Below are 72,089 nucleotides of genomic sequence, written 5' to 3'. Positions count from 1 at the left end.
TAAAGTAGGAATTGATGCAAATACTGTGATGATGTCCATAGTCACAGTGGTCAGACACCTCCTCTGCAAATACTCAGTCCATACAAATTATCATCACAGGGAACTAACTCCTTATTACCATTAGCTGTCTTTATTGCAATTGTTACAGCTCCTGCACATCACTGTTGAAGCTGGGAGAAGTGCTTGAAATTAGGAATGAATAAGTAGTACTTATTAGTACTTTCCTTGTGTAAATCCATGCGGCTTTAGAGAGGTGTGTCAGTGAAGGTCTACCATTAGTTGACACGGATTGCTGGCTAACAGAACCCACTGTAGGACAGACATCATTGGAGATGTTTTTGACATGGTCTCTAATGCATGCTCAGCACCCTCCTTTTTGGCCAGATCAGGGTGAATTCCATGTCTAGCAGGTTGGCAACTTGGTCATGATAGGAAAATTATATTGAGCATTGACTTCTTCACCATGTCTTTGTTCCAGGAAAGCAGGAAGTGGGAAACTTTCAAAGAAAAAGAAGCTGACATTAAGTTTATAACACAAAATCAAGTAGCAGGGTTTTCCTGAAATTTTGACAAGTCTGCCAGCCTTGCATAAAACTGGCAGTTCCTTACAAAGAATATTCTCCAGTAATGATAGTAGATGAGCAGAATTAGAATAAAACACAGAAGCTCCAGCAATCCAGCCAAGGCTTACTCTGCAATGAATTTTTGATTGTTGCGGTAGTAATCAAGGTTTGACTGACAAAAGCTCTTTCTGTCTTTAATTGAAAGCTTATGAGTATTCAGCTAACTAAGTCAAGCTTGTGGTGGAACATGCTCCCTGACACCTTGCCTAGGTGAATCCTTTAAATATTGTCTTTGTGAAAATAAAATAGAAAAATAAGCTTTGAAAACTCATTGATTGTTTATTTTTATTGTTTAAAAATCTGGTGTGTTTTCAAGTAAATGTATGAGATGAGCTATGATCTACAACAGCAGTAAGTTATTTGTTTCCAAATAAGAATTACTGGGAAGAATTAGCTGTCTTTCTTAGACTTTTTAGCCCAAGTACACACCAGTCCAGCCTACTAATGACATTTTGAAATGGAGCCACTCTTTTTCTCCTTGGTAGAAATCTGTGGCTTTGCAAAGACTGTTTTCTTAGAAATCAGTTTTATTCTTCCTCTTCAGATTTGACAACATCCTTGGCGTTTACTATGATTGCTTTAACAGCCTTCCTGGCATATTAGTGCTGGCCGATGTTTCTCTCAATAGAAAACTTCCTTCCTTCCTTCGGGAAGTTGTTTTCTGTTTTGTACCATCTTCTCCCCTGCCTCTGGTCCATCATTAAATAACTTATTGCTGAAAGTGCATTAAAAAATGTAGTGGTTCTGCAGAGAGTTAGGGGAAAGGAAGTACATGAGTAGAGAATACGAATCACTCTAAATGAGAAGGAAGTGACAGACTGGATTATGACAGAACAGAGAAAAAAAGAACAGTAGTGTCTTCTGGGGTGTTCTGGGAAAGGCAACCAAACTCCTTGGGGCACTTTTATTGCAATCAGGTAACTCACTGCAATACAAAAGGTGATGCAGGTTCAGGTGTTGCTATGGTCTTTCAGAAGCAATCAGCCTTTGTGGACTCTCAGTGTGAGATGTGTTGCAGGCACCTCAAGAGAGGCATCCACTGTTTCTAGTCATGCTTGAAAGCCTTGTCTCACCAACAAGGGTTGGTAATTCTCAGTGGGCTTCCCTGAAAAGCTCATTGTTGTAGGGATTTTAACTTGCAGTTAGAAGGAGAGATTGAGGCAATAAACCTTCAAGCCTTCTTGTGTGTTTAATATGAGGAAAGAAGCATCACACTTTGGGCTTTGCAGCAGCCCTTGAAAGCCATTTTGTGTGGGTACGTCCTTCAGAAACATACATTCTTCTCCGTACGGACAGTTTGCTCTTCATGTGCATACAAATGACTTTCCTAATGGATTAATTGCAGACTTAGGTTCTGTGAAGAGCTTGCAATAAAACCTTGCAATAGTTTTTAAAGGCTCCCAAAGATGCAGGCGCCCAGATTCCACCTCTTCGATTCTGGTGATCAAAGACACCTGCTTGGAAATGCTAGTTACTCCGAATCAAAGCAGCCTCCACATTCCTTCAATTCRTATAATCAGCTGTAAGGCCTCTCACTGCCAGCCACTTTGATGTCCCTTCCTAAGCAGATAGTATTTCATAAATCCTTTTCCAATTCTGCCATTGTAAGATGGAGAAATTCAGCACAAGACAAATACATGCAGTGAAAGTGAATCAAAGCTAGTTCCTACAGCTCACGTGACTTCCTACTCCTATACGTATCAATTAGGGCCCAGGAATTATTTACAACTTTTGCTTTGACTTGCATATATGCTTTTAGAAGTTGTGGGATGAGGAACAGTTTTACAGTCTTTAAGTGGAAAAAATCAGGAACTCCTTTTCACAAGAGTTTTTCTTTAGTGTTTTATCACTATCCAACTGGTTGTGATAGTAAGCTGAGGAAATGCTTTCACTCCTTTTTCTCCAGAAAACAAGGGACGATACAGGGAAATCTGTGTGCTTTTTCTGTAAGACTTTTTTTTATTTTCACAACTAATTTAAACATATTTTTAACTCAGGTATCATTTCAAACAAGTATGACCTAATGTAATATTAAATTCTCCCCTGTCTTTTCTCCTCTCCTTGTGTTAGACATTCCTTCATAGAATCGTGCTCTTATTTCAGAGTGAAAAATTACTTCATGTACTCTGTATCTACAGCCCTAGTCCCAGGAGTAAGCAAGCTGTTCTTTTGTTTAATTAATCAAATTAGTGTTGGTAAGATGTTTTGAACATGGTAAGTACTGTCTAAGTGCTAATATAATTGTCACTTTTCCTACCAAGTATTTTGCTAGGTGAAAATGTATTATGGGTATGATTAATCCAATATAGTAACAGGCAGGAGCCTCATGGCATCTTAATAACATAGAGATCACAAGATACAAAAGCATCAATAATTCACAGTTGAAAATGTAGCTTATGGAGCCAAGCACAGTGATAAAAAAGAACCAAAGATAAGAAGAACCAATGCAAATGTGAACGTATCACAATGAAGGGCTCCAAACTCTATGTCTGTGCGGACACACATACCACGGCACACTGAGCAATATGTGGAAAACAAACATCTAAATGCTTTGGGGGAGATGGGACAATATTGCCATCTTTTTGCAACTTAGAAGTTTCCTGTGCCCRGGAGCATTTTTCCTATCTCTCTCACTTGCCTTCAGCTACTTCCTCTCCTGTGAGTTTTCACCCATGCACTGCTCCGTGACCAAACACTGATGAAAAGCTGACAATATTTGCACTGCAAGTTTGCAATTCCATGCCTTTATACAGTGCACCCTGACAGGGCCTGCAACAAGGTGTGTACTCCTGAACTTGACTGCTAACTATGTGATTTTATGGGATGTGATAAGGTGGCTAGGCACCTATTGAAAAGTGCTGGACACCAAAGATCTCAGATAGATGCCAGGTGGGATTGGTTTGGAGTCTAAGCTGAGAACAGCAACAAATATACAGAGATGTCTGGGTTTATCTCAGAAGGCAATAAATAGAATTTTGCTTTTCCCTGGGTTTGCTGGCAGCCATGACCCAAATCAAGGAAGGTGAAGCAGCTGGTGAGGTGTGTATATTCATACCATCTTACACTGACCTCTGAGTTTATCCTAACTGTGCATAATTTCTGCTTGATGCAGCAAACTATTCTTCATGGTATTGCAGTATGTCACCTCTGAACTCTAATCCCACACAGTTAATTATATAAGGAGGCCTATTAGCTCCAGCAGGTTGACTAGTCATGCAAGGAAAGCTCTGCAATGCTGAGCTAGGTATTAATAAAGGAAAGCCGATCATGTTATTTCAAGGGACCAAGATTATTTAAAGCCTCCACATAATCTGAAATTAATAGTCCAAGGGAAGTGCACTCRGAGCTTCAATTTCTAGGCTAATGATAAATTGCCCACCTTTATATACTGTCATTTATATCCATTGGCTATAATAGACTGGAATCCTTGTGGTTTTGCCTCCTTACAGAGAGGGATTTTGTTTTTTCAAGGTACGAGGATTCCTCTTTTCAGTGAAATCCTCTGATATTTCTCTGTCTCCCCAGCAACTTTTTGTTTATTCACAAGGCTTGTACTTGTTAATGAACATTATTTTCTCTTCTGCCTCTGCCAGAAAAATGTAGTAAATCTTATGCCTTATGATAAATACATTTATCAGGGAAGAAGCATATGTGCGGTATGCTCTCTTTAGAGTTACTGTCTCTCTAAATTACAGAACTGCAGACCAAAAACATCTGGCATCCCCTTGAGAGGAAAGGTGAGTGTAGATTGCTTAATGCTGACCAATCCCAGCAAGGCTTAAAATTTGGTTTCATCAGAAAGAGATGTTAAAGAAAAGCAGCATGAGGCATGTCTGCACCGGGTATGTGGAGACTTATGAATCAGTCTCACCGCAGGACAAGGAGGCAGCAGCCCTGCACCTGCATTTGACACCTCCCCTACCAGCAGATACTCTGCTACTTTCTCTGCGGCATGGCATCTTTTCAGGTTTGTGTCCTAACTGCAGACTAGGGAAGAGCCATACTGCACTCACCAAGACTTTCTTTGCACCAAGGCATTGCCAGACCATGGTGCAAAGGGTGGGATCTTTTGGACATATGTCCGTGGGCCAGACCCAACACAACTTTGAGCTCACATGCAAAATGTAACTTGAGCTGCTGTCCTTCAGCAGGGCTGTTTGCAATTACAAAAGGACTGATAAGGCCAAAGGTTTCCCATAAAAGCACTCTGGAGGGGGTAAAAAAGGCTGCTCTTTGAGGTCATTGAGTTGATGAGAGTAATAATTTGGCTTCTACTGAGTTTGCATACACAAAAGACCCCAAAGTTAAACAGTAAATTCAAGCAGGCATGAGCTCATTGGCTTCCTTGTAGAAATACAGGGGCTGTATTTCGAGGAGAAGGGGAAGCAGGCTACATTGCACAATGATATGCTTTTACATGACAACCACGGCCACAACACCACACCAAAGCAGCTGTCTGGTGGCAGAGAAGGATATAACCAAGAGAAGAGGCTGTGGTAGGAAGAAATTGGAGGGAGTGACCACATGAGGTACACCAAAATGTACAAAATCTGCTGTATTGAGATTTCCCCTTTTGTTGACATTTTGCTTTGTAACACCAATTGCAAAGATCAGTTGCCGACACCTCATTCATTGTTAAGAATACAGAGGTGTCCTAACAGTTGTGTTGGTTTAATATTTTGCGGCTTCTGTAGTAATTTGCACATGTAATACACCCAAAGAAACTAGTAAGTGTGCTTACTTCTGAGTAGTTACTGCATTTTTAGGTGAATAACCTTGCTCAACTTTYGACTTTGTTCCTTATAATGTTGTCTGATGCATGCTGAAAACAGAGGAATTACAGTGCTCGTAGCTTGCTGCCCTATTTTAGGGAAGGTGGTGCGGCCCAGTGGGCTGGAACAGGAGAGATGGGCTGTCTGCGGGGTAACCTTGAAAACCGCTTTTCGTCTAACAGCTTCAGTCCCCTGTGTGCTGAAAAAGGAAAGGGGTAAAGGGAGCTCGTGGCACCCCCTGTATGTAATTATGCAATACTCGAGCAAAAAGCTCACGTATCATGTAAAAAAGCTTATGTAAGAACGAAAACCGACCTGTAGCTGCCCCTTCCAAAGCAGATTAGTTTGTGTGTGATTCTCCCACCTCACTGTCATTCTGCAGTTAACAGCATTTGTTTCTAATCCAAACAGATTCTTTCTGATCTGTCTGTTCAACATGTTTTTCAAGGTTAATGGTTACATGGCTAAAAATATAAATGAGGATACACAAATTTTTTACTGGAACAACGGTATAAAATTCTACTTTCTCTGTAATACCACCTGTTCTTCATCCATCACAGTCTAAGAGCACAAGGGATTCCTCCTCTTGTGAATTATATCTGTTAAAGAACRAAAAGTATTTTACTGAACATTGTCAGTCTAACCTTTAACTGCTTGCTGCAACAGTTTTTTGAAGGCAGAAGCAAAAACTTTGAATTAAATCTGAGCTGTGGATGGAAGAGTCATAAAGAGATAGTCAGTGAAGCTATGACTGTTATTAGCAAAAGCCCATTTCATTATAAACATGTAAAATGTAAAAAGTTAAAAAAAAAATCTATGCAATATTTTCATTAGGAAGCTAAAAAGGATATGATATCTATTTAATATTTTTAAATGAACTAGTCTTTGAGACGACAGTATTCAGAGCTTCCAAATACAGTCAGGCTATGAGTCCTATGTCATGATCTCTATTAAAAAGAAAATATTTAGTGTCATCTAAAGCTGACATGCATCATGTTTCTTTCTATGAGAGCAACACATAAGAGCTCTCACCAGAGACTCTAGAAATGAGCTAAATCCCTTGTACTTCTGTCCAGTTCTGTACCTTCTGTTCAGCTTTAAAAGGGACAATATCTGTTTCCATGTGGTCTTACCAGGCAAGTTCAAGAAGGGTTGGAAGTATAGACAAGGAGAAGTGAAACGAGCAGTCAATGTCATACAACACTCAGGAGCAGAAAACGGGGTCCCAGGGAAATACTCACAGATCAGACAGGGTCTGCCTTTTAAGAGACAGAATCTGTTTTGGATGGATAAATTTATCCAGAACAATAATTTAGAGGAATCAAATAAGGAACACAATGTTGTCTCTTATCAGACAAGACACTTTCTCAAAATTGATAAATCTCATATTAAAACCTCTAAATATAATGTGACTCTTTAAGGTAGGTATAGAATGAAATAATTTCCTCTTCTGAGTGTTTTTCCGCTGGATATAACATAGATACTTTACTAACAACCATAATAAACCAGAACCAATGACACCAAAAGTTCTCCAAATTCATAGCAGAGTATGATGTGAGCTTTTCTGTGTGTGCATGTGCTCCTTTCCTCCTAGTGAYGGTTCAGTGTAAGAGAATAAGGTAGCATCCCTTGAAAGACTGCTCATGCTTTCTAAGGCTGTAGTTTTCAGAAGCCACCAGAAACTAGCACCCAGAGTGGTGGGATCTGTGAAGACAGGATGGTTTAAAACACTGTGCACATTGATTAAGGAGAGCTGTTTTGTGCCTGACTGTTTCCATGTGCTTCCTTCATATTTTTATTTCCCTGAAGCACTAAAAGCACCACAAGAAAGACCCTGAATGATGGAATGGCCATGAATTATTTCTACAGGAATTTTCCTGTAGAATATAGGGACTGGGTGAAGCAAACCTGTGAGCTATGAAGAACTGACAATTTGACTGGTGCCAGTAGGAGCTGTACCCAAGTTCATCTTGTACTTTTCTAATGCATGGTTACGTGTTCTCTCTCCCTCTCAGTGATGGATAGCTACATGGAAATTATAAAGACCTCTAAAATAACACTCCTCAAACTACCCTCTTGATTTCACACTGTAATTTTTCCAGATTCCTTAGGGCTCTAAACAAGACTGCATAAATTCCCTGCACCAACACCTAAAGGTTTGACATAAATATTGAATATCAAACTAATAATGACTATTACTCATTTTACATTTTAGCATTCATAATTTGAGTGGTCATAAATTCCATATTTCAAAAAAAAAGAAAAAAAGAAAAAAAGAAAAAGTAATTTCAACTGGAGGTTTTATTTATGTCTCATGCTTAAAAGGATCTCATAAATAAGAAATTTAGTGATGCTTTTGCTAGAGCAAGATCAGTTGTCAACCCCTCCACCCTCACTGAGTCTCTGATAATCTAGTTGGATGCACTCTGAACTCATTCATTTCACTCAGCAAGGGCAGAAATTGTCCTTCTCTCTGCCAGGTGCCTGATAACTGAATATCTCCAAATCTGATATCCTTTGCAATTCTTTCCCCTTTACTGGTGTTTGAAAATGACCAAGGGGAGTTCAGAGCTATTGGCAAGACGGGAGAGAAAAGATTGCTTCTTGTGGCATTTATGGACTCTGACACATCAGCAAATATTTTGGCACAGCAAAAGCAGACCAGCAGATTGAAACATTTGGTACAGAGGCCTTTACAACAGCACCGTAGGCAGTTTGGGTATTATTTCAGGATCGATTTAGTCTCCTCACCTGGATCAAACATCTACAGTTCTGTGAATCAAAGCAGTCAAAAGGACAAATGATCGGTGCAAATTTTTCTGTCTTCATCAGAGCATGGAGTACATCTGACATCTTAGGGTTAGTTTCCCTCTGAGTTAGTTTCCTCTGAAAGGGATCCAGTTCATATTTTTCAAAACTGATCTGCAAACTCAGCCAAAACTCAGAAAGACAGAATGGTTCAGGATTTCTTTTTGTAACCACATTGAAGCTTCAATTCAAAATATTAATGTAGATGCCGCCTTAGACAGGGGTAATCCAGAAAACTACCAGTATTTACTGCAATGAATAGACCCACTGATGTCAGTGAAACTGCTCCTGAACAGGTGTTTAGGTTCACAAAATTGTCTTTTTAGATAGTAGTCCCTTACATTTCATGAAAACTGGGATGATAGGAAAATTTGTATATTCTTTCCGCAGACCATGCTTCCTGCTATAGGCAACATTCTTCAGCTGGCTTTAGTCTTTGCATCCTGCAGATTTTTTCATGGAAGAAAAGTGGAAGTTTTGAGAAGCGAGATGAGAATTAGTCATTGGTTCATCTTTCATGCTGTGAGAATTACATGCAGAGCCATTAACAGCTGCTCTCCTGTGTGCTAAAAGATGATTGGTGCATATCCATCATTTTCACTGTTGGTATCACAAGCAAGCACAGAAACGGTGACGGTTCACTTTCAAAAAAGTGGAAATGATGCATAGCAAGAATTATGGTCCACAATCAGTAGGTTCTACGTAGTCTGAGCTTTTTTAAAAAACAAAAAAAGAAGTACATTTTACTAGTCTTGTAAAAATAAGCATGATGGTAAATATGGAACAGATGAAAACTAATTGTTGTAAAAAGAACAGAAACAGTTTTATCATAAGTGCAAATGTAATTCTGGTAGGAAGGCTTCTTTAGAAGCTCTTTGGTGTGACTGAAATATAGATATGGTTTAAATACTTAAGAGACGTTCAGGAAAAAAGGAAGAAAAACAGTGCCAGTCCTGATCAGTATCATCTGCACAGCTTTGCAAATGAGAAGACATCCATCTAACTTGACCAGACATCTTGCATGAAAAGGGGTGAGACAGCAGGCAGTAAAAAATGTTCATGAGGTGTTGTGTACAGTACCTGGATCGTGAAACCTGTCCTGAAACTGAAATATAATGCCTCAAACACACTACTCGTTCTTAGAAAACTGCATATTGTAGTGAACAGAGTTGCTAAAGAAGCAGCAGCAACATCCTTCAAAAGCACACATCCTATATTCAGATTACGACGGCATCAGATAATAATTCTGCAATTAAAATTTGAAAGATAGCAGTGAAAATTAACAACTACACTTGAAGGAACAACTGCCTGCACAGGAAGGGAAGGCAGCTGTCCTGCTGTCCTGGGTTATCCCATCGATCACAAGTGAATATGAACGCTGTAGATGAACGCATTTACATGTTTTTCTATGAATGTAGACTGAGGAAGTATATGTGACACAGCAGAACATCACAGTGACAGATGCCTTGGACATCATAATACACCCTAATAAATTAAGGTTTGCCTGCCTTGCAGTTATTCCAGTGTRCGTGCTCCTGTTCTGGTATTCCAGGCTGTGTATTGCAGATTAGCAGTGTAGTCAGATTACATGGGCCCATCCTGATGCTGACCAGGTATCAGCACCACAGTCTGGAGCAAGAGCGGAACATTAAAGAGTTAATCCAGGATAGTGATTACCCTTTAAATTGACAACCAGTCTAAACTGGCCAGTCCTACATAGACARTCTCTCAAAAATGAGGCTGGCAAATTGTATTCGATAGGTTGTATGATCTGTGACCTCATTTTAGAGCTGGGAATAGGTGAGATGCATTCCAGCAAGTGCTAAATAATAGTTTGCCTCGTGGTACAAGTGCAAAAGAGCTATTTAGCACCTTCTTTTTACATAAACATTGCTGTTCCAATAATATATGTGCACTAATCGAAAGTGGCTTAAGTTGAACAGCCCAAAGGCATTTTTCTGTGAAGCTAGATCACCCATACAAAGACTTAGAAAAAGAATGACACGTTAAATTCACACCTGAGTTTACTTGACAATCAATTCCCAGTGTTGACAGGTCCTGAGAGCACAGAACCTGTAGATGGATAATTAATACACACAATATGCAGCATGGTCACAGAAGACAGGCAGCCAGATAGCCCTGAATGCACAGCTGAAGCACAAAGGGTTAGGCTAGAGACCAGCTGAACTTTAGCTGGTTGATTAAAAATCATGTTGCTACAGAGTAAAACAAATAAAGAAAGCAAAACATAAGATGGGGTCATCTTTAAGATAGTAATTCCCATGGGAAAGCAATAGTACAGGCAACTTGCTGACTTTGTGTCAGTGAAGTAAAGAGTTAGACTCAGAGGTTTAAAAATATTAAGGCATCTCTCTGTGTAGCACTGCAGTGTCTAATCTCTGTTTACAAAAGTGACCTGAAAGAGTGCTCAAAATTTTTAAAAATGAAAGAATGAATGGATTTTTGTGGTATTTTTCTTTTCCATGCTGTGGGACAAATAAAAGAACCAGAGTCCTTCTCTCCCCATGGCTACAGCTGCAGGTGAGTCTTCAAGCTGAGTGTCGCTCACTGTGGGGTCACTAGGGTTCTGGGGAAGGTAATGAAGACAACCCTCTTCACGGCTCGTTCCTTCCTGTTGATGATTTCCCTAAGGAAATATAATTTCCTGRTGGTACCACCGTGCCCTGGGCAATAGTTTCAGTCAGTGCAGGTATCAAACAGTGTGTCATGTGGCAGGGGTCTCCTATGTACAAAGCACCCAGTGTAGGCTAGACTGGGGGTGCCTGCAAAGGTTGCCCTCCTCTCCTCTTCTTGAGGCTCCACTGGCCATGCAAAATAATGGGGAAAGCAAACAGCCTGGGCTAAACCCTCACTCTAGGTAGAAAATTTTCCTTGAGAGACCAGCCTGCTTCTCTGGCTGGAGTTTCTTGCATTCCCAAGTCTACTTTTCTTCTGTAATTTGTTTTGATTTTCAAACGAAATTGTGATGAAGTGAGACGATGATCCCTTGTGGGACTTGGACAGGGCAGCTCATGCTTGCCATTAATTAGCTGGGTTTCAGTTCTTGATTTTGAGCTATTAAAAATAATTAATTTTATAAGAAGACTTAATCACAGAAAATAACTTTAATTTTCCACTCAGTAATGACAATGAGAGTCCCCCTGGGCAACACATTTCTGGTTGGTGACTCTGAAACATTGCTTCCGGTGACCTGCTCGTATTATCTAACCGACCTGCATTGAAAGCAGAGTGCTAATTGTAAAAAATGAAGAAGAACTGCATGAGCCTGCAACCTAATCATGCCTGCTCAGGGAGATTTTTCTCATTAAAATATGTTACAGAAGCTTTCCTTACAGTTTCCCATGACCAGCTGCTCAAAAATGCTTTTCTGTCCCTTGACTGGAACTGAAATTCAAGTCACATGCTCAAGCCCTTCTGCATAGCTGTAGATTTAAATATCTAGATTTGACTGTGAGATTAAAAGCAGTGCTGGACCCATGTCTAAGTGAACATGGAAAGCTGTGAACATGACCTGAACCTGAGTAGGGCATGAGGTGGTGGCACCTCACGCTGAGCTGTGACAGTGTGTCATTGAATCAGGAGGGCCAACGCGGGGACCTATCTAGCACTTAACATCTCTTCCTGCTCAACATGCCTGCCAGCAAATCTGTGCCTGAAAAGTTCCCTTGCTTTAAAACACTGCAAGAGGCTTTTCTTGCTCTGCACAAACTCAGAGACTCTGTGCGATGCTTAAATGCTGTAGAGCTGGACTGACATGGTACATGTTTTACATATAATCTCTTTGGAATAAGCAGTGAACCTTTGAATGAATTTAGCCGTAAATGAGGAATGAATCCTTTCCAGGCTTCCCTGTGACTCCTCTGAGGTCCATAACAGTCATCAGAACAATGCCTCGGGATGTCAGCTGTCTTATCTTATGTTGGGAGGAATAGCTTACGTTTTTATAAGGCTGAATGTCTTCCTATTATATAAAAAATATATTCCTAAATGCTTGATCCACTTCTCTGGATTTTCTGAGGACATTATTCTACCACGTAGATGTTTTTTTGCTTTTATTTTTACCAGAGTTTTCCTCTTTTTTTTCTTCTCTCTCCTTCAGAGTACAAGCCAGATGAGGCCTTGGTGGCAGTGGAGAAACAAAATGATATAATGACTAGACTATTTAAGGAGGTAGGGGTTGGGGAAGCAGGAAACTGTCTCTCTCTCTCCTTCCCACCCCCCCCCTCGCCCCCGAGCTCTTTGCCACCATTCAACTGCCACTGCAAATAGCTTCAAGAGCAGTAATAGGAATAACAATACAAAAAAAAAAAATAAATAAAATAAAAAAGAACAGTTAAAGTGTGACAGGAGCAGAAACGAGGAAAATTATATTGAAAAGAAGGTAGTGCAATTTATAAAACAGTGTCACCCTCAGTCTGAATGATCTCCTCAGGTCTGCTCACCTAGCCCAAAAGAAAGAAAGGGACTAGATGGACTTTGAGAACAGGCAACAAAAAATACTCAGAAATGAAGAAGTGTCTGTAAAGAGAGACTGAATATATTGCAAGCTAGGGAAGAGATGGATCGCAGAGACTCTGTGCAGAAGAGCATTATGAGAAGATAATTAAGAGATTCTGCTTAATCTTGCTTATCATGTGAAACCAGGAAGGGACACCTAGTGAAAATTAAAGGAAATCTTTCTTACCTAGCAGATAATTAACCTTTGGCAATCACTGCCCCAAGATGGCATTGCTGCCGTCCGTGTAACAGGGGTGTTGACAGCTTTTATAATAAAGGAGGACTGTCTCAGTGAAGCAGGAGATTAAAAGGGAAAGAGAAAGCTCCCCCCAGGACATGGCTGGAAGTCTTCTCTGAAGACCGTGCAGAGAATCTCTCTGAGAGAGAGGCCAGTCTGCGAACTCTCGCATTAGCTCAGCTCTGTGTTCTGCAATTCTGTGCAGCATGGGGGTGATCAGACAGACCTTCCCACGCAGGTAGCTCACACAGTCATCTTCTGGTAGACCGATATGTAGGAAAATTTTATACCCATGGAAATTCTCTTAACTATTTGTTTGATTTTGGCTGAGGCACCAGAGTTTGGATTTATTAAAATAATGTATGCTGTGAAGGATTCTTTAGAGTAGCAGTGCAATACTAGTGGGACAGCACTTCTAACTTCATTACCATATATGCCATCGCTGAGAAGGTTCTACAGTTTTTCTTTCTAAGCAACTTTATCTCTGCCAATACAGATAACATCTTTGTTGAAAGAACAGAAATAATTCAAGCCCTGTTAGAAATTACCAGGAAAGCTTTTCCCCTGACAGTCCGAAGTGGTATTTTCTGAATGCTATTTTGAAACAAGTGCTGGGAGGAGATAAGGTGTGTGCTGTGTCACCTGTCGTGTGGATACAATGCATGTTTTATTTTAGGGCTGCAGGACTTGTATTGCATTATTTCAAAGCTCCCATACATTTTGATGCTTTACATTTGCAGAAACAGGGTGGTGTGCACAGATAAGGACTCTAAATAGGTTTCAAAGTGCTCTTAGTTTGGTTTGACAGCATCTGAATGGATCTTTCTTGATTTTCTTTCTCTTTTTGATATGTTGTGCCTTTCTAAAAACTTTACAATTAAACATAGTTGTATGCATATATATAGACATATATGTATACACATGTACATATGCACACATACATACACAAACACAAAAAGTGGGGGCAAAAAAGAAAGAGAGGGGGAAACAAGGAGATAGAAGTGATCTTTGCAAAGTGTTGCAAAGGGTCTTTGGCAGAGCTGGAAATTAAACGCGCCTCCAGAATCCCTCACCTGCACAGAAGCTAACAACACGCGCCTGTTACCTTGCAGCAGCTCAGGCCATCGCCCACATCGCCCACACCAAAACGACAGTCTAGAAACACTTGGCAGGGCTGACTTGCAAGACTCTCACAGCCTCCCACATATGCTTTCAGGCTACTTTTGAAAGACTCAAAAGTGGGAGGAATGCAACCCAAGAAATGTATCCTTTGGGACAAGTTATGCAAATGTAACACAAAGCTTGAATTTTAATAGATACAGCTGTATCTGTTAGTTACAGATGTAATGCCTTAAAAACTAATGGCCTTAGAAACTTAGATAAAGACGTACAGCCTTAGAAACTGTTACTGACATGTAAAGATTTACTTTCTCCAAAACTCCCCTTACCTTTGCCAGGCAGGAGATGTATGTTCCAAAGAAAATGTCTGACACTTTCTATTTCTGATGGATATGGAGAAGAGAAGAGAGTAGTTTGCAGTAAAATGGTTAAAACACATGACAAACGCAGAGCTGCTCTCCGGTTCCTCACGCAGATGCTTGTCTTCTGTGACGCACCCAGCTTCATGCTGCCTCTCCAGCATTGCCACTGGAGAAAGATAGTGATACCGTATCAGTACGTGATTTCACTTTTTTATTTTTACTTATGTGTTTCTTTATTATTTATTTATTTATTGTCTAGAGCCGATTCTCCCTACACCTATACCAGTTTATAGCTGCTCTGGGCCATTTCTGAACTAGCTACTTCTGGTAACAGCTGCTCAGAAAACTGATGGTGCAGGGAGGAAAGGGATTTTTTTTCAAATTATTCTTTTGCACATACTAGTTTGCATAAATCCCATCTGATGAATGATATAAGTCTTTTCTTATGGCTTTGTTGACAACATCTAGCAGAGTAAGTGAAGAACCTCCCTTTAAAGTCTTATTTGTGCAGCTGCTGAGCACTAAAGTCAGTGGAGACGAGGCTGAAATGCCACTACTCTCTGCTTTACAAGGAAATCAGTAAGCAAACCTCATGTGGACTGATTGTGTGGACACAATATTTCTCCAGGGCTAGGATGCTCAGTTTGAAGAGGGTCTACTGTGAACATTATGCAGTCTTATTCCCTAAAATATTTCTTTAGGGTTTTTCCCTTCCCCTCATTGTATAAAAGAAAGATTTTTTTTTTTTTTTTTTTTTTTTTTGCATTTATACATGTGTTAAATCTTCCTCCTTCTGCCAAACTATTTCCTTGAGGAATGCCTTATAATGACTTTTATTGTGTTCTGCCATGTGATTCAACTTTCTTGCCAGTCTATCCCCGCTGAATGATGTATTGCCTTTGCTGATCAACCCCCACAGTCTGTAAACGAAGAAGAAATACATACAAGTGGTTTGTGTTCATAGTGACACTTTGCCACCCAGAAGTCTATGCAGATAATCTGTTTGGAAGTCTCCAGGCCTCAGAGGAATACAGCAACTTGGCACTGACTCACAACACCTGCTGCAGCTGCTTAGCAGTTTGGCAGGCAACGCGCGTCACTGCCAAATGTTGCRCTTGCTGGACAAAATCCAATGTGAGCAGCACTGACCGGGAACCTTTGGTTACAAAGAGATGTAGACCTTGGTTTGATAAGTGTCTTAAGAGTAACAGCCAGGTAGGATAACTAGAAACAACTTCCAAGTTCGGTGCATCTGGGACTTAAAATGCCCTCAAAGGGTACTTTAACACCGTATAATTATAAGCAGCAGACACCAGTTCCCTGGGGGCTGGTCAAATGAGGTCAAGTGCTTTAGGCTGTGGGAATGCATGAGAAGCAGGAAGACTGCTTTTTCCCCTCCGAAGAACACTGACATTTACTGATAATCCGAGTGGGTAGAAAAATAGTTTCCTAGTTCAGAGATGACCCTTCCTGTCAGTGGTGCTGGAGCTGAACTGAGCTGAGCTCTCAGGGTGCTAAAGCCACGTGTTACTGGCTGGGAAAGATGTAAGCAGGCTGTACCTGTTAGTCTTTGGTCACAGCTTGTAGCTTACCTACCTTCTTGCACTTGCACGTTATCAAATCTGCATGCAAACGACCTATCCTCATAATTGCCTGAATAAATACGATGGGATTGGAATTAGATTCATGCTTAATGTTTTAGAAAATTTCATGTGTTTTGCACACCACACTCACAGACGTGCCAGATTTCCTCGCCAATAATCAAATCCACTTTCCCCAAATGGCTGAAAGGATGCATAAGCAAAACCCTTTATATACTGCTCAGCTTAGTGTGCGGAACTGCTTTTTTCTAGCCTCATCCTTCCTTCCATTGCTCTAGCAGCATTGTTTTTGCTTATCCCTGGAAAGTCAGGCTAAAAATGACACCAGTAGGTGCCATATACATTCTTTATACATAAAATGACTGGAATGGATGAAGGAAATGGCTCCCATTACTTTCACTGGACTTTACACCAAGGCTTCGGTTTCCCCATGTTAAGAACAAAAGGTAAAACAGAGTTGATCTTAGCCACTGTGCAGGAAACTTTGGGGGAAAGCTGCCTGCTGTCACTCAAACAAGGATGAGGTCAGACCTTCGTGTTGAAAAATATTGGTGGCTAGAGACTTCTTTGACAGCAAGTTCTCTAGTGGCACTTAAATCTCCTACAAAGAATCCTGCCTTTGCCAAACTTCAAGGATCATAGAGAGAGCTTATTAGTATATTATTGTTGTTTCTCCTTGAAGAAGCAGGGGAAACATTAAGGAAAGAGTTTTCTGGTACCTGACAGCTATTAATTTCGTACGAGTGTTTGAACGCCAGCTCAGGTGTTTACTTTCTGAGGCTGTCTTATTTTTCACTTTGCCTTTTGAGGTCCCTACCTCTTTCCTTAAAAATTGTTTCTCTTAACCCAAGTCATTATCAATCATAGAAAAACTAGCACAATGCAGCAGCTATGTAGTTCACTGAACACCTAAGGCAAGCACCTGAGCACTGGAGTGCCCAGAATTTCATTCATGGACTGACAAAGCTGATTTTATTTTATTTTATGGAGAAAAAGATATTGGTCCACAAGATGTTCCCTTTCTCTGCTGGAGGCAATTGATGTAGCCATTTGGATAGCTGGTCCCAATGGAGCTTTTCTTCCTATACTGTCGACTAAAGATATTAAAATCCATTATAAAACAGTAGTATGTGATGATTTTACTGCAGATAGGCAGCTGTTATCCTTATAAGAGCTAGGGTGGAGCTAGGGTGTTCAGGAGAGCAAATAGTTATCTTCAAAACTGATATCTCTGAAGGAACAGTATATACAAAATATATATACAAAATATATATGCATATATATACACATATATACACACACACATATATGTACATATACAAAAATTTCCTGAGTGCAGGAAAAAAAGCCTTCCCCTTGGGCATACAGTAGGGTTTTGGAGAACACAGATGTGGTTTGCAGTGTCTCTCCAGCAAGACTTGAGTTGCAGCAGTAAATTGGGGCTGTCCAGCAGCTGCCCAGCAGAGCATCGCTGAGGGCTGTGTTGACGATGCAGCTGCAGCACGTGGAGGAGTTCGTGTTTGCTGTGAGCATCTGCCAGCAGGAGCCGTGACGAAAAGGGGGTTCACAGTGTGCCTACCTGGGAAAGCAGCTATGCCTGGATTCAGGACAGACATTTTTCACCCAGTAAACCCATGCATGTAATCTGAACCAGTACTTAGCACTCTTTAAGTACAAATTACATCTAGCTCATTGCAGTCATTGTGGCTGATCGTCACTGAGAGATGTCTGAATAAAACCAAGAAATGGCAACCCCGAGGCTTTGCAACAGAGCAGAGATGTGGGTAGTGCAGGTGCTCTTTGCAGTGACCCAAGTGCTGTGTGTCCCTTCAGCAGCGGAGGCTGTGCCTATACATTGCACACCTCTGTTTCCACTGTAATGTACCTCCATATGGGAGCCAGGAGATACAGAGAGCTACCCTAGATCCTGCAGTGTGTCGCTGGCGTTGCTCCCAGGATGCAGCATACTGAAACTCCAGATTTACAATTATAAAAAACATGATAGGGATTTCTTACTAAGGGAGGGGGGGGGGAAATTTCCTTTCCTAATAAAATAAAAAGTAGAAGGAACACTTTTTATAACTAGAATAGAATACAATGAAGAAAGAAAATTGAAATCGCAAAAGATAGTATTTCTGATGTTTTGATGTGTGTGGCCTTAGTCATCTCCCTTTAATCTTTTTGTGCTAACTAGAGCTGAAGATATAATGGAAAAATGTAAGAAGTGTTAAAAGTAAAAAAATAAATTGGATTCAACTGTGCAGGCAATCTCTGACATATACTTTTTTTTTTTTTTTTTTTTTTTTGCCAGTATCTGTATGTTCTAGCCATACAAAGACAAGTTAATTGAAAAAAAGAGGACTGTAAGCCTGAAGATTCACGAACAGCCAATTTCAAAGTACCTTTCAATTTAGCTTTGATTATAAAATTTCCATTCTTGAGTTGACTGGTGACATCATTCCATCAGGACAAAAGAAAATAGCCATATGATTTATGTTAATAGCTATATCTTCAATTGCATGTTTGATTTTTATGTTTGTAATCGATATTAATAATGCAAGTTGGCTGTTCAAAGGAGGGAAGCAACATACTATAAAATAGCCTAACAGTTGCATCCAAGCAGCTTGAATATCAACCTAGACAATTTCAAAGCAATTAATGAGCAAAGGTTCTTAATTTTATCAGCTTTAATAGACTCTATTCTTTTAAAATACCAGCCACTCTTTTTCTGTTGGTAGGAAATGCCTTGAAAAAAGCAGCTAAACTCAGAAGCATCAGATGCTTTGGAAAATCACAATGGAGGTTATGTCAGGAGTGAAACCCAAAACTCTCATTTGCTAGTTTACATCCTGACAGACCAATTACCATCAGTGATTTAGTAAGAATATTGTTTACTTGGCACTGTAAATAATTGGAAGAAGTAATTGGAGAGCACCAACACACCCCCACTGCAACCGTGCACAGTTTTCATCACTCACTGAGAGACATGGCTTTGAATAAATGGTAGTGAATAAAATTGCCTGATGCCTTCTGATTATGCACAGAACACATTAGCTACAGCACTGCCAAATAATTCCCAAACTTCTGGATGACTTGTGCTTCCTGCCCTGTCTGGCAGCGATGCTACTGCCTTTCACACCAAGCTGGTCAGCTTCGKTAGGCAACTGTCCATCTGCAACGATGACCTGTGTCTTGCAGCTCTCTGCGTCAGGTCTGGCTGCAAAAGAYGTGGTGAACGACGTGCGTTCTGCAGTTGCTGACAGTTTCCGCTCTGGTACTTAATCAGTTTCTATGCCTTGTCTACCCTCTAGGTTTTCCTGAAACCTCACATGTGTTTCTAGTGTCCTGCAGGTACTTGCTATCTGTGAATCGCCRTGTGGTAAGCACACAGATGGGAATGTGCAGACAAAACCACAAGTGGTTTTTTCCTAGGTTCTGGCTTTTCTCTTGCTTAGCTGGGTCTGAAAACAGCCATAATGCTCCTGGCTAGGGGTTTAAGAAGGAATTAATTGACAATAGAATTCATTTCTGTAATTATGAGCTAAATTTCAACCTTTTGTTTTGTTTTGCTATACCTATTGCTGACCCAAAAGGTGTCATTGAACGAAAGTTGTATGTCATTAACTCTCTGGTAGGCATAGAAAATTTGCTTGTTGGATCTCAGGTAACTTGTAGTTTTTCCTTGAATTTTCATATGTTAAATCAACAAGAGACTCTACAATTATTTCCCACTTGCCTTCTCCTTGATCCTTCCCCTGCCACCTCAAAAGTTGAAAGTCTGTGTAAAGATTTGAGTTATCTCTCTCCAGGAAATCATTGCTTAAATAACCAGAATTATTAAGAAAAAAAAAAAAAAACTAAGAAAAGAAATAACCCTAATTTTCTATCAAAGACCTCTATTTAGATTTAAAAAAATGTATAAATAAATATTTAATTTATTTCATTAAATTTGTGAGCTCTCCATCACAGAATTCTGGGAGATACATATCTTCTCTGTTATTTTTAGTTTTCTAGAAAGATGTTGTGTCCCATACTCTTGCTTCTGACATAGAAAATGGAAAGATGGATCAGTCTGTACTAAAAATGAAAACACACTTAAATGAGAGGCATTGGCTCTATCACCCAGCCATAAAAACTGGGGACATTTTATAAAAGCCATTGATGAAGTGTGACTGGATAGTAATTTACAAAATCAGATCAACAGAGGTGCTTAGACACTGGATTCCCATTTTACCTGATGAGGTACATATGCCTTAAAAAGCTTGGGAATCTGGATTTATGGCAAGATTAGCTAATGGAAATTGATACTTACAAGCTCAGCATTCAAGGAGTGTGATGAAAGTGGTTAAACATCATCTGAAAAACTGAATTATGGTGTGCCTATTTATTTTATTTTTTCTTTTTGTCCAGCTCTAGACTGATTATATGACTCCGGACAAGTTGTCTGGGCTCCATGCGGATACTCAGAGCTATTTAAGCTTTGAACTAGCAATGATCACAACACTAGTGTAATTTCTGTGTGGGAAGCAATATCTGAATACCTTCAGGGGTCTCAACTTTTCTGCCTTGGAGAAATGTGAAAACAGAGGTARCATTTCTTCTGATATCATTGACTAGCGTGAAAGAAAACTGTGAGGTACTCAGGTGTAGTGCTARTGGAGAACATATGACCGTCTGGGGGTGACTATCAGGGTGTTTATTAGAGCCAGGACTCTGCAAGTTTGCTGCCCAGCTAGATCACTTTTTATTAACTTTTCTGGACTTTCAAGTGCCTGGCCCCATCTGTTATATACAAAAAAAAAAAAAAAAAAAAAAAAAAATGTGATTTGGCAGCGATATGGTCTTTACATGTGTGCAGGTTGTTCCCAGGCTCCCCTCTTATGATTACCCACGTGTTTCTGGCCTCCCCTTAGTTGTAGTGCCATGCTCCCACATTTAATCCTGTGCAACTTATCTTGAGAGCATTTGCTGCTTTTGTGCACTAGTAYACCAGGAAGAGTACAGGTTCAGCATGTGAGAATACAGTGGCCTGTGGATTGTTTGTGCCCTACCTTTCTGTGGCCTCCTTTCCTGAGATTTTCTTTGTGCTACTCCAAAGAGGTGGATCTGTTTTTGTGTTATCTACATCCGATTAAATGTGCTACAGTGGGGAGTGACTCTCACACTTCAGTGCATCTTCTAGGACCATGTTGTGGTCCTAAATCATAGATGAGACTAAACGGTAAACAATTTCAGAGTGTAATCTTTGTATTATCTGTTGTCAGATCACAAAAGGTGAAACCAGCAGACAGCCAAGRTGCTGCCCTTAACTTCTGTGCTTTTGCTATTAGAAAGGATTAATGGTTTTGGCCCGGTGGCCCAGTGCCACCACCACTCTTGCCCTGCTCAGGTCACTCTCCTTTCCATCATCCCCAAAGCTCTCTTTGCTGCTGGAGATCCCACACAACATGTGCAATGGCTGCTTGGCCAGATGCCCCATCCTAAAGTCACTGGTCTGCAGATAGAGAAATATGTCTAACCTAGCTGGTATATAACCCTGAAAAACAACCCAGAAAATAAACTTGCAATAGAACCTGGAAGGGAGAAAAATCACAGTATTCACTGCCAGGCCTTGTAGCATTGTCTGTGYTGGTATTTTCTGCAATGTCAACAGTTATTTGGAATTATGCTTTATCATTTGATTTCAGTATTGTTTCTTGTAGTGTTTTCTCTGCCATATGGTTCATGCACATATCTTATGCTGCACAACGGGGTCTGCGTTTCTTCCCCTTTCATTTCTCCTCCACTTCAGATTTAGGTTTCTGTACCTTTATATATACTTGTGGCAGCAGCTATCTCATACTTGAAAGTAATTTCCCCACAGATACTTTGTAGATAGGGTGCCAAATAACTTACTCTTTGGGTCAGCAGATATCCCTTCTTTATTGGCAGTGGCATGTGAGTAAATATCAGTTATCCCACTCACCTTACTGAAGAATCACTTCAGTGATTCTGATTTTAGCAATGTCAGGCTGAAAACTTGCCTATTTCTGGCTTATGGAAAAATTTGCCTCAAATTTTCATCTTGTTTCTAACACTTTTTTATTTTTGAGGGACTTTGGGGAAGTAAAACAGCTTTGAAGCACATTTATTTTAAAGAACAGACACGCAAATGAACAGTTTCTTTGTGTCATAGTCCACTTCAGGAAATCATTGTGTTACAGTGGTAATTGGTTCTTCCAACAACTAACAACTCTCTAAAACATAAAATAGAGCTTGCATTAAAAATAATCTTTTGGTATACAAATTGTTTGGGGAAATCTTTTAACTCAAAATTTCCCACTGATTTTTTTCACCCAGATAAGGACTTTATTCAAACTGACTTAAAGCGAAATATAATTTTTTTTCTCTTACATTATACCTCTTCCAATTTCTCCCTCTTGAAATGAACCRTCTTTGCTTATATAAAAGCAATTTTCCATCTAAAATAGGGTCACTTACTACATCGCATCTAGTCATTTACAAACATTGCAAACCTTCTCTGAAGACAGAGTTTCTATCATGATCAGTTATAAGTCACAGTATTGAAGACATTTACCTGTCAGTGCCATGTCAGTGCTTGCATGTAGAATTCATAACTGAATATAAATGACTTGTTAGCATTTGAACAGGTAATCTTTCCTCAGCTGTCAGTGTATTGTTTTATAAAGCACTGGCAAAGGGAGGGAGGAAATACCGCAGCATGCCTTGAGTACGCAGCTGAAAAAAAAGTACCAGTTTTTCCTCTTAAAGAACTTTCGATTTTGCACACTAAAGCACAGTAGCCCTAACTGAAAACTGCCTGTGCATTAGCGTATAAGCAGCCTCCTCCACTGTGTTTGATTTTTAACACAATCTGTATTATCTGTGTTCATAACCTTTCTTCCTGCTTTGAGTGTTCCTATCAGGCTACAGGTAAGAGGGGCTGGGAAATGATTGGTATGCTTTTAACACATATTAGGATTGCCTGGTCAGTTTGAAGTTGCTTTTACTTTTGCCAGTTGCAAAGTGGCTGTGATGACTGTGAACACGCTGTCCGTGTGTTTGCAGAGGGAGGTGACACGTGCTGAAAGACCAGGAGCTGCATTTGRACATGTGATATCATAGGCAAATTGGATGCTATGGGAGCTTTTCCTCAGTTAATGCTCCAAAGCAAGGCCGAGTAACAGATGTTCAGGCAGGCACCAGCTCTCTGCTGTCAGTTCATAGTTGTACTRGGTGGGCAAGTAGGTAATTTCTAATCTGATTGACCAACAACCCTTTTAATTCTTGCAACAAGATCATTTCTCATTATTCATCCCTCTCAGCATCCTATGTCAGACCATGTGTGCAGTAGGTACTGTCTTCTACCAGCAAAGATCRTCTCTGGCAGCCTGTGGATGCTACAGAAATTTTTGCTCAGGTAAATTTCCACAGCTCAGCCAACCTCCTATCTGACAGAGATAAGCTAGATGTGATGACCTCAAATTACTCCTTGGRGTATCTCCACTGTAATGATAAGCCCTGACAGAAGAAATCTACTTGAAGCACCAGTTACTGAAATAACTTTCCCTATAAGGGCTAAACCAGTGTGCACCTGTGAAAAATAGCTTTTCCTCCTTGCCAGCAAAGTGGGTGGTAAAGTTGCTCTTTCTGGCAGTGTTATATATAGTGGTACCTCCAYCAGTGGCACTGGGCTTGCAGGACCCCCAGTAAGAGCTTTAAATATGGAGCCCTAGTGCAATTTCATGCCATAKGCTTTGCACTGGCCCTCCCCCTTACTCTTAACACCTGACCTGTTGGACCATCTATCTTTTTGTTCATTTATAAAATGATCTTTGAGAGTCAGTGTGTTTTTAGCAGACAGAAGTTTGTTTCCCACACAACTATAGCTCTTCTCCAGGACACAAGTCATGGAGAGGTACCTTCAGCCAAGATCTGCCCCAGACRGGATACATAGATGACCAATTTTTTAATTTCTCAAAAATAGTTGCTCCTATGGAACAATATCTAGATGCTCAGCTCTGGAAATCTATCCACTGTCTTACTGGCAGGGCAAAAGTCTATGCCTCCTCCAAAAAGCACATTGCAAGGGCTGGGATGTATGTCTCTTAAAGGAACATTGCAGAAGAGGGAAAGGACCTACTGGCCTCAAGTAACATACAGCAGATGTCTATTTTATCACATGGCTACACGGGCATCCAAGATTTTGCAGTGTGCAAAAAGACCTTCAGAAGAGGTAGATAYGAGGGTGAGAGACAACAAGCAGAGATTGGGAGTCCTCGCAAGGATCCTGCATATCTTGGCTAGCAAATACCTCTAAAAAATATAGGATATTGTTGCCTGAGACCCTGCTGATTATGATCTATGGCAAAGGGGATAGGAAGGTCAGGTAGTGAGGATRATAAGGCAAGATTGCTTGCAATCCTGACAGATGAGCCTTTGATGTTGTGTTGACAGCATTTTAAACATGCTATGTGTTTTGTTGGATGCAGAGCTGCTACTGAAAGTCTGTTCTGCACTAACCTGATCCTCTGCTGAATGCTGCTGATGTATACTCCTTGGTGCACTGGATTTATACACTCCCTATTGACGTACATGTGCAATTTTCTTTTCAAGCTATAGTACTGGTATCTATACCTGTGGCATGTATTAGTGATGAGGAAAACACTGGCTGCAAATGTGTGTAACACATAGATTACTTATAATCAATGCTTTCATGGACATGCTTTTTCTTATAATCAGTGCTTTTATGCATGGATTAGAAAGCRTTTTCCAGGAGAAGCCAGAACAAATACTTATATTTTACAAAATGGGAAAAGAGAGCTAATGGCAGCAGACTGAAGTGTTGTATAACATCACTTTGGAAGCCAGCATAAAAGCTAGGAAAAAAAAATGTTATTCTCAGATAACACCAGGGTGTTATCCTCAGAACATATGAAATGAGCTTTCCAGGGCACCTGCAGATTTACATCTCTGGGTTTCCTCTGTCCCAAACAATTAACAAGCTCTTACTATGCCCCATTGGTCAAATGTAAGGGAAGTCTCATCTCTTCTGTCCCCTGAATGACCTCTGGAGGCCACAGGCACCCTGACCTGTGGAATTGCAAAATGATGCCTACAGACAATCTATCCCCGAAAAAAGAGCTGCAGATGACTTAACAAGCAGGAACAATTTTTCTTKTTATTTTATGGCTATGTAAGGCTAATAACTGATAAACTGACTGCACTGGTGACATGTATTGCTGCGTAGGAGTCATCAATTTACCTGCATGACTGTGTAGTTACACACTGGGTGGAGAATTGATACAGATTTCTGTTTCTTGGTCTATAATGTGAATTTATAACTATGCTATGTGTCTTTTTTTTCTCACTGTCTTTAGAAATAAATATCACTACAAATAGGTCTGGGCAGATATACATTTAATTCTTCCTCAGATGACATAACACAAAGTTTTCTGAACTTTAAATGGCATATATAATAGGAAGGTAATCTGTGCTGGTGGCATTTTGTGCAGTGAGATGAAGGTCACAGAAAGTGAACACTAATGACCTGCTGTTCCTTAGGAAATGGTTTGATTTTTGCTCTTGATGTTTAAGATCTTACAGAAAGGCCAGCCCAGCCAGCCCATTTTCTGCCCTGGGAGCCTGGAGTCCTCCCGCAACAAGGGCTAGGACTGAGCCTAGCTCTTCTCTCCAGCCTTTTCTCTCCTCTGCTCATGACTCTTTYGTCTACAACTGCTGGTTTTCATCTGTTGTGTGTTTTAGATTATTTCTTGCCCATTGCCCAGGAAAATCAACAGAACCCTGCRCCCTGCTCAGTGGGTTGTCCTCATGGACAAGTTTACAATTTTCTCAAAAAGCAACAGCCCGATTTCCTGAGTCTTTGTTCGGAGWTCATTATCTCTGTCTAAGAATGCAGAGGGTCTGAGATTTTTCCTGTTGTTGTGGCACTCTTAWAGTCTTTTTCCTGTTCAGGTTTTCTAGTATAGAATAAAATGCTTGCACTCTCTCTGCAGCCCATCCTTTCTTAAAGGAAATGATGTGTGTTTTACTGCTCTACTTTGCCATCTCTTTTTCTTTGCTCATTCTAGTGGCTTTTTGAAAACTTATCCTAGAGTCAAATTTATTTGAAATTGACCAATGCATTTTTTAAAGTTGTTAAAAAGCTGGAATGGACTTACGCAGACAGGTGGCTGAATATACCTCRTTTTCTTTGGAATTCCATTTAAATCAAAGTATATTTACACTGGTATGTTTATGCACTGTTATATGAAAGTGAATGTGTATAGTCATTTTTCCTTGCCTAGATCAGAAATATGTTGGCAGTTCTTTGTACTATTAAGCCAATATCAAGCCCCTAACAGTTTATATTTTCCAAGATCTACATTTCTGATGTAGAAATGAATATGCAAATAATACTTTTGAATTTCCTGTTCTCCTTTTCACAAATCTGCTATCAGCTGGAATAGAATACCACTCCATGAATAAAAACAAGCTTGATTGAATAAAGAAATATATAGCAACATCTTCTTTTCCACCAAAAGGGGAGTAGCATTCTTGGTTGTATGGCTTCTTGAACAACAGGTTAAGTCTAASTATTGCATATTTTCTGATTGGTTCTCACTCATTAGCAGCAGGAATGTCTTTAAAATACTCAACAACCTGAGCTTTGCTATTAATTTCTCTTGGTAATGCAAAGCAAAATTAAAAAAAGGAAAACCATGATGGATAGTTCTGTCCTGAGCAGTTCCACTCAGTGGTCCAGCAGCTATCAGACACTTCACCTTTGTGTATGTCTGATCATGAGGCATGAAGGTGATTCTTGGTACCTTGCAACGTAAGCACCTAATATATTAATTTCTAGAGGTGCAGATTCTTTCTGCTCTATTAACTATTCTGTGAAATTAGTTGTTGAAAGTACACTTGCAGTCCAGGTCACTTCGTGTCAGCACAGAACATCGTCTTTGGCCATTTGAGTTAGTTTGTTGGAGAGACTTTGAGAGTCATTTGAATGACAAAATAAAATTCAATTGCAAGAATACTAGGTTGTTTATTTTCCTGGTACAAATTGGCTTAGCACCACTGTTTTTGAATCATATTCACTGAGCATCATGAGAGTCATCACACACAATAGTGTTAGAGTTATTGATAGTTTTGTAAACTTTGGGTTACTTGTTTACAGCCATCTATTGGCAATATTTGGTGTCCTTATTACTCAGTATGAAACACGTTAGCTGTGATGTGCTATGAAGAACTGCTTGCTTTACCACTGTAACACCAGAAAATATAGTGCAGATAATCGTACAGGTTTGTATGATACAGAAATGCATGCAGTGAGGCTCCTACCGGTCAGATTTCTATTGGATGTGATGATCAATAAATGTCTTGTAGCAGGTGACCCAGTTCTAATCTGTTTATGTTATATTAGGCAYGACAAACATGAAGGGAAATGATGGTAGCCCTAAGATCTGACAGTTCTCTGTCCAAACAGCTTCTGCTCCTTGCATCTCCCCTTGCTCCTTATTATCTCCACAGTAGCTTGATTCTCTCTCCATGTGCACAGATCCCTCTGCTAAAGACCATGTATTACAGTTAGAAAGGAGATTKTGGGAAGGCGGATGGCTCAAAGGAAAACATAGCTTGCAACAAGCTGGTGTCATAGGATTTATTAAAATGCAGTGGAATTTGTATAGGGAGCTGGTATRCAAGACTAAAGGGACTTACAATAGAATACAGCTAATATTAATTAAAAAATGAAAAGACAGGAGTGCACAATTAATGAATTGCATTGATTTGAAGTCAAGACRAAGTTGGATTACGATAGCATGCATTAATTAGTTGGACCTTGCTGACATTTCTTAAATCAAGTTTTTTTAGTTTAAATCTAGCAGGTTGTACCTCTTGTAGTTTACAGTAGGAGACTGGCAGTTACCTTGGGCAATCAGATCTGAGGACATTTAGAGTTAATATGTGTGAATAGAGCTTGATTTCCATGTGGGAAGCTGATGGGGCCTGGGTAAATCAGTGCCAGGACTGCTGGAGAGATCAAGCTGGGTTCCRAAGAGAATAAACATAAGTAAAGGTGAGGTCAAACTTGTAGGGAGAGGTTGTATCATTGCTGGAACAAACAGTTATTTTAGCCTAGGCCATCACAACTGTGATACCATCAAATTGCCAGAAACACTCTGTAAGTTACAGAGAGTCTCCATTTGAAACAGAGACCACACAGTGTGAAGGAAAAAAATATAACTAAGGAGTGGTATCTGCTTAGATCAACGAATCTAGGAGGAGATAATTTCACTTTTCTCAAGTTTTCACACAATGACATCAGCATGGTTACTGCCACAATACAGAGTTTAGGGTAAACATTCTCAAAGGCAATTCACTCCCATTTTCRGAAGTGTCTTAGTAGTCTCCCTGCCATGCCACTGGGACATACCCTCACYAGGGACTTTTCAAAATGGGGCATTGACCACTGTTAAAATTTTATCCTGTATGAGTGACTGTCAATGTGACTGCTAAGTGACCAGGGAAACTTAAAAACAGAAGGTAAAGACACATTGGCTTTCCTCAGTTTCTGACACACTGCTGTAGCATTTCATCATCTGGTAACTGAGGTTTTACATTTGCTAAGCAGCTGCATTTGAAAGGGCATATGGATCTGGCAACATTTTAAGTTCACTCTTCCCCTATGTCCTCTCTTCTGGAAGAACTAATGCGCTAAGATCTGACGGCAGGGCCCTGTGTCTCTTGCTTGCATGGTAGATTTTTCTTGTCAGRAAACATTTTAGTTTAGAGCTCCTTGGAGTGACTAGGTGTTGGAAATCAGTGACACAAATGAGCAGTCCCCCTGTTCCGTACACCCAGCCCTTGGTGGGATCTTGGGAAGCCTRAGCACATCCAGCTGCCAAGTCGTGGCACCTACCAAGGCAGCTGCTGTTCACCACAGGAGAAGCATCGCTAGAGCTGCTGAGCAGCCCCCACAGTGCTGCCAGCCACAAGGACACATTCACTCTGTCAAAGARGCACTGCAAAAGCCCAAGGATTGCTTTCCAGCATGGGAAAGCTTCATTTCTTGTGAGCTGCATCCCATAAGTGGACCTGTGCTGAATATGTAAGGAATACTCAAAGGCTTTTTGAGCGAAAAATCTCCAAAGTCTCATTCWCCAGCGCTTCAGAAAGGGGAAGTATAGAAGGATTGGGAAGGATTCTGCACGTGCATACTTTGATCTTTTGCTGATTGCTCCCCACAGTCAGCTCCCTCCAGTGTTACAAGCCTTCCAGCTCTCCAAGTGCAGAAACTCATCTACAGGAGGAAACAAGGTATGAATGAATCTGCTTTTCCAGCTCTTCCCCACCAGCCATGGCTAGGAAATTATTTAGCCAGTAGATGGCATCAGTAGTATAGACAGGCTCCAATCAATCTGGCACAACCTTTTCTCCTGAGTCTTGTGTTGTGAGTTGGAAACCTGACCCAAGTGAACTGTGAGTCTTCAAACTGCAGTCACACTGGGCCATCTCCGCACACCACAGCCAAGTTTCAAGCAGCACAAGTAACAGACAGGGGTTTTCTGATCCCAGATGGAAATGTTGGGGAAGTGGTTTGAATGTGCAGCCTTCAACTTGATTCCTGGTGGCATATCTGTTCTGTTCCTAGCATCTTGGTGTGTCCACGACCTCTGAWAGATTTAGCATGTAAATTTAGCAGGTGTGTTGGCACCCATGCTGTGGACATGGGGAATGTCTAAACCAGGAAGATCAGAGGTTAGAGAGCTGCCTGCTGCAAGGCACATCTGACTCAGACTTGCATGTTCCAGGTCTCACTTCTGGCAGCTGGTCTTACCTCAGAACAAGGTCTTATGCCATTAGCTCAACCTAGTGCTAATTCTAGTTGCCCATGTCCAGCCATAGAAAAAGCCGCACTACTGCACCTTTCTGGCTTCTACCAGGTGTCTCCTTAACACATAGTGGTGTAAGGGCACTTACTGCTCACATTTTTCAAGATGACATCAATTACAAAGCTAATGATTGTTTCCTCACCCTAAATTTTCAGTGTTTTTACATGTTTTCAAACAAGCATGCACTTGGATGCCTAAATATCTGAATCTTTCTTATTCACTTACTTTTTAAAATTTTTTATTAAATTCCTGTCTCCTGATAACCTGTATGGTTTGTTGCTCAGATTTCAGTGACTGGTTTTATGTTGCACACCTATAACCTGGCATGATACTCCTGCACCTATGTACCACTAAAATAAAGCCTTAAAATAATCTCTGCACTAGAGGGATAGTGGGATGTGCTTAAGAAGCAGGAAGTGGAAATAAGAGCGTGAGGAAGCAGTGCTGCTGCTTAAGCAGCCTAAAGGAGAACCCTCTTCCATGAATCTACATGGATTTGTATGCTGACCACCCTGGCTGTTCTCAAGGACATCTACACTTCTTTACCTAATATATTCTGAAGGCTAAACTGGACAGCTTCGCAGGCATCCATGGTAATCAGCAAGAGGAGAGGTTGGTGCTCTGAGTTGTCTTCTATAGGTGCCTGCCTCTGTATTACCTAGAAGGGGAGAGGCACAGGGCAGTCATGTGAGGCACTTGGGCAGTTGCTGTGTATCCATAGAAGTTATACTAGTTCAGACTGAGGGGTTGAGCAAAGTCAGTGATGGTCAGAAGRAAAGTACAGGGTGATACTCCTCCTGTATGGTCCCCCACAGTGGGTTTTTATTCTATATTGGTAAATTCACACTAGGGATATATTGATCCCTAACTGGAACAATAGGTAGTGAGTGGAAAGAAAGGAGAAAATTTAATGTTCTCCAGAAAAATTCAAGTTCTTTCTGGGCAGACTGTGCTTTGGCAAAAATCTTAACTGTGATCTGAGTTAATTAAATCAATGTATTAGAGTTTCCTGAATATATGGAGCTTGTCTAGACTAGGCAACTTTGCAATAGCATTAAGTACAATAATGCAGTTATATATAAAATTAGAGTCCTTTTGTATTTGATTTCTGGCTTGAATCTTTTGGGTGTACTCCATGTTTCAAGCTTTGCTGCAAACATATAAGGGCCAGGCACATTTTAAAAATGAAAGCTGAAATTCTTACTTGCTGTCAGTCTACTGAAGTAAACTGGAATAAAGCAAGTCCATCTTATAATGGAACAATAAATTTACCTTGAGGAATGGTATTGGGGTGCACATGCCAGAGTAAACAAATATACATTCTCCACCCCAGAATGAACACTCCTCCTGTCAGAATAGCTGTCATTTTGGTTTCTTTCCTTGTGAGGGAGCTCTTGGTCTCCTTTCACAGTCTTGAAGCATTATTCTAAAATCAGGTATGGTTGCYAAAAATGAGGACAGAGGCAGGTATCAAGAATGACATGAAAGCTGGTTGTTGAGAAGCTATATTTGCAAAAGTCACCTGGATGGCGTGAAATCAGTGGAAAACTAAGATGCAGAAGGCTAGAGAAGGCAGAAGAAGGAGAGGACAACCTGAGTGTCATGGATATCCCAGAGAGGCATCTACCTGACCCCAACAGTATTTATATTATATTGCTCTCAGCTCAGACAACTCTGTTTTTCTAAGAAGTATATTTTTGAAAGGTTATTTTATAAGACAAGCCAGACAGTCGCAACGTGAGTTTTTCTTGGAATGATGATGTTGCCACTTCCTTTATTTTTTATTTTTTTTTGAATTTTCTTTTGCTGCAAAGTAAACAAGCTAACACACAGGATGAAATCAACAGCATTTAGGACCACAAGCTCAGTAGTTTTAAGTCCCAGTTAGAGCACATTATTATAGCTTTTTAACTATAGTTTCTTTTCCTCCAAAAGTACGTTAGGCTTCATGCTAGCTGACGAACACTCTGGTGTTTATGTCTACAGGAGCCCTTCAGAAGTCTGAGGATTCAAGACAGCTTGTGAATTCTTTACTGCTGGGCCTTTATTTACACTCTACCACATTCAAAATCCCCTTTTACTGTCAGCCTTGACAATATCAGTTACTCAGAACATGTCAGAGCCCCTCAGATCCCCAAATTCCTTTAAACTCATAGCACTGATCATTGGTGTATGGCTATGGCGTTATTTTTTTCTTATTTTCCACTTCCAGAGCTTTCAGGTGGCAGCTGATTTATATCTTCCACCTTTCTTACCCAGCTAGAAAATCTGGAGACTTACTTTATTTTTTACTTCTTAAAAACTGAGCTTCTCATCTACTTACATATATTCAGAAGTTACAGGAAAACATGAAGAGAGTCTCAATAAAATTGCAGGCATTGGTAATACTGCTTTCTTGCTGCTTTGCAAGTCTCAGCTTTAAGTATTCACTGTTGTCCAAATTTTCCATAGCATGACTGTCAACTGAGCTTCATAAGAATGACCTAATTGAAAGCRAATTCTGCCAGGGATGTGAAGCTCATATTCGTGTTGTTTCTCCAGCCTGGGATTTGAACCACATTAAACATCTTTTCCTTAAGACAGGTACAGCCTACAGTTCATATTGTTTAAAGCTCCACAGTGAAGTTGACATTAGAAGTTATTTTGCACTATGAAAAAGAAAAAGTTCAGACGCTTACTCCTGTGAGAATTCCCCGGTTGTTTTTGAGAAAATCTGGCTTTGACAACTGTAATTTCTAGATTTGCTTCAGTTTCATATACAACCTGCAAATTATTGCTTGCCAGTAGGGAATTGCCATTTGATATTATTTCTCCAGATTTTATATCCTCCTGGTATACAATTTCAGACTGTGTATAAGATGTTCTGATTCGGTGTCCTTGTACACTCTTGCGCTGCATGACAAAGTCATAGAAGGTGGGTGCATGAAACTGAAACTTCCCCAGTGTGGGGCAACTGTGGATCATGATGTTGTGTTCATTCAATTGCTGCACAAAAAAAAAAAAAAAAAAAAAAAAAAAAAGAGAGAGAGAGAGAGAGAGAGAGAGGAGAGAGAAGGTGATAATGCATGGTGTTTACCTTATGCAGACCTTAAAAATTTGAGGTCGAGAGCAGTCTTTCAGTTGGCATAGGACCGAGGCTGCTACACTGCTGGAGAAATGTGGGTATTATTTTCACTGTTACTACATCTTTGCAGATTGCCTAGAGGTGAAACAACTTGCCCAGAGCCATTCAGCAACGAGGTATCAGGACTAATCAAAGAAACATCATTGTTTGTTCTCAGCCCCTTAATTTTAACCATGTATGAAGTGGTAAATAGTCTTTATACCCAGAAAGACATCAAAAACTTAAGGCAACACAACTCTGAAAAATATAATGCACGATATTGCCTAAGAGTGCCTTTCTTCTTACCATGTTTTTTATCTGCAGCATTAAGGACCAACTTGATGCTGTCATAAAAACTCACCTCTAGCTTGCGCATATTTTTAAAGAAACGACTCCCTTTGATGAGTAGCATATTTCTGTAGTCTTTAAATAACAGGACTATAAAAGACTAAAGGTGCTTTTTTTTCTCCCTAGCAAATTTGCTAACAGTTTGCTGTAAATTTAATTTTACATAAACTTCTTTTCCCTATAAAACAACTTCTCTCCCCTTCTACTTTGGATACTCAATGAAAAAGACTATATGTACTTTAAGAAAAACATATTTAACATGGTTCAGATCCCAGTCTGGGGAAAACAAGTGATTTTATGATGCATTAGCTTGTCAGAGTAAATATTCATTTGTCTCCAATATGATGACCTGTAATACATAATTATTGTCCTATCTACACTAAGATTTTGACATGTGCGAGTTAAAATGTGTTTCATAACCAAAATGCACATCCATTAGACAGAAACCTAGAAGGACCCTCTGTGAAGACCTTGACACTGTTCTGGTTGCAGCAGGAGATACTGGGGGTGAGCAGGGGGTAGGTTGTTTTCCAGTTGGAAAACAGGTGAAGGCAGTGGGCATTTGGGTATGTACAGCTTGTTTATTCATACTGTACGCACCAGTTCCTGAACAGGAGCAATATCAAAGTGTGTGCAAAAGAAGCCCTAGTTCCATAATCCAAACATCTGTGCTTCTTTTTAAATCAATTACTCTTCCTTAGAAACTGGATCTACCTCAGAGAGATTTAAATTGGTTTTACCATTCTTTGTAAGGATTGCCCCAACACTTTTGCCTCTCCTTCACGCACAGAACTCCATCGCTCCCCAAAATCTACATGTCACTGCGTAATTTCTGAATGACTATATGCACCTCTGGACCAAGGAAAAGGAACTCCCAAATGTGTGTATTACTGCTCCAGCTAATACCTTCTGCTCTAGAAATTCTGAAAAACATTGACAAATTTGCAAGACAGTCATATTTTCTGTCTATAAAATAGGGGTAATCAAGATAGAATCAAGATAGAAGATGCCCTGGACTAAGTGTATGACTTAGTGCTGACCCTGAAAGCATTGGGTTAAAGGAGGCGGAGAGAATTTCAAGTAAGGCTGAAATAAATTTGCTTAAAATTTAAGATATTTGCTTATACTGCTGGAGAGCTGTGTACAATTATGTCACCAAGTCAGAGTGTCTGCCCAAATATTTGGTAGGAAATTCCAGAATGAGGGAAATCAGAAAGAATTCCAACTCTTTCGTCAAAAATAATAAATACTTCAGCTTAAAACGGAGCTTTGGTGTGATCGGATTTTATGCTCTTTTTCTGCTCAGGTAGAATATGGATTATCATATTCTAAGTGCTCTCTTATACTTTCCGCATATAATTCACCATGAAGGATCTGCGTATCCTCAACGGACAATGTTCTACATTTAGCGTTTTGTACTGTGAGAGCGGCAGAGTGATACTTTCTACCAGGCTAGAGAGCTTTGGACAGTAAACTATTAAGGCTGACTGTGGTCTGTAGCTGAATTCTCTGACCTCACAAAATAATACAAATAGTGTAATTTTTCTGACTTCAGAATGTGAATTCTGTARAACATTGCAAGACATAGGTGGCCATAGGATAGAGTACTAAAATAAGCAATGTTACATCCAGCATCCCATGATGCATTTTATGGTAGCAATTGTACTACTTTTTCTTTGATATCTAAATAAAAATAAGACATAAAAATCTTGCTATTGTCCCTCTCCCTCTTTTTTTGACTTGTTATCAAAGTTATGAAGAGTGATTTTTTACTTTATTTTATTTTTAATGGTTTTGAAAAGTTTTATGTATCTGTTAATTAGTGGATTATAACAAAGCCACAAACAAAAATAAAATCATGTGGTAGTCTCTCCTGTTTTCTCTTTGAACTTTCACTAAATTACTGCTTTCCTATCTCTGGAGAAAATATCTGGTAAATTATGATGACATCTCTTGGCAAGTGCCATCTTCAGAATCATGTAGCTGTCAAAATATGTGATGAAGTCAAATGGCCTCAAGGGAGGAAAATGTCATTCATTTTTAACCATGACAATTGACATACTTCTGTGAGATAGTCTAAGAGATTAAAGTTTATCAGAAGAATAAAGAAACTTACTTTAATGATCAAACTTCCTCACTCCTCAATCTACCAGCTGTTTCCTCCTTCCTCCCTTTTCTTCATCCCCTTACATTTCCRCAGCATGCTTTCATTGGTCCTGCCAATGTAAGATTTTGCCTGAATTCTCTCAGACAGGAAAACGCCATAGTATTTCCTTGTGGATAATGGTACTAGCTATTTAAGAAAAGGACCATGACTGGAGTTGGACAGGATGCCTGTGGGAGACTTTGTATGCAGCATGACCCCCTGAGCACCGACCCAAGGGTGGTGGTGGAAAAGGGAACTGAGTAAATGGCTTCTGGAAGCTGCTCCCAGAATCGTCCTTCCACAAGGCAACATCTTTTCTAGAGGAACGATGACAAAATRTGTGCTGAGGTTGTTGCGTGTGCAATATCATTGTGTTTCTTCGGTATTGTCCTTTGAGAGTCACTGAGATCCCTGTTCACAGCCCGGATTGTCTTTGCCTTTAAAAATAGGTGGGAAAGCAGCATTGCAACATCATGTAAAAGGCTGCATGTCCCAAGCATGGCTTCTGACTGTTATTATTAGTGGTGTGGCATTTTCCTTGTGCTCCTCTGGAAGAGGAGCAGCTGGTGAGGTCTCTGCTGGCCCTTTGAAGGGAATCCTTTGGCCTTTCTATTCTYGCTGGGAAGAAGATAAGTCTTGATTGATTAAGGCCATTATAGATGGCAGAGTAAGAAATAAAGTCAAACCATAGCTCAGGAAAGACTCACTCAGTGGGGACAAAGGACTAGTCCAGTTTTATACTGGCAGAGTGCTGAGCAGGTTCAGCCCCAAACCAAGAGCTGTCCTGTCTTGCCATGACATGAACAGTATCTGTCAGCGTGAGAATTAATTAGTTCTTGCTCTATTGCTTGCATGTCAGCAAAAGACCCCTTAAAATGATATTTCTGAGCAAGTCTGCTTATTTTCCTTGGTAGTTTGTTTGCACTCAAGAGCGAAGTCTTACCAGTTGGAACAATTTGGCATTGTGTCATCATTTGATTTTGTGAAAATTTGTATTCCTGTCCTGTGCTGCTGGCTAGAGGTGGCTTGGACTCTGTGGGGTTTTTTTTYCCCCTGCTTAAAATAACTTTGCTGCAAGACGAAGAAAGAAAAACAAGCTCCCAAGTACGGATACTTTAAGCAAACATTCCTGCGCCAGCAGCACTGGAGGGCTGCAAGTCAGGAGCAGAAAGTCTGATAGGATCAGGATCAAAAGGCAGCAAGGTAGCCATGGTGAGCTGACCAGCCTGTCTGCAGCCCCTCACYACAAGGAAAGTAGTTCACTACAAGGCTTTAGGAGGGCTGGCACTGGGAAATTTGCTTGCATGGTGTAAGTGGATGGTTGAATTAGCAAGTGATCCCACTCCGATCCTAACTTTGGAGCCTCAGGGTGCTTGTGGGCACAGAGGTCTGTCTCTGTGTTTTGGGCAGTAGGTGGCTGAGGGTAGATGATAACTGTGCTCAGAGGCTTTCCAGCTCTGAGTACACTCAGAGATAAACTCCAGATTGAGCAAGGACCAGATTTTCCTGAGTGGTTGAGCCCTGTAGACCCCACAGTGATATTATCTGAGTGCATTGCACAGAGTTAATGAAGTGCTGACCCTGTTTGTAAGTTTTATACCAGGGCTGGTGTGTTTTGAACATCCTGGTCTGTGAGCCTGCATTTTGACAAAACAGAAGTCTAGATTCAGGTTGTCTCCTAGTCTGTATCAGGATAAAAAATGGTTTAAGTTGCTTGGTAAAATACTTAAAAGCATCTGCCTAACTTCAGAATATCTGTGCTTTTCAGTAAGAAGAAACAGAAAGGTAAAGAAATTTTGGTTAGCAGGGAAGTAACGGAATCCAGCTTTTCCCTGCAGGAGGACTACTCTAAGCCATCAGGGCAACCTTTCCCATTCTTGTTTAGTCAAGTCTTGAAAACCTCCCTGTTGGCTTGTTTCAGGCTCCACCATCCTCTTGGGAAACAAGGTTTTCCTGTTGTTTAACCTGAATCTCCCAGGGTGCAGTTCATGGCCATTGCCCCTTGCATGTTATCTGTAACTAATCTAACTAATGGGAAGAGTTCTTTGCAATTCCCTTTAAATACTTGTAAGATACTAGATCACTCTCAGCTTCCTCTTTGCCTGGTCAAACTAGCCCAGCTTCTTCCACCTCTTCTCTTCATCATACTAGGGCCTCTTAACCATCTTGACCCCTTTGTCATATACAGATTTTAGTCTCTTTGAAACAAGTCTAAAAGATTAGACAGTTTTGATATTTTTATACATAGCCTAAAGCTGATGATAGGCGTGTTTTGTATGTCAACTAGTTTTATATTCCCAAGTGGTAGATAGAAAAGAGAAGTAGGTGACAAGTCTGAGATGCTGTTATAGAAAATGGACATTTCTGCTACATAAGGAGAAAGTGCAAACTGCATGAACAGCAGTGGTGAAGAGCTGCACTCCCTGAGTGAAATGCCTGTTGTGTGTGCTCTGCTGACGGTTAGGCTAGATAGAAACACTGATTACGCTTGAAACTCCTCACTCTGCCAGCGCTTTCCACCAGGGCTGTATCTTCATTTAGGGACACTGCAAGATTTTTAAGAGATTTTTAATGGTAGCTGCGGTGCACAGGGATGCTCTCTTTCCAGGCTGCCTGTGATGGTCCCTATTGAAGCACTTTGATCAGTCTCCACTGAAGCTGTGGGCTGAGAAGGAAATAAAGCCACAACAATATTTCCATTGAGATTTTTCCCAATGAGAAGTTCTTGCAGGCTGAGTGGTTTATAGCAATAATTAGCAGCATCCTTGCTGCTCCCAGAAGATTGCTGCCACTGTAAGTCATGCACAGAAGCAGGGACAGAAGAGAGCTGGTGGCTTGCTGTCCCCAGGGCTCTGCCACTCCAGGCAGCCAGGTTGCGTGCTGTAGCTGGTCAAGCAGGAGCAGCCTGATGTCTCTACCAAGATCATAAGAGAGCAAGTTTGGACTCTCAAGATACTGCAATGTAAAATAAAATTTCTCACAGCAAACAAAAAAAGGAGAGGCACAAGGACAGACCTGCAGGCAGACAGCTTGTTTACAGTAAGGCTAACTTTAGAAATGATATCCTCAAAACTCCCACTCTTCTGCACTGCCTTCTTGATTAAGTTCTGTTACATAAATTAAGGGTTGTGTTTGCCACATGTAACCATACAGAGYTCAGCAGAGTTGCACCAGCAGAAAGTTTTATCTGGAGAAGGAGGTAAATGACAAGAACCATTCTCATGCAACTTAATGGATAACTGCCTGCAAAATGCCTTTTCTCCAGTGGTGTCTGTGCCAGTGCAATATAATATCATTAAGTACACCCCGGTGAACACTGTAATTCAGGAAAAGGTAAGCACTAAATGCCAGTGTATCACAGTTTATATCACCTGCTTGTTTGTTCCTATCTCCAGCGATACTTGCACGGTCCTTTCTGTGCTYTGTATTTCTCTTATCCACCACTTTGGCAGCAGAAGAAAAAAGCTGCAATAAACTTAAATTATTCATCTAAGATGGGACTTCTCTGCATACCTACTTAGCAGTTTTCAAGTGCTGCAGTACCACTGATGTAGCAGCCTATTTAAGACTATGTGTGTCTTGATGCAATTTAAATACAACATGTGACTGAGCTACCAGAATTTTTCTTTGAAGGTAGGTGTGAGCATAAGCATTTGTGTGAAGGAGAGAAGGACTGTAAATCAGCAGTTTGCTACACAGCAATATAGATTCCTTTCTGCAACACTTTGCATTGCCACATTTTCCATTCAGTATAAACCATGCTTGGATCACTTTCGTGTCAGAAATCTTCTTGTGTGGGGGACACACCAACTGGGTGCAAGGATCCAGACCAATTGCAAGCTGCCCAGGCAGAGAGGTATCCAGACCCATATGAATTCAATTAGCAAGTCTGGTGCAGTCACGCAGACTAGTGTGAGCTGATCCACCTGCAAAGCCACAGGGTGATGCGGTAGCAGCTTCAACCTTCCTGTGCAGTGGTCACAGCCGTTGTCTGCCTGCCAGCAGTGTTTAGCAGTGCAGGAAGCCTCAGTGGAAACACTAAAGCGGTATTCATGGCCAGTGGGGACACTGCAGGGTATGTAGGGACATACAAGTCCAGACGTGGAGCCCTGTGTAGTGGTAGAATGGGTGGGAGATGAAGAGTTACTCCAGCTGAGGGATGAAACACTCTCTGGGTGATGTTCAGCCTCATAAAAGTGAGGAATCCTCTGCTTCCAAAACAGAGAAGACAACTGTCATGGGACACTCAAGAACTCTAAGAATTTGGTGCCAACTAGCCATGCCAACAGCAGAGGGTGACAACTTGGATTTCTCTTACATGAAGAAACTCTCCCTAAGCAGCACAGTAGCTGCCTATAGGCTACCTGAGCGCAAGAGGAGTCTTTGCTTCCCAGAGAAAGTGTGATGTGATAGTTTTGTGAACTTCTCAGCAGTGATGGATTGGGGTAAACAAACAGATAGACACTGGATATATACAGAACTGGGGCAGCATATAAAAATGAATTTAAAAGGGCAGGTATTTTAAGATATGGGTTCTGCTTAGCCCAAGAATAGAAAAACCTCTACCTTTATTCAGGAAAACAAAAGTTTTCAGCAGGATGGAGATTCAAGGAAGCAGGTAGTTGATCTGAGGGGTGAATGGAGAAGACAATAGAAATATATAAGTGGGAAACCATATGGATGTGTTACCACATTCAAGGTCTGTGACACATCCTAACTTTAAAGAGTCTGGCAGGGGCCCATAATCAGGCTTCCCCAAGGCAGTGATACTTGGGGGTGCAGTACTCATGCAAGGGTGGGAGGAAGCTCTGCGAAGGGCCTGTTGCAGCCTGTTGAGTCCCACTGAGTGCCATTCCAGCTGCAAGAAATCTATTACTGACATAGACTATGGAAAATATAATAACTATTTGCAAAGGCTAAGAGGTGGCCTGGGGCACTGCAGAGTACCCAAAACTGTCTTCACTCTGCTCCCTCCACCCCCTCAAAATGGGATGAATTTCAAGACTGCTGTTCTCCTTTTAAGCTCAGGGATCTTACCTTTAGCAGATCAGTAAAACTGGGCACAAGGARACAAACTGAAGCCTAGAGAAAAGAACTACTGAGTATCCCTGTCCAAGTATTACGACTATAAAACGTAGCGATTTCACAAGTCTGTTCTGAAGGTTTGTAGTTTCACTGGCTTTTATGTTCAGAAATTGCAAAAAACAAAAATAAAGCCCTCATGTTTCTGCACAGAACTCTGCAACATCAGTGGCTCAGTGCTGTCTTTGCCCTGTTTCTCAGCCAGCGTTGAGCTAGGCTCCCAAGCACAGCTAGATATTTTGCAGCTAGCTTCAGCCAGCCTGTGCCAATTTGTGACACAAAGATCCCCTCAGGCTGCCTTTAGAGCACTGATTCAAGCAATTTCTGTAGGAACAAATGTCCTGAAAATGTTCTTAGAGTAGTTAGAGTAGCTGGCCTGGGTGTCAGTGGCATTTTGCCCGGGTGACAGGTTGAGTGCCGTGTTCCACGTTTAAATTTTAGGTGAAAGGAGCAAGGTGGAGGGGAATGACAAAAAAGGGGAAATCATCAGGTTGCCTTGCTTCAAGACGCACCTGTATGGCTGAGTTGAGCTTCCCTATGCAGAGGGGGCTTATTGCTCCTGAGTTGTCCAGCTCTTGCCATTGCTTTGTTGTTGTCATGTAGTTCCCTGGTGAGGTCACTCTTGATCTTCTGTTTGTTTATTTAAGTGTACCCATCTCTCCATGCCTCCTTTAGTCAGACATCTCAGCCATTTGCCTCCTGATATTTATCAGTTACTCTGTTCTCCACCTTCGTTACCTTCTTTCCCAAGGCAAGCTTATGATCTGACTGACCTACCATTTGTAGGTAATACCGAAGTTGTCATGAGCAGTATAAACTACTCCAATCCACATCATCAGGTGAATTAGGGGAGGATAGTGAAGRTACCTCTTTTTTTGATGGTGACTAGAGGAAATTCCCTTTCATGAATGGGCTTTGGGGCTCTAAACTGTCTCGGATCTGTCTTCACAATCAGTAAGCCTCTGCCTTCAGATATTTCTGTATGCTAAACATAACTAAAAATAAATTTCCTGGAGAGAAATGTTTTATAGTAACAATTAAGCCTGCTATTCTTCTTGAATTTCTGAATAGAAAAGCCTGACATCCCAGATAGCTGGAGTAATTGCCAGCGTTTAGTACTGATATGGCCCAGAGCAAATACGGTGGTGGGGATGAGCATTCAAAGCCTTTTCAGCAAGGGGAGACACTCGTATTTCACTTCCTCCAGTTCCCCACAATAAATTCCTTCTTAACTGATGCTTTGGACACTTGAATGACAGTAGAAGATTTTATTCTGAACCACAGCCCAGATAAGTAAGGACTGCATCTGAATTGTTAAATTACAGCTATTTATCAAGGGAAAAGACTTGAAATGCTTCCATCTCTATTGTAGCTGTGAAACAATGCATGTGAAATAATTTTTGTTAGATATACTGACATTCACACTTTCTGAAGCATTGAGTAATTAGAACAGAGTGATATCTGAAATGTGCCCATTAACAATGGCTGCCATCCAAACGCATCACTTCTGGACATTGACAGATTCATTTTTTAGCAGCACATATACTGGGTTTTGGGTTGTGAGCGTGTGTTTGTGTTGTTCCCCTCACTGCCCCCAGAGTGGCTTATAGAAACAGAACATTCAAATCCTCTTTAATGTACATGAAAATTGAGAAACTTGCTCCCCTGAGGGCAATATTTGAAAAAACATAACCCTGCTACCAGCAGTCCTCTGTTGGCAGCCTATGGAGTTACCTCAGATGTTGTCCTGCCTCCATCAAGCATTTCACGTCTATAGTAGTCTGCAGCTCTGGCGGTGCCTTCCCCTGCTCAGAGTCCTCCAAAATCAGAGAGGTAGGAGCCCTGCTCCTAAGCAGACCATGGCCAGAGGGATAAGATCTGACTGGAAGCAGGGGCTTGGTCTCCACAGGGAAGTTCACTGAAGCAGTTCTTGTGGAATGTACTTTCTCCCTAGCATTTCTTTAATCCCCTTTGGAAATGGAGCAAGCCCTGTATAAGGAAGTATTCTYACCCTGAAAACGTTGGCTTCTGGTGGAGAGCTACCTCAGCACACCTGGAGTGAAAGGAAGCATTTGACAGTGAGTGGATAGAAAAACCTCTACCATCCCCTCTCCATCAGTGTAATGTTAGGCACAGACATATTTTTCCTTGCTCTAAAAATCTCACGGATCCTCCCCTTCCCTCCATCCCTATAACCAACAAGGACTTTATTCCCTCACTCATAAGTGGAGTGCTGTAAGAAAGGGGGAATGGGCAGAGGTGAGGTGACATCTCTGCCCCATGGGCACCTAAGTCATACCTGAGTGTCTTTGGGAGAGAAGGGCCTGAATTCAGCCATAAGATGTTTTTAAGTACGAAGTCAATGGCTGATGTAAATGACTGTTCCAGGTGGAAAATCGCCTAGTTAATTGCGCAGGTTTCTTCTGACCTTAGTTTCTGAGCTGAGGATATTCACAATTTGAAACTCAAAGCTCATGGGGAGATTGTGATCCAGTAAAGCTTCCTTATCAGGCACAATAAATTGGAGCACTGCAATTCTTCCTTCCAGCAGGACCAAATACTCTTTTTCTTAAATTAAAGCAAATTTCTCAAGCAGTTTTCCAATCTCAGTTCATTTCTGTTAAGCTTGTGGAAAATCTCTAACAAAGTGAATCTCTAGAAAAATAGCAGTGCCAAAATAGAGGAGAGATGTTCAACCTACTACTAAAAAAAAAAAAAAAAAAAAAAAAAAAAAAAAAAAAAAAAAAAAATAAAAAAAAAAAAAAAAAAAAAAAAAAAAAAAAATCTGTTGCTTCTCTCCAAATGGTTTGAGATTGCTAAGAAGAGCATGACATATGGAGCACACGGCACTGTGAAAATGTCAATAAGCAAAGTTATCCATGTGTTACAAATGAACCAGTAATTAAGGGCACATATTCTATATTTCCCAGGCCTTCTGTCTTCCAAGATTTTCACTTTTTGTGGTTGCAGCCACCAGTTTTAAATTTAATGAGTTACTGCTGTCAGAGCCAAATTCAACTGGTAAAGAAAGACAAAACAGAAAAGCTGCAAAAGCGGACAAAACTTTCAAAGGCAGCTCCATTATACAGTGATTCCAATTTTTATATATATATATATGTGTGTGTGTATGTATGTATGTATGTATGTATGTATAGGCTATGGCTAGGATAAGATATAGCTAGGATGTAACTATAGGATATAGCTAGAAGCAGCTTTTTGTTTGAGGAACAATTTTTCTTTCATCAGCTAGGGCCCACGTACTTGACAAAAGGGATTGTGGATAGAGGATGAACAAAGCATTAAATGAGTTTATTCAATTCGCTGAATTTATTAGTCTTATTACTTACCTAGCAAATCTGAGAACTGAGTACTAGTCCTCCATGCATAAGCACCTTTTCCTTACCTGGCAGGCTAAAATTGCAATATTTATGGAGATGCAGCACTGTGTGTGGAAACACAAATGCAGTTGTTACTAATAACTGAAGAGACTTAAAGAAGAAACAACAGTTCCTGCAGAAATGCTTCCRCAGACTGTCTTTTGCATTGCTCATGCATGTTGTTTCTCAGCTCTGAGGCAGGGTTGAAAAGGGGAGATTGACTTTCATACTGACGCACCATAATTGAAATAAATCTCTCTTCTCTGGGATTAGGATTTTTCTTGTCTTACCTCAGTCTCTATTTCCACCCTTTAAAAGGGATCTCTTTACAGTGTAGTCTTGGGAAGCCTTTTGATCAGGTCCTTCTGACAAAACCATGCTGCAGCACATCATCGAGATTGCTGAAACTACTTCTGTGTGGTGACCTTGAGGATCTTTTTGCTGTCTGACTTGTTTTGGAGGGGGAAAGAGCAGCCCTCCCACTTTCCCCASTAACCAAATGAGCAGACAAAGCCTGAACTTGGGGACCCAGCTGTCCTTTTTCTCTAGCAGAGGGGATTGGGGTAACGGGTTATTAAATAATGAGCTGTGGGAGACTGTCATTCAAGACTTTCTAAATACATGGCACAAAAAGGTGAGGTGCTTCCCCATCTCTGTTTCAATCCTTTAAATATTCCAATGCATATTGTTGCAAAAGCAGAAGTGACATCATCATTACAAGTTTAACAGAAATGAACTGAGATTGGAAAATTCTACGTGCTTCTCTGCAGGTATAGACCTGTTTTCATGCATATTGGTTAGATATTTACTAACCGCAGGAGTCCTTCTTAAGATGGCACTGTCTTCAAAAGGCTTTATGTTTTTCCAAAGTACAGTCTAATACATAGGACTGTGCAATAATTTGTGCAAATTGTCAAGAATGAGCCTTTCCCAAGGCCTTCAGCACCTCTGCATGTTTAGTGTCCATCATTATACTGTTTTCAGGAGGATTCTCATTGCTTTGGTCTATCTCTCAGACAGCCTTAGGAGCAAAGGTCTTTCTTCCCTGCTTCCACAGAAAATGCAAAGAAAATAAAAGCTTCTTAGATGCTGCAGCAGTCTGGAGAATTACTGTGGTCTGTCTTGGTTTGTTTTTCCTCTGTCCTTCCTGGGCTTTGAGCCATACAGAGCTCCCAAAGTGTTTCAGCAGGGACATGGAACACCTTCTGTGTACAGTATCTGTGCCATGGTAAAGCCCAGGTCTACAGAAGGGCTACAAGGCAACAACTCTTTACTAGGCTCCAGCAGTTCCTGCAGCTATCCATCCTCTGATATGAGAATTACTAACCTCTTTCTGTTTAGATATGGGAAGCAAGATCTAGATTTTCAAATTTCCTGATACAATTTTTAAAGAACCTCTAGGAGTGTGACAAAGGAAGCTGCTGCATGGTGAGTGAGCTCGGGAAGCTGGTCTCGTGTGCAGCTGTGCCAGGGATCTTCCTGAATGAGGGCAGAGCACATCCTCATTAGAGCAGTGAACTGGTGGTGGTGTGCTCTGCAAGGCAGTGTGGTTTAGCTGGACTTTTGGAGATGCCTCTGGTCTGTATAGCCATGTTTTGCTCTGAGAACAGCATCTAATGTGCAATCCAGACCTAGTCAAAAATTACGTATTTCTAATTTCATTGAAAATTTTCACTTAAAAATGGTATACCTGTGTGCTTAAAAGTGAACATGAACGATTTGCTTATCTCTTCCAGTTGACATTCAGAGGCTATAATTCAAACTGAAACCAAGTTAATTTACTACGTCTTTTTTTTTTCTCCTGTAAGCACATCACTCATCACGGGCTAGAAGTTTTGTGCACTTGGGGATACAACAGAATGCCTGAGGCTTTGGGACCACTTGCTAACATCTGCCTGCAGATGCATTTTTATTGGCTAAACCTTTCAGTGAATGAGTGCAATGTGGTACATTCAGAGTTAAAAAGTGTGCGTGGAAAGCTTATTGCACAGAAATTCACACAGGAATGTCTGCCACTAGTCTAAGGATTAATTTTACTATGTGTTTCTAACCAGGCAGCATCAGTATCCCCTTCAGAAAATCCCTGGATTACAATTATCTCTTTAATATAAGGCAGGGCATGATGCTTAAAAGGATTTCCCCTGAAATGTCATATTCCAGACTTCCCACGGCTGCCCARTTGTCCTTAAACTCGCTGCATGAACTGCTCTGCTTTGGAAGTGGAGGGGAGCAGCAGGCTTCCCCTCTGCCCCACACAAACATCTGGCACAGCAAGAGGATTATTGCTCTTACAGCCAGACGCAGGCTAACCTCTTGCCTAGGAAGCATCTTGGAGAAGAATGGGCAAAGTGAAAAGAGAAACCACAGTACTGGGAGGGGGGAAACTGGAAGCATGCTGAGGCTTAATTAGCTTGGCTGAAGCCAATCGGCAGCAAAGGCCTTAGCAAGTACAGTGCATTAACCAGAAAAGGTTAGGAGGCAAGAGGGTCCGCTGCCTTCCCTGAGGGAGGGAAGGAGAAAGGGAGCTGGGGCAGAGCGAACGCAGAGAGTTGAGGATGGCCCGTCTCCTGCACTCCCGAGAAGTGATGCTTTTTCTGCAGGAGTAGCACAGTACTGAGGTGTCTGCCACTGACAGAAGCATTTGTGCTGGCTGGTGTTGCTCACCTCCTTCGGGATGCTGTGCCCCTGGGAGCCTGAATTACGGCTCCATCATATAAGCACCAAACAAGGACACAGCTCCTTACTCCGAGACTTTACAATGCAGTAACCGTAAAATCTTTTAAAAAAAAATCTTAAAAACTTAAATCTGGCCTCTGATGCCAGTGATCTCCTACTTCAGCCCAATCACAGTTTCAGTATTTTATTTGTCTTACGAGTTTTGTCTAGTGCTGATATTTGGCTCAATGGGTGGAGGAATCAATGAGAAAAAATCAAAAGGTGGCCAAAATRCTTAGCTTTCAAGCTTTAGCATAACTACTTGTCTTGACTCTGTTATTTTTTTTTTTGTTTGTTTGTTTTTTGTTTTTTCCCCCAAATCTAGTTACTGCATGTCCTAAATATTTCAATGAGCTGTTTGTAGTGTAGGAGGTAGTTTTCTGTTACCGGAAACTTCAGGAATAATCCCTCTGAGGCCAGTATTGTTCCAAATTCAGGAGAGTCAGCAAACAAGAATGTCATCTGCCCAGTCATTGTCAAATGCTGAAAAATTCATGTCCTCTTATCACTGCAATATATCTCACTTTCTATATCTTTCCTGGGTCCTGGCAGATGGAATATACATTATTTATGTATTTATTTTAATTTTTACAGTGCATGTTTTATCATCACTTTTTCCAGGTTAGCTATGCCATATGTCACCTGAGCAACAAAATAGGATGCTTCTTCGTTTGGTCTCTTGGAGGCTGGCTCTATCTATCCAGTAGCATTAAATTCATATTGATATGAACTTCAGAAAGTGCAGAGATTGATTACAGAGAGGGAAAGAGAAGCTGTTAGCTTCTTTCTAATAGTTCTAAAGAAATGATGTCCACTACGAACCATTTAGAAATAGAGCGGAAATCAAGTATTTGGAAATCTCAGAAGGGATGTAGTTCATTAACACTTTTTTACTTTGTGGCATAGCCTTTTAGAAGGACAATGCAAAAGAGCTCTCTTCAGCGCTCAGGGAAAAAGAAAATCTGAGGAAGGAAATTTTTTTTAGGGGCAATTCAAGAGGATGTTAAAATTTAATGATACGGTAGAGAAAAGCTGTCTCTGAAGGCTGGAGAGAAGCTGGTAAGGGAAAATCTTTCCCTCCCACCTTCCTTGTTCATGTTCTGGTTTCTACATGAGGTGAAACATACCAGAAGTCTTGTTTTCATTTGGAATTGAGAGGTTATCGGCTTGTGGTCTTTTTGCCTAGGTAGTAAGGCAAATAATTCAGCATTTACAGATTTGCATCTGAACACATCTACAAGCCTGTGTGCTTACTAATAAGATACTTGAAACATATGAATTTAATCCCAAATATTAATGCGGTACTAGAATTGAGAAAGGACTGAAACAACATGCTCCCATTCCAACGTAACTCTGTTGCAGTGAAGTTGTGTGCATTTTAAACAATGCAATAGGGATCCTACTTTAATGCTCCTGCTTTGAAGATGAGACTTTCAAAGGGCTCTTCATCTCCGCACTTTCATTGAGAAAGAGACACTAACAGAATCAGTGCTATCATATATTTCATACAGAAACTATTTTTCTTTCCCCTTTTCTAGCAGTGCTTCTGCAGTCTTAAAGAAGAAGCAGCATCACTGTAACATTTTTCCTCAAAAATATAAGACAATGATAAAGCAACGGTTTTTCAGTCACTAGCTGGCCCCTGCAAGCTGTCATATTTGCTTTCTTCATAAACAGAAGACGAAGTCTTCAGCACTGGGCAAATACAGTGTATTCTGGCAATCAATATCTTATCATGACAACACTTTAGCAAGGGAGCCACAGGGTGCTAGTATGGCATGATTCATCCTACTTCCTGGCATCACTGCTTTGTTTCAGTCTGCTAAATTTTCCCACTTAAAGTATGATATATTCCTTCTGTCATTCCTGTATGTTTCAGGGCAGCAGGCTCCAAAAAGAGTTTATAAATGTATTACTTCAAGCCCTTGTTGAGAAGAACTGAATGGCAAGAGCCTGAGATGAGTCTGGTAGTTGTAAAGGTTACTCGGTGTTTGTACTTGCATAAACCTCTTTGGCTGTAGGAGGAACAGCTGGGGCCCTGTTAAAGCCCAAAGTAAAGCTCCAGTACAGCTGGGCTGTTCTTGCACCATCTTCAGTCTGAACCTAGAGCTCCTTCACTCCACAGAAAGGTGKTTAACCTGGTGAATTGCAGATCCACGCAAAAAAGATATGTGCAATAGCTGACAGTGTTTTACAATGTGACCATCTGAATCAGTTGATGAGGCCAGCCTTTCAGGGGCTCACATGTGGGTTTTCAAGTGCTGGAAACCCAAAGAGATGTTTTAACTCTCTATTTTGGCACCAGAAGGAACCAGATTTCTCCCAGTACAGGTTCTGGTTCAAGAGATTTAAAAATACATGCTCTGCAGCTACATATTCTAAGTTTATAAAGCATGGGCAGGTCTTTACTAAGCAGCTTGTCTTTAAAACTGTGATTTGTACATCTCACACAGCTTCATCAATTAATAATGTGGTAAACTCACACTGTGTCTTTTTCCCATAATAGACACAGTGTGTCTGTTTGTTCTATAAAGCAGTTGAAAGTATTTCAAAAAATCTGTAAAATATCAACAAGATCTTGCAAAAATTATCCTATAGAGTTGCAACACTGGGCAGATAACATTATAAATAAATTCTTATCCTTAATAATAATGAAGTTTCTTGRTTATAAAGAGAACCAAATGCCTTCCAGAAACTCCATGTTTTGCTCTTCTGTTCATTTCAACTATGTTGAAGGCATAGCAGGCTTTCACTCCGGAATATATGATTACTCTTTTATCTTGCGGCAAACAAAATGCAGATTTGATGAAAGTGTCAGTTCAGATTGCACTTCAGTATTTGCTGTCACAGGTCTTGAACATGTTAGGAAAACATTTTGCATAAGCCCTGACTATCACTATGGCAGTGCTCTATGAAAGTAAACTACAGAGATTGCACTTCCTGAATTTAGAGGTTCTGATTTTCTAAGATGCCTCAGTCCTGCTGGGTCTGAATGTAAGGAGTTGGTGCAACCATGTAATTTCCTCTTTGTTAAAGTGAGTGTGGAAACCTTGGATTTCTTGGTACCACACAACAGAATATGCAAGAAATCCCTACTGTAGCTTGGTGAACACAGATGGGAGTTAGGAGTTCTTGAACAAGTGGGAGCTGATTCCTTAACATTTTTTTTTAAGGGTCTTTTTAAAACCTGGACCTTAACGTCAGTGTTGAGTTTTCCCAAACGTTTCCTTCATGGCAAAGACTCTGTGAAGGGCAGTGGTACTCTCTCTTCTCTAGGGTCTTCATTCCCTCCCTGATCTGCCCCACTCTGCTCTAGACCCTCGTACTCCAGGCACTCTTGAATCCCTTGGCTTTGGCATCACTGTCACTCTTTCATCAAGAAAAAAATAATAATTGGCAGCAGGAATCGCATTTGCAGCAGTTCCTGCRTTTTGGTCCTGTGTTTTCTGGGCCACAGTGAAACATTGTGGGGGAATGACCACTTCTTGTAAAGGCTTGCTTTAGCTGTAGAAGAAGYGTTTTACCTTTTAATAAACCTTCTGAAAAATAGGATGATTATTGTAAGGTAAACTGATTTCAGCAGCAGAATTAATTGAATAAAGAATTGTGAAAATTAGTTGTTTGAACTGCAGATACCTTTGTTGGAGCAAAGAGGTGGAATAAAGAAGATCATAAGAATTTTTACAATGCAATAAATGTATTTTTCAGATTCTTGCCTGTGAGCACTGGAACAAGTTGCCCAGAARGGTTTTGGAGTCTCCTTCTCTGGAGATATTCAAAGTCTGCCTGGATGCAACCCTGTCTAACATGCTCTATGTGACACTGCTTGAGCAGGGGGATTGGATGATCTCCAGAGGTCCCTTCCAACCTTACTGATTTTATGATTGCTCTATGATTGCTCTATTTGCCAGAACAACCATTTCAGAACTGGTTTTACAGTTCTTTATTCATTGAAATGGATAAGGATTTTTAATGTATGGTACTAATCCAAATGTGGTGTGCCAGTTCAGCTATTTTTAAGGCTAAGGTTAAGACTGTTGACAAATTCTGCCTATTGTCTAAGAAAGCGTARATCTAAAAAAGTCCAATTTTAGAGATCTTTTTTTTCCAGCTAAAGCCAGGAAAAGATATTAGTTRCACTTTCTGTGTTTATTGTTTAGGCACTGCAGATTCTCTGTGAAGCAAATTCTTGAAAGTTAAGAAGTTGAAATTACTGCATAGTTAATATGGGAGAGTTAATTCTCTGTGCAGACCCAGCTGAATGCCCCATGTAAGATGATTCTYAAGACACATTCTCAGAGTCTGATCTCATAGTAATTAAAGTAATAATTCAAATAATTAAGCTGAGAGTACCATATTATTCCACCATTCAGTTTATTCAKGCAGCATTTGAGTTGGAGGTTAGAAGGAAGTGTCAATTTCTTTATTTGTAGGACCAAGGGGAGCTTTGTGGGGAGGAGGAAATAGGAGGAAGCACAGGTGTCTGAGAAGTCAGAGGTACAGAGGGTGCAATGTGATATTCTTCACACCTGCGTCAGCATCAAGAAATCTTTTATGAATTCTCCTCCATGCGGCAGTAAAAGAAAATTAAAAGAAAGGCAGGAGGCAGTGGCAACACTGGCAAAAAGACATGCAGAGCAGCAGCAGCTGTGGTTAGTGCTGTCTGATGGACTTCCATTTTCTGCCCACCTCCAGATGAAGCTGGGGACCATTGTGTTGCAAGAAGGATGTGTCCTCCCCTCCTTAGCAGGTCATGCTTCCTCAAGGAGAGGGCGGTGACATTCACCAAACGGTGATGGTGTGTGGGGGTCCAGCAAGCTGTTCCATACTCCTCATGCTGCAGCTGCAGGAGAGAGCTGCAGGAAAAAATAACTTACTTACCTGGGCATAGAAGCTGAACCTGTAGCTGTTCCCATCTGGCACAGATCAGGTGCTAAAACTTTGTGCTATTATTTTGTGCCTTGCAGAGGGCACAGGCAACTAAAATGTGGCARTGCTTGAGCTTGCTCTAAAACATCCCTCATTAGGTTATCTGGAAACAAATCTATACCAATTCTTACTCCATTTTAATATTTCTGAATGCCTACTAAGTGTAAATGACAGGTTATTGCAATTCTGATTTCTCTAGTGATACCTTTCATCAGCCTTTTCTACAAATCCTTTGTTGTTTCATCTGATTGAAAATTTATTCATAGAAATCAGAATCTGTTATTACCAAGGGAAGAATGAGCATAATTGAATAAACAAAAGGAAATGAGCACAATTTTGGCACAGAAATGAGGAAAATAGGCAAATGTGATATATTAGTGATGTTACGGGCATCTCAGCTGGCCTATACCTACCTCTTTCTATGGTACACGGACCAGGTGAGCAGTGCAGGAGATACATCATTGGCCAGCTGTGGTGAACCCTGRGGTATCATCTGTTCCCACCTACTTGTGCTTCTAACACCAGAGAAAGAGCAAGTAGATTGCTCTTAATACTGTTCCTTACTTCCAGGAAACTCATGGCTGACAGTGGATAACATTAATACTATTTCGAGAAGAGTTAAAAAAATAGTGAAGACAGGGCATCTTTTACTCGCACTGAGTGGAGCTAGAGATGCAGAAYGTAGTAACAAATGACTTGTTACAAGTGATCAACCATTAAAGATCTGTTCTTTCTGCCAAGTTTTCAAGGTACTACCTTTATTTTCTTGCTCCTTGTTCATTTTGCTGTGGTGTCATCTCTGAAGCATGAGATACCATACTAGGAGAAAGAACACTGAAAGGAATAATTTCCATGTGTGAAAYGGAGAATATATGGCATAGTATCTTCCTTAGAAAACAGTGAGGAGGGGACAAAGCTTGTCCGGCATCACCTAGAAACCAGTGATAAAGGTGGAGAAGAGTTGCTGAAGTGTGCTGCATAGAAGTCAAGGCTGTTTCAGCCACAGCATCACACCTTGACTTTTCTCCCTTACTTTTCCTGCCATTTGGCAACCTTTTTCCTTTCAATAGCTAAGGCACATAGTGTTTCAAGGCAAAAGGTAGTCTCATGTGGAAGAATTGAGGTTTTAGAGTATGTTCCAGGGGTCTAAAGGCATCTGTCTTCTCTTGTTTTGATTTTGGGGGTTAGGTTTAGCTAGATTGGTTAGAGCATCGTGCTAATAATGCCAAGGTCGTGGGTTCAATCGCTGTACGGGCCACTTGTTTAAGGGCTGGACTAGATGATCTCCAGAGGTCCCTTCCAACCTTACCGATTCTATGATTCCTATTTGTATTTTGTTTTCATTGTTTTTTCATTTTAAGATATGCTGAGAAAGGCAAAGCAAAGAAGCATTTAGCTCTAGACTATAATCTTACCTCATATCTCCTCTCTCTCCTTACAAATTCTAAAACACTTGCACTGGCCAGAAAATGGAAGAGCTCAAAGCAGCAGCCTGTCAGATTCTGCATGCTTTCAGAGGTCCTTGAAGTCACTTACAGTCTAGAGCAGGTATATGAGCCTCCCTCCACTCCTGCAATGGTGCCCAGCACATGGTAGGAATGTTCATCCATATAATACTTTTGTGTGTATGCAGGCATGGATATACGCATAAAACTGTAACAACGTCATGAATGTTCCTTTACACAAGTAATTCCTGAATATTGTATACGATGAGTTCTCATCATCCTTTCTTGTGAACCGTTGCTGACACTATCTTCACTCTTTAGGGAGAGTATTGTAGAAGTGATGGGAACAGCTGCTGGGAACCCCTCCAAAAAGGATTTTGTGTGTGTGTGAGAGAGAGAGAGTGTGTGTGTGTAAATACAATGATGTATCTCTCTTCATGCTATTTTCCTCTTCTTGGACACTCACTGAAGTATAACTTCCAATTTTTCTGGTTTATTGCCCTGGAATCTGACAAGACATTTGCTTTGCACTGCCTATTTTGGTCATATCTTTAGGATAAGGGARTAGGGACAAACTGTGTCCTTAGGGACAAGCTGCATGCATCGCTGGTGAGTACCTCAGCTCTGAATTTGTGTGTGCGGTCACTGTGCCCGTAACCACTCTTTATTGCTTCTTTGCACAGAAATGGATTTTGCATCTCCATCCTATTGCACTGGTGTTCTTCTCACAGAAATAAGCTACTGTAATTCCTTGCCAAAATACGGCCATGCCGTATGGAAGGGATGCTTGTCCCTTCCATAATGGCCACAGAGAACGGTGTGCTCTGTTCCTCCTGGTATCACCTGAAGTCTGTTTTCATGTCTCTTCCCTTCCAAAGAATTGCAGTTCATCCCCTCTTCCCTCAAACATTGTAATTGACTTATTTAGTTCCATCTGTGACTGTGGACTTCAGTGCCAAATATAACTGTTTCAGCTTTAACAGTGTTGGAGAGATACTGACTTAGAGAGACAAAATGAATCTAGGTTTGAAAAGCTTAGGGATGATTTAAGCATGTTGGTTACATGAAGAAAATCATAGATCTCAGTTTTGTCCCTTCTGTCTATGGGGATTAAACAGGATCTGAAGGGGTAGAAGGGCAGTGRATGGGGAAGTAAATTGACTTTGCATTGTGGTGTTAAACCTACCGGCTGCAAGAAAAGATAATTCCACCTGCTACTAAGGGACTTCCCAATAGTACAGGTCGGGAATAAAATCTATGCATGTTCCATCTTGAGACATTTTTTTTTTCTTCTAGTTCTTGGCAGCATCCTAAAATGGGTGGTATAATGAGCACTCTGGAACAACACAATAGTTAGCTATGCAGAAATTCCAGTGCACTGACCCCAAAGAGTTATCTGATGTAGGTGTAATTATTTGTAAAGTAAATCAGGCTTGGATTATGAAATATTTGCTCATGTCATTCCCTTCAAAAGAGAGGGCGTACAGTTAGATTCATACTGACCTTTTCTAGGCAGCCCTTTGACGTTGCAAGTAGGCGGAGGAAGTGTGGAGGCACTGGCTCCATCAACACAACACAGGGGGGTAGTGCTGCGAGATGATGAGGATCTCAGGAGAGGGAAAGGCCTTACACAACGTGAAGCAGTGTAGTATCTGGTTGACAAGGGACAGAAGCCACGTCCACTCACCCCTTCATTGGTGGAAGTGCCTGACACCTCTATGCAATAAAGTACAAGCAATTGAGGAAGCCAGTTAGTCTCTGATTGCTTTTTCTGGCTTGCTGGCTGTGAATTTTTGAGGGAATATCTGTGGGAAAAGCATACAAAGTCACATAAGGAAGGTGGAGGAGCTCCACCCTAACAMAGGCAGAATGACAGGAGCTGCTAGAGCTACTAAGCTCACTTGGAAGAAAGCTGGGGCTCGGTCTTTCCTGGGGGTACGCTGGAGCATGCAATTTGTGCTTCTCGCACTTCTTGGCTCTGCATCTCATCCTGCCTCCACAAGCACGGAGGTAAAGCTGGAACTGGTGCCCATAGCCCCACACTATCAAACCTCACCAATCTGCTATCTTTTGAAAGCAAATTGATCTCTCTTTGGGGTATTGGAATTAGGACAGAGAATCTGCAGAAAAATTGAGTGGTTTGGTACAGTCAGGGAGCAGGAGACCTGCCATTGCTTGGCCACAGCACTGGTCATGAGAAAAAATGCAGAAAACACACCTGAGAAGTGTTGAGAGGTTACGTAATCCATCTTCTTATCCAAAAGGTCAATGTCCTGACACATTTTTCTAGACTGTTCTGAGCATCTCTAGTGATGGGGCTCCCCACAGCGCCCTCAGGCAATCCTTGCATAGCTGAAGTTCTTCCTATTGTCTAAATTTTCCGTGGCATATGGCCATAATACTTGTCCCTTCTGTAACAGACACAGAGAACAGTGTACTCTATTCCTCCTGGTATCACTTAAAGTCTGTTTTCATGTCTTTTCCCTTCTGAAGAATTTCAGTTCATCCCCTCTTCCCTCAAATCAGTCATATTTTCCTGGCCTCAAGTCATTTTTGTTACTCGCCTTTGGACTTTCTCCAGCTGGCCCACAAATTCTCCAAATGTGGGCCCCAGTATGCCTGCTCAAATCTGCAAACAGTGGAAAACAGTTGACAATGAACGATAGCAGTGAAATTCTCGTTCAACAATAGCTAAAGCACTTCATTGTGGATTGTTTTAAGAGACTGTATATTTAGCTAATATCTTTATCTGAGATTGAATTTTAGCATATTTTGCACCCTGCCTTATATACCAAAGGAGCGATCCCCTCACTCAGCAGCTGCCACAGACTTCTCTCAGGCTACTTTCACAGAAGAGCTATGAAACCCAGAAGCATGTGMGGCTTGTGCAAAATGTGCTCCATCAGGCAGCACATTCAGTAACCTGAGTGACATCGGACAGATTGCACATGCAATTTAGCATGTATTTCTGTGAAATTATCCCCCTTCACCTCCCTCCCCCCCTTTTCTTAGTGCAGCAAATCTGCTACAGCTGTCAGCGCTGCAGGTTTTTTTAGGTTTTCTCTCTTCCCCAGGAGAAGTTCAGGGTGCTAGGGGCCACAGTTACAGTTTTGGTTTCTGAGAGCTGATCTGATTTTCAGAGGGAAGGCAGGGAGTCAGATTAGAACAGTGTGTGAATTTAAAGCCCTGTAGTTTGTATTGCTATTAACAAATATTCAGTTCCTTGTGCAGAATGAGCTTAATTCAGAAAATTCAGAATAAAATCCTTTTATCTGGGTACATCAGCACCTCTCAGTGCTAATGATCTGGAATAAGTTCCCACATAGGTAAGCCCTGGGCATACGATCTCTCCTCTCCTCTTTGGACTAACACCGCTGGTACGTATGTGCTGTGTAATCCCACCCTTTCTACCGAGAAGGGATGTTGGACCACGTCTGTGTGTGGGTTTGCCTAGAATATATATTTTTTTTCGGGCTTACTTCGAAGTTTACATGTTTAAAATGAGGGAACAGGAATTCCTTCTACATTCATTTGTTTTGCAACTTCCTAGCATATAAAATTTGTGATTAGAAATCGCTGCACTGTTTGTGATGGCAATTGGGGCTTTTAAAATAGCAATATTGTCTGAAATAAATATAGAGGTCCCCAGACTGCAGTCTGGGTCCTTTTGTGTTTCTCTTCTGGTTTGTGCTCCTTTACGGGATCACGTTTTCAAGAATTTGTCCACAGCCAAAAGACCTAAATATCTACTGCTAAATTAAGACAAAGAAAAGAAGTGTTTTGGTATTCTAACAGAATTGCCCAACTGCAGGAGCTGCAGAAGGATGAAAACCCCTCCAAATAATACAAAACTCAATAAAATCAGCAGGTAGACGATTCAAATTTTGATTTTTAGGCATACAAACTCACAGGCAATTAAGCTGCCCATGGTTAAATTAATAAAATCAGATTTACTTTCAACAGTGTGGAAGCATTTACTGCAGTAGACAGCAGAAAATTTTCCCAATTTTTGACATAAGTATGATCTTTTAGACAAAGAACTGGAATTTCGTGCCATTTCTGCAAATTCATATAGCTGATGCCAGCAGTTATGTTGTATTGCATATCGTGCCTCTTTAAAATAATTAATGCTTGTCAGTTATCTGCATTTTGCAGACACGTAGCTGTACAGTATTTATACTGTAGAGACTCCTTCTGCATTTATCCTATGGCTGATGTAATAGCAGTTATTTCCAGATGATACCTATCTTCTAGGACACCAGTTCCCTACTTCTAGTGCAGTACATATTTCCAAAAAGCCTAGTGCTTATACATATAAATAGTTTGAGCCAGCTTTTGGGAGTTTTGCAAGCAATGTTTCAGATTGTTTTTTCCACAGCTAAAATGATGTTGACTGAAGATTAAACTTGCTTCTCTCTGAGGAACTCTGCCCAAGGCCCACAGTTTTGCCAGCACTTGAGATACCATCATAAAATCACAAGTGTTGCAATTTTTGGTTGATTTCTTTGGCAGTCACTAGTTTTCATACCGCTGCAGGCAGCTTAGTAGTTTCGGATCAACCCTAAATTGATTGTGTTTTTTGTAGTTATTCTGAAGCTGCATTGATCTGTCACCTGGCTACATTGCACAAATGCTTGTGGACTTTTGGGAAACCTACTCCAGAACATGCTGACTCTTCATTTTAGTTAGAAGTGCCTGAAGTCACATCTATATTGGAAAGTTAATTTGGACTACATTAGGTTGTGGATTAAAAGCAGAGTAGCTATTTTCAGTTAACATCTTGCATTAGCAGCACTCTCTATATGTGCACTGTAAAATAGGAGCCAGATTAACATACTTTTACTCACGCTGAATAATGGCTTTACATTATACATGGTCCTACCTGAGTGTAAAAGACAGTAATTCCTCTTACAGATCTTTTGAGATTAGACTCTAAAGGACCAAATGTTCTCTTCAATATTAAGCTTCATCTCTAAGTTCAGATCACTTCCTTTGATCCATGAAAATATGCCATTCCAGACCATATGAAATTCAAAACTGAACGAGTTTTGAAAGAATATCCCTATCCAGTGATGGCTTAAGCTGTAATAGCTATCTGCCTTTGGTTTGCTATGTTGTCTGGATGTTCTGGTAAGGAGCAACCATCTAGCTGATTCTTCAGGCCACTCTTATTTGTCAAATCACATGGACCAAAAGGGGATATAAGCATGGATGGACCTACAAACATACAGGCCCAATGTCCAGCTTCTTCCGGACAGTCGCAGGGCCTCTGTGCTGGTTAACCACAAAAATTTTCAAACCCAATGAAAGTGGCTATTTCCTGGATGTCATCCTTCACACATTGTCAGTCAGGTTGGATACTCTCTTTGGAGGCTTTTGGATTTTTGCTTCTTCAGGTAAAATCTCTATAACCTGCTAATGCCGGGCTGTTAGTGAAGGTATGAGGAAGAGTGGAACATTTTACAAATGTTACCAACACCCTTGTGCGAAAGTCATTTACCGTAATGTTTCACTACATGAAGTAGGATGGATAAGCAGTCGCTTCTCAGAATGATAAGTGGCTTACTAAGATGTACCTGTGTAACCACAGATCTGGAGTTTTTTTCTCTGGCCACTTACACAACAGGCTTACAAACAGTCCAACTCATTGCTCTCTGGCTTAGAGACCATGTGCATCTGCCTGCAAAGCCGTTCACAAGCCCTCAAAATGATGAGGTGCACACAGTTAAGCAGAGGCTGCAGGCAAGGCACAAGGATTCCCAGACTGGAATTCCCTTGTGCTCTGGAAAGCAGGAAATGCAGAAACAGAGCTATTCCTTTGCGACCCTTCTCATTCAGACTATCAGCACCACTGCCTCTGCCATTTACTTATGATTTACTCTGCTCTGCAGCTCCTCAGAGAAAACACAGTTAACTTGTATTCCCAGGTCACACTTCCAAAGGGCAGCACACAGAGACCTCCTGAATCCCTGTGACATTCCTGGTCCTATCTCCCACGTGGAGCCTCGATCTGCTCGGGCCATCAGCATGTTGCTGCAGCAAGGGAGATCACGTAACGTAATGCCCGGGATGTCTGACCTTGAGGGTCAGCTGTGTACTTGCACTAATGTCCGGCATTGCTGATGCCCAGAGATTTGGAGTATAAAGTCTATAAACATTTAAAGCACTCTACATGTCTACAGGGACACTCTTTAAACAGAGTAACAACTACCCACTCAATAATGAGCCCCCATTAGAGCCTAGTCTGGGAAATTCAGCCCATCAAAGTAAAAGCTCTTTTCCCTCAACGTCTTCACAGTTATCTGAAATGTTGACCCTTTATATTTGTGTTTTGTGTGTATTTACATCACCAAATGATTGGAAAATTGCCAGATTGACATTAGGATTTGGTGTAGCTGGTCTTTTTTTTGTATCAATGTCAAACATTTTGAATTATGAGATCTTATCTGACTTTGATGGTGATTCTGGACATGTCTTTACAGAACGAACAACAAAAATTACTTTATGAAGAARGAACAATAAAAATTATAAAGTGTAACAATGCAGTGAAACACCGCAGTTTAATGTTTCTTTCACATTAGACCTCTCCCTGCTGCTCTTCTGGGAGGCAAAAATCTAATTCTAATAAATTACACTTTGAGAAGCATAATGTTTATAGAGAACATCCTCTTGTGGATTCCATTGCAGCAAGACAATTGTGTGTCTTGTCATCTCTGTAGTTAATCAGGATGTGCCCCAGCACATTCAATTCATACGAGAAACGGCTTTCCGTGGTGTAGCAGCACTTTTACCTCAAGGTAGTTTATGTATAAGGGGCACTTTGACCATAACTAGTGCTGCTCAGCCCTCCAGCTACCAAATACACCCCTACATAGTCCTACACTTTCTGCTGAAAAGTTTTCAGTTGAAATATAACTCAGCTGAATTGCACCGGCTATGAGTGTAAAACCCAGTAAACATGCAATRGCCTCCTGAGGTGCCTTTCAGTGCRAATTGTCTTATGGCTCTATGTAGCTTTATTGCAGTGTTAAGCGCATTGGCAGCCACGCTGCATCACCCAACTAGGATTATCATGTCCATGTTGCTCACGTCTTTCACTAGACATATGAGGTATCTACCATAACTTTAAGCAGTGAGTTAAGATAATCATTAATTTAAAGGATGATATCTTTCTTCTAACTCTGATGGAGACTTATGGCAAGATATCAGAGAATCCTTAATACTTCAGTGATTCAGCTAATGTCCATATCCTAAGTATATGAGCATAGCATTCACTAATCTGCAAAATCTACATTTTATTGAAACATCTGATTTAGCCTAGACACAAAAAACAGACTAGCTCCAACAGTAAAATGTTCTACAGTAGGCAAATTATCTCCAGCTGAGCTCTATCCTACCTGAGCCTCTAGGACTCTTTCTAAAGTTGCCATACACCACTGCAGTGCTAAGTATGYACATGTAATTTGTACAGCTTCAGAGAAGCATCAAGCTAGCCAGTATGACAGACCTTCTGACTCTGCCAGAAGAAGGAGGTGACTTTAAAAATAGGARAAAAGCTTTTCTTTGAGAGAAGTAGGACAGTTTGATTGCATTTCAATTATTGGCCTTTTACAAGAGAAATTAATGTTTTGAGATCATTTCCAGTCTAATTGCATGTTTGGAGTGGGAGTGGAATAGCAAGAGAGTGGTATACGTGCCATTGCTCAAGTGAGATCCTGCTTCAGTTGTAAGTAGAAAGATAGTATTCCAAGGTTTATTTTCACGTACACATTCATGAGACTAGGCATTTTTTGATGTGCATTGCATATTTTGGAAAAACTTCAGTACAAGAAGCATTTTAGGTCTTACTGCAACCTTCCTATGGGACTCTGGAAAAAGTATCCAAGTAACTCTGTGCCCATCTGTGTCACTCTTGTCTCCAGCTGTAAAATTCATGCAGCGACACTGACTTATGGCATCTATACATTGGCAATAAAAAAAAGCTTGTTTTCTATTATCTATTTTCTATTATGTGTCACATGGCCATATGGAATAGATACTTCAGATTGCAGAAGATAAAAACACCATACATTGGTCAAACACTTTTTTGGGGGGAAAAGGTTATTTCTGATGTTTAAAAAGTGTGTCATAAGTCTTTTAAATTCCATGGACAGGGAAATAAAGTTGTGGCAGCCCAGCCCTGTCTTTAATGTGGCAGAAGCCCAACTGCCATAAATTGGGGCAAATCCCTGTTTGATTTCTGCCACTTTGCATGAGTGAATTATCTAGTCAACTGATTTTTTTTTTCTTGGGGGAGAGTTCGTGTCCTTGGCCAATTGCAAGCCATGTTGAAATAGAAATGCTCTTACTGTTTCTGAGATACCTGCCTTCTCCAAGGCCAGGAGTATCAGTCTGTAGGGACAGCTAYGGCCCTTTCATTCATGCAGAAGACTATCAGAACCTATCTTTTCGTTTTTAGCAACTTGAACCAAACGAAAGTCTCCAATTTATATTCTCTTATAAACTGAGTTGTTCTTATCATTAGTTATTTGAAACTTTTACCACTGTGCTATGTTTATGCAGGACCCTCCATTATTAAATTACCCTCTTTTATCGTGCTGCAATTATGTTATTCTGCCAATACCTGACTGTCTCTTTCTTCAGCATGTTCAACTTCAGCCTGTGGATGTCAAGACAAATTTTATTTGAAAGCTTTAAACAAATCTTTRGCCTAATAGGATTTCTTTAGAAACAATTTACTGCTCGCCACTTACTTAAACAGAATCAGTAACGCTTCCATAAAAGATTTGAATAGTATACATTTTATTTCCTCTCTGAATCCCTAATATGCTTTCAGTTTTTTCCACTATAAAACACTGGAATGTCTTCTTGCTATCATTCAAAAAAGGGAAAAGGAGAATGAAAACCCATGATAAATATTTTTCAGTCCTGATATCTTCCTTTACAGGCGTGTTAATTCAAATCAAAGCCTTGAAAGTTCAAGAACAAGTGTTTAGGAGACTTTAGGCTGGCATATTTTATTGAAAGTGAGATAAAAACAAATGCCTTTAGGAATTGTTATTGGGATATTGGGCAGCTGCAGAGGAGGGACCATTAATACTTGTAGCTGAATCAGATTTAATTAAGACTTAATGGGACTACAAATCACTCTGTGTGTTAAGGTCTTGTTTATGAATGATTAATAGTTTTTTAAATGGTTAATTGTTACAGCTGAAGTCCRAAGTGCTGCTATGTTGCTTATAGCCATATATAATGATGTCATCTGGAAATGTGTTTACATGTATAAATAATATACTTTTTGAAGCTACATCATTCTCYTATTTGTTTATAATGACCTCTATACAAGCTTCTTGTAATGGGTTAAAAACATGGAATTTAACCAGATGCTTATTCTATTCTTTATAGAGAAAATGAAAGTTAATCAGTAAAGCATAGCTTTTGAAGTCAACTAATATTTCAGGTCATCCTTAGCCAGATGTTACATAATTTGTAGACTGAGATTCAATACTGAGGTTCCTAGTCCTGCATTTTCATATATGCGCTGCTCGTACTATCTTGCATATTAGAAGGAATAAGAACAGCTGAAGTGCAAGGCAAAGTCTACAAAGTAGAGTATTTTTACAGCCTTAACTTTTACAATCATTCACTAATCACTGGGAGCCTCACACAACCGTGAAGWGTTGGGTATGTACAGCTATAATAGAAGGCACATCTTATTCCTGAAGGCATTAAAACCATAATAGCAATGGCCTTATGTTTTTGAGTTTGAGCTGGAACTGAACAGTGCACAGTGAAATTGAACAACAGAGGACTAGCTTCTGAAAAACAAGAGCTTCTCAAATGATACCGAAATGCTTATTAATAGATGAATGAGATACCATTTGGCTTGTCTGTCCCAAATGTAGGAATGTATGATAGGAGAACATGTAAATATTGGAGCATGTAATTAAACCAGTGTTGGATTTCTTCCTTTTTTTGTCACTATTTGTCCTTACGTCCTCCTAGTTCTATATTGAATGCTTGGCAGGAACAATCTTATGCAAAATTAAATGAGAAGAAGTTTGAAGGGGGCAGGAGCTGCTTTGGGGTCAAAATGAGTAATTTTATTTGAAATGAAGAACATTTCAATTAAATTCTCATTGACAATAGGAACTTTTAGAGCAAAGAGGTACTCTGCACTGAGTGTAATCAAATCCTGATATTATGACAAGATGCTTTTTGGTCCATCTCACTGAGTAAGATAAATAGAAAAGGCTTTACTCATCCTTTTTGGTGTTTACATTTCTGTGTCGTAGTCACCAGCATGTATTCTAGTTAATGTCACTCAATACTTCCTACAACCATTTCTTGTTTTCATATAATTATATCTTTGCAAGCCAATTATTTCTACCAGATTGATCTTTCCTGAAAAGCAATTTTGTTCAAAGGACTGAGCCCTCAGTGTTGTTGTGTGTCTCAGAGACGATGAAATTTTATTCATTAGTGCTTACATCTCTCAAAGATATGGGTTCATTAGGAAAGGAAACAGGAAATCATTTGTCTAATCCTGATGGTCCTTCTGATCCTTGAACCTGTCAATAGATAGTTTTAGGATGATCACTTCATCACTGTGTATGGGGGAAAAAAAAACCTAGATCTTTCTGGATAAATACTGGGGAGATTCTGTGAAGTCCCCTAGCAGGGCATTCAGCACTAGATGTTGTGCATCTGTTGTAGAAAGATGTGTTCAGTCACTTGCAAGAGGAAGGAAGCAAAGCATAAATTATTTATATGGTTCTATTAAATGTTAAATTAAGAATTGCCAATACTAGCAATATGTGTAATTTTAAAAATAGTCCTGCCAGAGGTATAAAATTTTTCATTGATTTTACAGCAGTATAATTGGGAAGAAACGCGCTGTACATCCAATTAATTTGGTCAGTTCACTAGTGGTAGATATTTTCGGTGACATGGTAACATAGCATATAATTGAATTTCTGTTCAGTCAAGGACATGGAAGTTATGAGATGGCACTTGAATGAAAAATGTTTCAGTGCTAGGGATGTACCTTGTTTCTTGGCTCTTGCTCAACAATGAAACTGCGTCATTGTTCAATTCGCTCTTGTGTCGTTTGTTAAATTTGCTCTCATTTCTTTTATGTTTTTCCCAGCCCTCAAAGAAACCTACTTTAAAGTTGCTCCTTCCCACTTGATCAAGTGGCATTCGCATTGTAAAGGAATGTCAAAAGCTTCCTGTTCATCCAACCGCTTTTCCAAGGTGGTTTTGTCCTTGATGCCAGACCCTAACTCAAATGGAGTCAGCCAGCTGCAAGTCGACACAATTAGACACTGTCTAATAGAGTATTGAGAAGAGAAATGCTTACAGTTATTTTGTCATGTATTGATTTTATAATACATGCTTCGGTTCTAATAAATCAAAGAGCTTTCTGGGGCATGGGTTTCCCTGACTCTAGAGATCATCAAGTGTTCACAGCAGTCGATATAGACACTGGTAAAAAGTATGTAATTAACTCAAGTCATTTATAGCTAAGCATTGCTTGGTGCCATATTTCTTTCCTTTACTGCAGGAGACCCTTCTCATCGTGGTAATGATGCTAGTATCGACTCCTTTATGCACAAAAGGAAGTGATGGCCTCCATCTCGATGAACACTTACAGTAACTGCTAGGGGCACCTGGAGACTCATGTGTTGGTCCCCCACGCCACTCACCAGTGAGAGAGCAGGGTCTGCATTTCAGCTGGGGAATCTCTCCTCCATGCTTTCTGTAAGAGTCCCATAAAAATATTTTTAGAAAGATGGCCAGAATTGTTGATGAGTAAGTTTGATCCCATTTTCAATGAATTAGATGTTATTTCTACAGAGAAACTTGAACACATGGCATGTAGAAAGATTTCTCAAATGRCAATAATCAGGCAAGACAATAGGTTATTAAATCTTAAATCTGTAGCCTTCTTCTTARTATCAGCCAACTCATCATTCTTTACTCCCATAGGCTGCAAGTAAGATCAGATGGGTTCTTCTTGGCTTTGTAGCTGTAGGAATGGAGTCTGAGAAGGTTTAAGCTAAGCATTGACTAGCTTACAGCTAAATACTTGAGTCAAACAAAATAGGTGGGAACATGACCGCTTGGATAAAGAGAGAAGTTGAGTTCAGGATCACAAAGTAGATTCACAGTAAAATAAGAACGAAAATGTACATTTTTAAAGGTCTTTCAATCTGATTTTAGTCTGACTTTCCTGGAACTCATTAGCTAGGACACAGTTCTGCAAGTCATGTGTATCCTGCTCCATGAGCCAGGATGCAACCAGGGCAAGTTTTCTGGTCTCCGTGATGACAGTTGTGGGCACCTAGAAATGATGATTCATATGCTGGATGGAAGAACTGATCTTAGGAAACTTATCTCAGTATTTGGGCCAGTACATTAACTGATTTACTCTTCAATGTTTTATTTATTCAAAAAGCAAACAGATCACTAGCTAGCCGAAGACCAGGTGAAATAATTGACAAAGACTCTGTCTTTTGATTGTAGATGCCTAATGATAAACAGCTACACCTGGGTGATATCTGCAAAATGAGGAGGGAATCCTGYTGGTATATTTCTGATTAATCATTCATTACTTCTGCCAGCCTTTCCACTATGATAGCCCCTTTCCAAAATCCTCAAGAGGAGAAAAAGCCTCCTGAGGTTGTGGAGGTATCTAATTGTTACACCTTGTTTGTGAGCTGGTTGTTCAGCACTGTATTTTAGTGATGACAAACATGCTTAGCAAAACACATCCTGAGGGAGAGTCTGGTGAATGCACATTAATTTACAAAGCAAAGTCTTGCTATGTGGCCATGAAATGTAAACATCCAGCCAGAGTAACAGGCAGAGATCTTGAAAACATCTAATCCATTCCACAGGCCCAAAACAGGATCAACTTTAAYGATATTATCTATACTACTCTTACAGATTTTGAACTCTTTGTGGATGTTCTATGAACCGGGGGACTTTGTAGTACAGTCAAACAAAAGATGTGAATGTATGGGAACAGCAATTTTGGTTSGTGGTCAGGATTTCTTTCCTCTGGCTTTTTTAGAAAGCAGGATGCTGGGGGAAATTAATTCTTGAAGTCTCTGAGTTTTATCATTTTAAACTGTACGGAGAAAAAAAATTGAGATTGCATCTTTCTAATTCTTTCCACTTTCTTACTTATCCCTCACCCTTTTCCCATCCTGTCTCAAAAACTATATTATTCAAGATCTTTAATCAAAAGTTAATTCAACAAACTTCACATCTCTTACCTGTCTCCTGCCGATCAACGACATGTAATTTCAGGTTGATTAATAGAAAACAGAGCCAAGGATTAAGAGTGGGATTTTCAAATTCATTCAAAGTGTGTCTCATCATGCTCCAACCGAAACCCAACTCTTCTAACTCTTCTGAATTTCCACATTACTCTGTTATCACTGATGTCCAGCTGGGGACTTTGAGGAGAGCAGAGGCAGGCCAATGCTCAGTTCTTTCGAGAGTTCCCAAACGGGCCTAATCCACAGCTTGTTGCAATCAATGGAAAATCACTTCTTGCCTTTATTGGAATTTGGATCAATTGTTACAGTACACAAGTATTTGTTTTACRGTTCTCCAAGGGCTCCTGCCTCTGGCTGACTCCTCACAGTCATTACTTCTGCTACAGTAATGGCTGGTTCAGACCCCACATGGKTGCTGTGACTGGGAGAAACAGTCAAGTCTCCAAGTCCAGCCTTGCCTTGTCACAGGACAGAAGTACTTCAGGGATGGAGCTTTGTGMTGCTAGGTGGATTTTTTTGTTTGGTTGGTTATTGTTTTGTTTGTTTGTTTGTTTGTTTTTTCCCAGAGCTTTACTGCTTTGATATACGTTTGGTTGTCGTGGACATGGTGCGAAAAGTCTGCACAGTTGCAATCACAGTACCTGGCARCTCACAGTGCAAGACATATGCAATATTATTATCACAGTGAAGWGAGTTACCACACATCACCTGAGCTACATGTTCTCCCCTTTATCCCATAGGAGAGGTTATAATGCAAAAACATGAGCAAAGGAAAAAAGAAGAAAAAAGGCTAAGTTGCCAGCTGGGTTTTTCCAGGTTTCTTGAAAACAGGCAGCTAAASAGAAAAGACAGGATCTCCGGTCATGGAAGCACTACAGCATACTTCAGYACTTATTCACAGTATTAGAGATCAGATAGGAGACATTATGAGTGTTGACTTCAGAGATTGCATTTTTTGAATATCGGAGAATACAGTCATAGTGCTGAAATCCATATGGAATAAAGTTTGTCATTTCTGCATTTCAATAAAATACTATTTTTCAATGAAGAAGATGAAGAATTAGGACTTGTAGATCCTGAGTAGACTGAATACTCCAAAAGGCTGGATTTTTCAACATGAATTGGGTATCTGGTAGCTGCTCAGTCTTACACAGAATGTAGTAGTTTCCATAACAGGAACATTACAAAGGGTTTAAGCAGTGAGCTTACTAGAAATGTGTTTCTATACACATTTCAGACAGCTGTTCGGTGAGCTGAGGTGAATTAGCAGAGGTTCTTCTAAACCCCATAAACTACAGCTTGAGCCCTGCTTGTGTAGGGCAAAGAAATTAAAACCATTATTTACCATTACAGCTCTGATTTATCTGTTTGGCATTTCAGCAGTTTCTTGAGAAATACAGGAGATGAACTTCTACTGCTAAATTATTTACGGTTACCCAGGCACRTATTTTGAAAGGAATATTTGTTGCACTAGTGCTTGGCAATGAATGAACATTGTTTATCCTGGCCATATGCTCTTCTCCAGTAGATATGACGTCTGCCACGCAGCACTGGATATGTCCGACCAACAATTTCGTGGTAAAATCATTGCGCATGTACTGACACTAAGGAAGCCAAATTCTGCCCTTTATTGGGCAAATGCAGCTCCTGTTGGCTTCCGTGAGAACTGGCCCTCCGGTGTAGAATATCCATCAACTTTGTCCCTCAGCTCAGAAAGTGCTTGAATGTTAACTGGTACATGTAATTCTTTCAATGACTCTGTTGACTTAAGTAAGTAGATGCTTGAGTATTTTGTTGAATTTAGGCCTAAATTGTAAGCATGCTTATTTTATCTGTACAGTGTTTACTGGGCTCAAAGAAGCACTTTATTTTAAAGGTCGAAGCGTGTAGCTGGTAGGATTGACTGCCTAGTGAATGTGCACACAGATATCCCAGAAGAAAAAGATGCCTAAGACAAGGAAAACTACTTTCTAGGCACATTAGCAAAGATAAAAAGAAGGAAAAAWTACATCTTCTAATGAACATCTCTGTCATTACCAGGAAGGTTTGTGGGAGTTTACTGACCTGCTTTCATATAGCATATGTCCTTTCCCCACAAATGGAGCAAATCTTGCCTCTGTGCAGGTGTCTTCTGCCCATGTTAGTTGGTGCATTTGAGATCGAGCACTGGAGAAAATAATTTGTGTAATGCCAGGTAGCTTACAGAGCCAGCAGAAGGGACAGCTCAGCCTCAGTCACTGCTTCAGGCCCCTTTACCTGTGGTGTGTGTGAGGAGGTACRAATAGTAGCTTCGTTTTGCTTCTGGAGTGTGTTGTCATTCATCAGTTGTGCTGCCTGGAACTGCTCACGTAAACTTGTATTAGTTCACATCTTTTCCCAAAATATCATACGATGGTTAGCACTTACTATCTTGCCTTGCTTATATGCTAAATCACTGCGAATTGGGTGTTCAGAGTGTTTTGTGTTTGGTTATTTAAGTCTTGGTACCTGCAGAAGCATAGTATAAACTATCAACGGACACACACTGCTTCCCCTAAGTTGTGATTAAATTCCCAGACACAAATAGCGCACCAGAAATACAGATACACTCCAAAATGTCAGAGACATTTCCATAAACCATTTCTTGTAAGGTTAATAAAAATATAGAGTCAACAGGTTGAAAGGCAGAGTAGCTAACAGTGGACAAGATCAAGAAGCCACTGGTGGGTTGTGTGAGAAGTGTTATGAAAAGTGTTTAGCAGAGGTGCTCATCTAGCTAAAAACCTCTGTGTGATGATGGATGTCTCAACTCTGTAGTCAGATAACTCACTCTASGTCTGCAAGACTGGTAACCACGGCTCTATTTTGTCCTCCCTGTCTGAAAGAACCCCCACGTTAGATGATCCTACCAAACCCTGGGGGCATACTTAAATCTTTGTGGGGAATAAATTGTCTATCCTTGCCTATACAAGAGAGAAATAGAGCACATGTCTTTTTCCTTTTTATTTATTTCACATGTCCTGGTCTCAGCTGTGGGTTGTTCATACCCTCAGAACAATGCACATAACTGGGAGCACAGCTTGAACCTCCAGAAACGCTAACTGTTGCTGAATGTTTGCCTGTGCAGAAATTGGAAAGTAATGAAGTTCTGTTTTCCACACATCCTGTTTCTAAAAGCTTTTAATCTTTTTATGTATAGGGTGAAAGATGTTGAAACTGAAGTCAGTAACACAAACATCAGTATCCAAAGTTTTTTGTGTGAACTTCATTAGCTGAGTATGTTACCAGGAAATCAGAGTATTAACTGTATTTTTAGGGTTGCTTAAAGCTTGAAGATGACTCTAAACCTTTACTTTTCRTAATGCCAAGCACAGAAGTTAAGAGACGATCCAGAAGTTAGTAAGTACTAATTTTAGTGCTAGAGGGGTTACTGAAATAACTGTCTCTGCTGTTTCTGTGGATCAAAGGCTATTCAAGCCATACATTTACCTGTGTGAGACTGGTTACTTGCTGTTTGCAATGAAACCAGATTTTAACCAACCAAAGTGGCAAGGCATTAACCTAGCTGCCTTGCGGCAACCAGGCACTGCAGCAGACACAAGGTKCGTGTTGGATGCTGTGGGGAGAAATAGAGTGTGGATTCTTTCAAACCCTGCAATCCTTTCTGTTGCTTGTGGATTTATGAGCTATTTTTAATATACTAATTCCAACTAAAAATATAAGTCTGATTGTCAGCTCTAGTCTGTGCCTCATCCCTGCACATCTAGCAATGCTAAGTGCTCTGCATCTGGCTAGTTTGAAGGCATTCAAAAACACTCCAGTGTACTTCTGAGGGAAACATCCAAGCTATCAACCTTTCCTAGCTTCATCGAGTGTGGGCAGGTCTGAAGAGGGAAGAGTTTATGGAGCTGCATAAGGCTGGATGTCTATAATATTTACTTTATTGGCTTTGATTGTGTCTCAGTTTGAAAGCAGCTATTTGATTCTTAGCTCTCTGCAATATGAAGCAGTGGAACTCAGCTGTGACTGTCCACTGATACTAATAATGGTCTGTCTATTTATATAATAACTTTCATACTTGTCATCAGGGCTGCTCCGTTCCGCTCTTAATAGCAGCAATAGCTGTATAGAAATGGGCTGGAAATACCTAGACCACGACAAGTGAAGCCAAGAGGCTGTTGCCTTAGCCTGGCCCTGGCTATTGGCACCGTCCCTGGGCAGGGGAAAGCTGCTTTGAGGCTGCTCCATGTTATAGCCCAGCCAGATAAAAAAATAAATAAATAAGTTTCACAAGACCACTTAGCAGCCTGCAACTGATCAGAGCAATGGAGAAAAAGTCACAGCCCAGGGATCATTTCATGATATTAAGCTGTTCTGCCTTAATTTGAGTTGTATTTTGGAGTTCATATACTGTAAATATAAATTTCCTTTGCAGGACTAGATTCAGCATTTTGATACCTAAAAAGCTTGGTGAGAACTGTGAGAACATTTTTATCTACCAAACTCTTCAGTGCTGTTTTGAAATAAAAATGAAAAAAATCCTCCAACGTATGTTTCTTGAACTACATAAGTTAGTGGGTTTTCTCTGTATTTTGCTTATAAAAGGCAACTTTTTTTCTCACTGCTCTAGTGAAGCCTGATCTGACCATGAAAGCAGTGATTAAACTGGAATATAGCAATATAGCTCAGTCACCACTGACCTTGACTAAGTCTTTTCTCTGTTTTAAGAGGAGGGCCCAGACTGAGAAATGGGCCTTCTGCTGTAACCCATGATATTCTCTTGAGGGAGTTTMCTCTGCAATGATGATTTGCAATGGCTGCTTGATTGTGCAGCCRAAAGAGATGGGAGATGAATAAAAGGAAAAGCAGCCAGTGCAGTGCAAGGAAAGCATAGGCATAAGGAAAAGCGGGGAAGATTTTGAGGCTACAGATGGTGGCTGTTTTGAAGGCACAGATAGTGTTTGGGATGTAGGAATCTATAGGAAAGTGAGACATAAAAGATGCCCCTGTCACTTTTTCAAGTGGGCTTGTGAATTCAGATCTCTTTTTTTGAGCACTCATATTTTCTAAAGAGCTTGTGACCCTTCAGAGTTTGCAGCCTTTACTGCAAACCAAGCTCCAAAAACCCCAAGCTATCCCTTTTTCATCCTTTTCCTTCTTCCCCCCTACCAAAGTCAGAGCAGCTACTGTGACAAACTATCTGTCATACTGGAATTATCTAGCAAATGTTATGGTAAAAGCATTCACAGAAATACAATTTTCTCGCATTCAGTGGCAACTACGTAGGAGTTGGTTGTCACCATCTGACCCTTGCTTGGTCTTTTAGTTATTGAACAGAGCTGCAGCGTGACTGTGGCTTGCTGACCTTTATTTCTTGACACAACGGACGAATCTCATCCCTCCATCACACAATCATAAAGCAAACAAGGCTGGGTCTATAAGTTGGGTTTATTTTTGGCTTCCTGCAAGCTGTTGCCTCCTACTTCTTGGCTCCTCTCTCTCCAGGCTTTGGGGAGATGTTGTCTTCATCTCTCATAGCTTCTCCTTCTGCCCTAGTGATCATGCACCACCTGTTCTGGACTTCGTGTTTGCTCCCCAAGTAAGAACCCAACCTAAGATACCGTAAAAGCAGTGGATAACCTAAAGCCTCAGGCTCCCCAAATCAATATTCATGCTCAAGTTGGCCACCTTATGTGTGATTCAGTTTCATACATTTATCCTTTCTCTGCAAGGACAA

The sequence above is a fragment of the Rhea americana genome, unplaced genomic scaffold (assembly GCF_003343005.1).
Source record: "Rhea americana isolate MKP2758 unplaced genomic scaffold, rheAme1 scaffold_115, whole genome shotgun sequence".
In the NCBI taxonomy this organism is placed as follows: domain Eukaryota; kingdom Metazoa; phylum Chordata; class Aves; order Rheiformes; family Rheidae; genus Rhea; species Rhea americana.
The sequence above is the reverse complement of the archived record's forward strand: the minus strand, read 5'-3'. Positions refer to the sequence as shown.